Raw genomic sequence first — 72,089 nt, 5'->3', positions numbered from 1 at the left:
AGGGGCAAATTGGCATTTTCAGGGTTGACCTCAAAGAGAGGCTGGCCCTTTGGCTTCTTGAGCTGGCTGTAATCATCCCCTTGAACCGTTATAATTTTACCCTCGTAGGGAAATTTGACCTTTTGGTGCAAAGAAGAAGGTACTGCCTTGGTATGGTGTATCCATGGCCGTCCCAGAATCAGGTTGAAACTGGTGGGCACGTCGATTACTTGGAACGGTACCTCCATTATGGCTGGCCCAATTGCCAATTTTAGTGTAGTAACCCCCAATACTTCCCTCCGGGTGCTGTCATATGCTTTCACTATCTGGTCCGATGGAATGAAATCTGTTTCTTCCAACCCTAGACAGCTGGCTACCGTTAGTGGGCAGACGTTCAGTGCTGACCCATTATCAATGAGAACCATGGGCACAGTTTTATCTCTGGTCTGAACAGTGACGTAAAGGGCATCGTTGTGACTGCCTCCCTCCTTGGGTAAGTCATTATCAGAAAACCCGATGCTTTGCATCTTTGATGATTGGGTGAGGGTGGATACCAGCACTTCAGGGCTAACCTTCACCGATGTTTGAAGTTGACTCAAAGCCTTGCAGCGATGAGGAAAGGATGATGCCAGAAGTTCCTAGATTGACACCCTAGCCTGAGTCTTTTTTAACTGCGAGAGTACCGGGTCTTCCTTTGGCTCATCTACCCTCTGGTAGGGCTTATTTTGGACTTTGTCCAGGACTAATGGTTCATACTATCTCTCGCTCCTGGTTATTGCATCGACCTCTTCAGATAAGTCATTCAGGTCCAGGACACAGATGTCATTCATTTCTAGGAATAGTTTGAAAGGATCGATCAATTCCTGGTCAGCAACAATAGCATTTACCCCTTGATTTGGTAAGGGATTAGTGCTAATGTTTGGCTTACTCCTTGGAATAATTGAACCGTTGTCCACCAGGTCTTGGATGCGGTTCTTAAGCGTCCAGCACGCTTCAGTCTTGTGCCCGTTACCCTGATGGTACTCACAGTTTTTGTCAGCTCTGTAGTTCCTTGGTAATAGGTTGGGTGGCGGCCTTGCTTCCAAAGGCTTGATGTAGTTTGCCTTTACAACCTCTCAGAATACCAAAAGGATTGGCATCCCAAGATCAATATATGTCCTTCTCGACTGACTGCCATTTCTCATATTTCCCACACGTAAAGGATTTGTGGGGGTGATGCTTGCCACTTCGTGGACTTTGCTAGCTTGGCTAGGCTTCTTGTATTTTGAGGCTCCCGAGTCTTCTTTCAGTTGACCCATTTGAATTAAATCCTCTACCTTCGTAGCAGTAGCAATGAGCGATTGGAACGTCGGTAGGTATTGAGTTTGCAATTGTTGCTGGTAGACAGGCAGCAGGTTCTTTATAATTATGTCCACCTGTTCTTGCTCAGAAGGCCAGTTGATCATTTGGTCGGCCTTGGCCCTCCACCTCGTAAGGAATGAGGAAAAGGGTTCATTGCTTTTCTGTTTGGTGGTCTCCAGCTCCCTCCGAGTAACGTCCACCTCTATGTTATAATGATATTGCGTATTAAACGCATTGCAGATGTCTTCCCAGGTCTTCATTTTAGACCGATCCAGGCTGACAAACCACCTCAAAGCAGCACCGGTGAGTGATTGTTGAAACAACTGAGCAAGGAGCTCGCTGTTCAAGCCAAACGGGTTGAGGGCACCCACATACATTTTCAGGTGCGTTTTGGGATAAGTGGTTCCGTCAAACTTGTCCATGTTGGGCATTTTGAACTTTGTTGGCAGTCTTGCTTCGGGGAACAAGGACAAGGAGTCTATGTCCACCACTTCCTTATGTGTTTTAAGGGCAGTGATTGACCTTTCCAAAAGTTCCAGTTTTTCTATCATTTTCTGAGCTTCCAGCTCAGAAGCAGTTCTGGAGGGCATGTCATCCAAGGCAGGGTTTGAGGACGTCGGTGCGGCACCAGGTCCCTGATTGGAGGCAGCAGGACCACTTCCCCCAGCGGAAGCCCCATTTCCATTACCACTACCTAGTTCAGCTATTAGGGCAGTTCTCTGGGCAGCTAATCCCTCATTCATTCTAGCCTCCATTCTGGCTTCCAGTTGTTCCATAAGGTTTTGGATGTCAGCAAGTGATGCCATTGGTGCAGTTGAAGTTGGTGAGGTTGGTGAAGCCGGTGAGGTTGGTGAAGCTGGTGAGGTTGGTGATAGCACTGTAGGTGTGACTGGAACTTGGATAGGCACTCGAACAATGGATACCTGTAAGTATAAGGGTAATTGGATTAGGGTATAGTGGTTCGTGTATCAGGGTAGCTGATGTGAGGTAGATTGACTTTTTGTCCAACTGTGCATGACTAAAAACAAAAGAATGTTTTGTGTTCTTTTTGTGTTTATTCAATGTTTATGATATGTCGTGAATGCGCACAACAACACGTCATAATCCGTTTTAATGAGATGCTTCAAGCATTGGGTACATACAGCCCTAAAGGATAGGTACTATAGGCTATGACACAAATAGAGAATAGGCTTATAAAGGGACCCTTGAACCTTGAGCATGGATATACCTAACCACATATGAAACAAACAGTTTTGCATGGGTCCGACAGTACGCATACTCATGGGCCACCCCCAAAAGGATTAGGAATGGTTTGCGGTAATAGGGAGGACGCTTTGGCTGTCCGTCGACATAATCAAGGAGACCTGCCGATCAGCGCTACTTGCTATCCAGACTCAGAAGTTTGAATAGAAAGAGAAGAAATTCATTTGAAATTCATTTTTTATGCAATGGAGAAAAAGATTCTCAATTCGTGCAAATAAATAAACAAATTTAAATGATTTAAAGGAAATTTCAATTAGGTCCAAATTCTCCTTATTAAGCATTCTTAAAGAAAGAATACTTAATCTTTGTTGGGGTACCCTGCAAAACAAAGCATAGTAAAATAATACCCTAAAGAAGGGCAGGTTAGTTTTCACAACAATCGTAGTCCACTTTATGCAAAATGATTACAATATTCCCCAGTGGAGTCGCCAAACTGTGAACCCCTCCCCAAAAATAGGCATATAATGAATATGACTAAGGGCAGAAATGCACGTGAATGTGTGAGTCGCCACCTTGTTTAATTATTTTAGGGTAAACTAGGAAAAAACCCTAAGTTGACTACAATTTTAATTAACCTAATTACTAGATTAATTATCCCAATGTTTAAGGCATAGTTTGCGAACCCGAAGTGGATCCCGAGACCATGTCATGCTGATGAACTAACCAATGAATGAATGCTTTGCAAGGTGATTGATGTAATTGGACCAATGAAATGTTTAAGTGATTTCGACTTGCCGCTCGGGGTTAAATCCCAAACGTGCCTACGTACTTCCGTTTGAATGGAAGATCAAAGTCGACGTAGTTCGATAGGCCTTTTTTAAAGGGCTTTGAATGGGTATGCTTAATGCATGAGTGTGTGTATGCTTCGTGCATTTTTAGGCATTTTGCCAAAGAATTGATTGATTTTCTGTTTTAGGCATTTGTTGTCAAAAATTGATATTTGATTGGGCAATTTATTGCCAATTGATGTTTGGGCTTTTGTTGCCAAAAGTGATTATTTGAAGGCTTTTAGCCAAAATGGGTTGACTTAGGCAATTTGTTTGCCAAAAGTGTTGATTGGGCGATTGTCGCCAAAATGATTGATTTAAGGCTTTTAGCCAAAAGATTGATTAATTCAAGGCATTTTGCCAAAGCTTTGATTTGAGCGATTTATTGCTAAAAATGGTTAATCTTATTTATAGGCAATTTGTTTGCCAAAAAGTGATCAATTGAATTGCAATATAGGCAATTTATTGCCAAAAAAACGTGGTCAATTAAGACTATTTAGCCATAATTATTGATTAATTGGACTTAAGCCTAACTGTTCGAAATAAAGGCGATTATACCTTAGTCATTAATTGACCAGATACTTTAGCCAATATTGTCGGATTTAGGCTTTAACACCACGATTATTAATTAACCGGGCATTTAAGCTTAATCATATTTAATTGAGGCAGTTTATTTGCCAAATTGATGACGTGAATGCATTTATGCAATAGTTTAATTCAGAATTGGAGTAGAAGAGAATATGCACAAAATGCTGAAATTAAATAGACAGGGTTTCGCTATTACCTGAGTTAATCGGCGGCCGCTTCTTAGCTTCAGCTTGAAAATTCCAGATTAAGCTCCTCGTTTGGGGAATATTAATTAAAATTAATTCAATTAAGTGACCAAGTATCACAACAGCAGAATAAAAGCCTACACTAAATGCAGAAAAGCAGTAAAAGAACCGCAAGGAGCGTAGGGGAGAAGAGAGCGTCCGTCAACACAGACTGAGTGTCTAAAAAAGGTGAACCGGGGCTGTATTTATAGGGAAAACCCAGGCTGGAGGGCGGCCTCTGCCGCCACGGAGGGCGGCAGCTGCCGCCGTTGACGGCGGCCGCTGCCGCCGCCGTGGCCGGCGGACTTGCTAGCCTTTCGTTCCAAAGGCCTTTTCGGGAGTTCCGTACATCCAAAAAATATTCCGGGACCAGTTCTGCAACCCTCGCAATTTTCCGGACATTTCAAGTACCATATTGGCATACTTTCGGTGAACTTTTCCGAATGGCCTCCGGTCCGGCCGAACTGTTTGCAATCCGGGAAAACAGGCTTTTTAAGCCTCAAAATTTGAGTATTCACAGCGTCGGTCTAAAACCCCATAATGGTTTATGGGCCCAACCTAAATGTCCTAGGGTTTAGAAAAAGACCGTACCTTGAATCGTGTGTGGGCAATATGAGGGTGGAGGTCATGCATTTCCTTACTCCCTTTTTGCCTTTTTGTTTGTATATAATTGTTATGAATGTGTCGTGCCTCATTCATGCATCATTTAACTTACTTTCCTATAGCTGTCTAGGTATATTCCATCATGGCTCAATCCTGACGATCAAAGTGCCAAAGGGCAAAAGACTTAAGCGAAGTGTTGGAGGCAAAACGTGCTAAAAGAGCTCTTTCCAATAGTGAATGTAAGGCTGAGGCCCAAATGCCTAAGAGCGAATCTCCTCCGATTCCAACTTCGACGAAGGAAGACCAATTAGAAGAGGCTTATCAACTCTTGCTTGAAATAAAGCAAACGCAACTCGAAGCCATAACTCGAAGCCATAACTCTCTTCTAAGGTGTGGAGGCGCAATTCACTCTCATGTGCAATATCGCCAACCGCCTTGTGGAAATTGGCCACTTCACACTAGAGGATGTAAAGCTGTATCAAACCTCTTAGGCTTTGAGGTTTCAAAAATTGTAAATATTTAGTTAGGGCCACAAAAAGAATGATGAATGTAAAAAAATTCACTTCTAAAGAAGTAATGAAAGAGTCTATTTTTGAGTCAAATATTTTGAATGCCAAAGCAAAAAAATCTCAAATGTAAATAAATAAAGGATCCTGCTCAAGTAATATTATGCTTGAGGCAAAAAGCAAGGGATACAAAATAAATGAATAGGCAATAAGATCATTATAAATATTTGGCTATGAAATAGGGCACGTTTTGCTCCTAACAGTTCTCAGGAGCCTTTCTCCCATTTGGGATTTGAGCATTCGTGATAAAGCCATGAGGGAATATAGCATTAGTTGCATCTCATGATATTGTGATTGTATGATCGCATTATTATATGCCATTTCATTCTCATGCATTCATGCATACATGCATCACATCGTGTTTGCTAACAACCATTTTGTGCAATCAAGATAGCACTACAAAGAGAGAAAACACTAAAAGCAGTCAGATGGTTGAGGACAGAGAACCGATTGATTAGAGTTGAAGAACCTTCAAGCCCCTCTGATCTACCTAGTTCAGTTTCTTCAAGTCCATTGAGCTCCCACTTTGAGATTGAATGTTCTTCAGTTTGAACAGATTCGCCAGTTTTAGCTTCCACTTTTACTAATAAAATGGCCGAGACTAGTGTTCCTCTGTTTGAAATTGAAAAGATGATTGAGAAAATAGTGGCATCTAGTCTTGAGAAGTTCATGAGATCCAATAAGGGAAAAGAGAAAGTGGTAATTAAAGATGATGAAGAGGCTAAGGATGAGTCTAAAAAGAGGGAGCATGTTGACGACACTTGGCAAGACGATGAGTTTTTTAAGAAGATGTCTACCAAGAAGGTTGAGTTTGAGCCAGTCGTCTCAGAAAAATTCGAAAAGCTAGATAAGAAGCTCGAGAAGTTGATGTGTTCATGAAGTCCAAGGGGATGGACCAATATGTTGACCTAGATGATGATGACGATGAGGAGCTAGAGTTGAAACAAGCTACCCCTATGACATACAAGATGCCAAAGGTTGCGAAGTATGATGGTAATGGTGACCTAAAGGTGCACCTTATGCAGTACAAGTCTATCATGGAACTGGCGGGCCTACTGTCAAGGGAAATTTTGAAGATGTTCCCAATATCCTTAACGGAATCTGTCCAAACTTGGTATTACAATCTTGAGAAGAGAGTAAGAAGAGATTGGAATGAGCTTACCATGATTTTCCTCAAAGAATATGCTTACAATCTCCAAATGAGTATTAATTTGAGAGATTTAGAAGCCACTATGCAAAAGCAAGATGAGACCTTTACAGATTATATGGCTAGATGGAGAGCCAAGGTCACACAAATGAGAAACTGACCGGATACCAAGGAACAGATCTAGATATTCATCAAGGGGACTCTACCGACCTTCCTTGAGAAGCTGTACTATATGCCACTGATCGAGTTTTCTCAAGTTTATGAAGTGGGGACTTCCATTGAAGACGAGATTAGGGAAGACAAGAAGTATGGGAACCGTGCCGAAAACTTCAGCAAGTCCAGGTTCCAAGGGTCCAATCATTCAACCAAGACTAATTAATAATGGCAAAGTTACTGATCCTAAGAAATCAAGGCCTAGCACGAGGACTAATCCACTCCCTAATTTTAGAAATGCACCACTCCCTAATGCTATTAGAGCAAATCTATTATGGTGCTCAATATATGAGACAACGATGAGGAATGGATGGAGCAGAGTGAGCAAGTTTGGGTTGGCAGTGATGACGAGGTGGCGGTACATCTCGTTACTCTAGACATATGGAGTACCGAGGAAGAGGAAGAAGCCAAAACTGTAAGCCATATGACCCAAAGTGGTCAGATCTATTAGCAAGTGACAGAAATTTTCATAAGTGTACGAAATCGCAACAAGTAATATAGAATGAGTAAAGTATCGTATCCATAGGGATTGTATATCAAGTACCAAAATTATGTTAACCTATTATTATTTAAACGACAATAAGAGAGATTTGTTGTAAGGAAATTAAATTCGAAAATAAAAAAAAAAAGAGATCAAGCAACAAAGTTTAGGTGAAAAGAAATCAAGGATTTAAACTACTAGGGAATTTGATTTCACTTAATTCTATCCAATTTATTTCATTAGTTTGTTAATCAATTTTAATTGTTCAAGTAGGAGAAACAACCCTAAAATCACTAACAAGCTCTCTCGATGTATTGTTAGCTATTCTAATCTAGTCTAATTACCTATCTTCCAATAGTGCAATCAAACATAAATTAAATCATTAAGTTTTGTGAATTCATATCCTAAGGTTATTCACTTATGAAAACCCCTTTGAGTCAAACCATATAGCTTCCGCATCAAGTTATTATTCTCAAGTAATTTATTACCTTTTTCATATCAAAAATCCTTCTCCCGATAGTGATTAATGAAAATATTCAATCCAGAGGAAAAAACTCTACCTGGAAGCTTTAAGCTCAATAATAAATTATAACAAGAACAATGAAAAGCAAATCTAATATTATAAATTGGAATCGAATTAAGTTACATCAAATCCCTAGTATAAGAGTTTAGCTAGGCATAGTAATTAAATAAAACTAAGTAATACTTGAATCAATCTTCATAATCAGTAATAAACAATGAAAAGAAAAACAAGATTAAGAGTTTAGAGATAAAAACTAGATAACAGCTTAAGTGGATGGCTTCCTTGAATCTTGGCACGAATCTTGGATGCTTGAAACCTTTGAGAGAGAGAGAACTATGTGGAAAACTACTCAATTTCGAGAGAGTTAATCAATGAAAAGCTCCCCTCTTTATATATACCTCTTGAAGGTAAATCTGACTCCGTTTAGGAAATAGAATCCTTATTAAGTACAAAATCCTTTTTAGGAGATCATGATTGTTTAGGCCTTGGATTTCTTCTTAGTTAGGACTCTTTTCTCTTCCAAAATAGGTCTAGATCTTGTTTAGTACGTTTAGGAAACTATCCGAGGCAAGCCTATGTGAGAAAAGAATTGATTTGCGTTTTTAGTTCACGTTAGTTCTGCCTGAGCAGCACGGGCGTGCCATTGAGCACGGCTTGGGCGTGCTTGAGTCTGGAACTATGAATGATTGGGCACGGGTCGTGCTATGCAACACGCTTCAGAGGAGTCTTTGTGGCACGGGCGTGCGCCTTAGCATGGCTGGGGCGTGCTAGTCTCTGACTTTCCAAGATAAGTTTCATCCCAGGCGTGCTAGGAAGACACGCCCTGAGGTTCCTTTGGGCACGAGCGTCTCCTATAGCACGGGATAGGTGTGCTTGCTCCTGACTCTCAACTTGATTTTCTTTAGTTTTAGCACGGGCATGCTAAAGTGCACGGGCTGGGCGTGCTCGAGCCTGAGTATTTTACTTTGTGATGCTCTTTCTATGCCAAAACCCTGCAAATTCTTTTAGATCAAGTGAATTATGATTCAAGGAAGCTTTAAACAACAATTATACCTAAAATGAAGTACAAATACATTAAAGTGATAAAATTAAATAAAAAATTATAAATAAAACTATACTAAAAACACTATAAAAATGATACTTATCAGCAAAATATGATCAAGCCTCGAGAGGAGAAAGAAAAGGCAAGCTCGTCGGGTGTGCTGAGAATTGAAATAGAAGATGATGCTTTGATCAAACAAATGAAGAAAACCCATGCAAATGTAAGCATGTGGGACCTGTTAGTATCGTCAAAGCAATATCGAGAAGCTTTGCTAAAAGCCATGGTGGAGATTTCCAGTTTCATCATCCATCTCTTTAGCCGATTTTGTGGGGATAGTCCAACACGATCCCCTCACTATCACCTTTTCTGATGATGAACTTCCTCCCGAAGGAAGGAATCACACCAAGGCACTATTCATAAAAGCCGAGGTTAGAGGGAGAGTTACTGGAAATGTAATGATAGATGATGGCTCTACCCTGAATATGTGTCCGTTAAAGCTGCTTTGCAAGTTCAAGCTAGAATTGTCTGATTTGGAACCTTTTGATGTGGTGATTAGAGAATATGATGACTCTAAGAGACAAGTGGAGGGCATCTTCAAAACCATGATCAAGGTGGGGCCGATTGAAAAGGAGACCGAGTTCATTGTGATTGATATCCCCTAACTTTTGGCTTACTACTTGGGCACCCATGGTACCATTCCTTAGGAGGATTGCCTTCAATGTTACCTTGGAAAATTAAGTTTCCATTTAATGGGAAAATCATCACCATACCTGCTGCTAATGACATAAGCGTAGCTACACTAAATGTGGATAAACAGGTTATCCTTCCATGGACTGGTTTTCAGATTGCTGTGCTGAGCACTGATTGGGGCCCACTGTATCCAACATCATGAAGAGGATGAATTATGAAGAAAGAAAAGGGCTTGGAAAGGATCAACACGGCATTATGGAGTTACCAAAAATCCACACTCAAAGAAATCACATGGGCCTGGGGTACAAAATTGGGAGAATACCATCGAACACATACGGCTGGTTGGACATGCATAAATGATTCATCTATTCGAGTGAGCATTCCTCTCCCTGTCTGCTGATAGAGCCTTTTGAGCAGAAGGGAAAAACATACCCTGGTCTAGAAATCTTTGCAGATGTTATTGAGATCTTGGCGGTTGAGCCTAGAAGACTAGAAAGAGAAGAAGAAGAGAAAGGAGAAAAAAAAACTCGAGAAAGAGGAGGTTGAGAGGCCACAAGCAGCCGAGGAAGAAGGAAAGAAAGAGGAACAAGAAGAGGGACAAGCTACTTAAGAAGAGAAGAAGGAAGGATAGAATAAAAGAAAGGCAAGTGCCGAAGAAGAAGAGGACCCTTTGGATCAAGTACTGAAGGCAATAAGGGCCTGAAGCCCCTCCCGATGTGATAATTTCTATTAGTGATGAGTCCGATTGTAGTGAACTTTCTTTATTGTTTAATGAAATAAACTTCAATTTTGCTTAATTGTTTGATGTCTTTCTTGATGGTTCCATCCATCGAGTAGATAAGCAGATGCACATATTTGACATTAACTCATCATGCATGCTTGAATTTAATATTGGCACAAAAGATACTTCCCGAATTCTATTAATTGGGCCAAACCTAACGCTAAAGTTAAACATAAAATTTCAAAGTCTATTCATGGATAAAAAGGAAGCCTTCGAATGGAACTATAAGGATATGCCAGGGATAGATAGATCTATAGCTGAGCACACAATTCTCATGTATCTGGGAGCCAAGCCAGTGAAACAGAAGAGAAGACAGTTGAGACCATAATGGGCCAAAAAGATTAAAGAGGAAGTGACCAAGCAGATAGATGCATCATTTTTAGAAGTGGTTCACTATCCAGAATTGTTGGCGAATATAGTCCCAATTCCTAAGAAAGATGGAAAGGTCAGAATGTGTGTAGACTACATATTGATATCCTAATTGACAGTGCAACAATGATGGGATGCTACTCTATCATGGATGGGTTTGCAGGATATAACTAGATTCTTATGGCATTACTATACAAGGTCAAGATAGCATTTGTGATTGAGTTTGGTACCTTCTGCTGCCGGGTGATGCCATTTGGCTTAAATAACACCGGGGCTACTTACTAAAGGATGGCTAATACATTATTTCATGACATGATCCACAAGGAGTTAGAGGTGTATGTTGATGATATGATTGTCATGACGAAGACACTAGAAGAGCGTCCAACATCCCTAGAAAAGCTCATGGACAGAGTGATTAAATACAAGCTACGGTTGAACTCAAAGAAGTGTGTGTTCGGGGTGACTTTCGAAAAAGAACTAGGATTCATAGTAGGACCTAAAGGAATAGAGATTGATCTAGAAAAGATTAAGGCGATCCAAGAAATGGAGCCGCCTAAGATAGAAAAGCAAGTGAGAGGCTTTCTGGGAAAGATTCAATATATCAGTAGGTTCATATTGAAGTTCTCTATAGTATATGATCCAGTCTTCAAGCTTTTAAGGAATGATCAGCCAGTAAAGTGCCAAACAGCTTTTGAAAAAATCAAGGAATATTTGTCAAGATCCCCGGTTTTATGCCTATCTAAGTTAGGGAAACCCTTATTTCTGTACTTGACAATGGAAGATGCTGGAATTGGAACCATGTTAGCACAAGCTGATGAAGTCGGTGTTGAGAAGGCAGTGTATTACTTGAGCAAAAAGCTCCTTCCAAATGAACAAAAATATAACTTGATTGAAAGAACTTGCTTAGCAATGGTATGGGCTACTAAAAAACTTTGACACTACTTTCAGTCTTATAAGGTAATAATAGAATCAAGAATGGATCCGATCAAATATTTGTATGAGACACCAGCACTAGTGGGGAAACTAGCAAGATGGCTAATCCTAGTGTTAGAATTTGATATTGAATATGCCACAAAGAAAATCGTCAAAGGATAAGCAGTTGCAGACTTTCTAGCAGTACATCCAGTTGAAGGCGATGAACAATGGGAGATTGATTTTCCTGATGAACATTTGAATTTGATAGAAAAGAAAGGATGGAAGCTTTACTTTGATGGTTCAGCTTACAGTAAAGGAGACAAGGTAGGCGTCTTGCTAGAATCTCCATAAGGAAAAGTTATCCAGACGTTGAAGAGATTACAGTTTGTAGTCATGAATAACATGGCAAAGTATGAAGCCCACCTATTTGGGTTAGAAACTCTGATTGCAGTTAAAGCTGAAGAAGTTGAGGTTGTTGGTAATTCCAAACTAGTCAACGAGCACGCTAAAGGCAATTGGCAAGTCAAAGAAGACAGGCTGAAACCTTACATTGACTACCTGTGCATTGTTATTCAAAACTTTGAGAGGGTAACCTTCACACATACCTTGGCTAATTTAGCATCCGCTTCGGAAGAGATTTAGCTCCACCATATCCAGGCTCCAAAGCAGGGCTGAACAATCATCTACCTGTTTAAGCCCATCTTTCCAATGTATTGATGCAAGTCCTAAAGCAATTTCAAGAACACAAAGCATTCCAGCAATAACACAACTAACTCACTAATATGAAAGTAATTAAGAAATTAAGAAAAATTGGTAGAAACTTGATTTAATCTGCTCTGGTTTAAGCAAGCCGTAGAAACTTATTCTAAAATTGCCAAAAGATTAAATGTAATCATTTCCAAAGAATTGTTGAAAATAATTGTTGGGCTTACTTATGAATTGTTCAAAACAATTGCGTTAAATTAAGACAAAAACTTAGCACAACATTGTATGTATCATTCAATTTTTAATAACTGCAGCTCTGTCTCAAGACAGGGACTGAAAAAATGCCAGCTTGAATCATGAAAAGCAGCAAAATAGTCATCTGAAGCCATCTTGATTTTGTACTCATGTGTGAATTTTCGAATAGCCACAATATGCCTGGATGAATCAATGATAGTAGAGCTCCTCAACTCAGACAAGAACTGATACATCTCAAAGCTATTTCCAAACAGTACAATTTGATTCAACTGTCCAGCCCCCCAGTTCGCTTGTAGAAGATTGTCATATAACTCTGCCTCACAATGTGGCATGTAAAATAGTGTTGGCCTCGTAACACGCCGGCGACCATGCTCATTTATAGTTATAACAGAACAACCAAAGGCTTCCAGAACTTGAGATTCTGCTGCAGAAAGAATTGGATCAAACACCTCTATGTCCCCAATCCAACTGAACTCTTTTTTCATTAACACTGCGATACTCAGCTGAATTCGAGGGGTTTCATATGATTCAATGCTGCCAATGCCATATATAACCATTTGCATTTTCAACTCCGAGCCCAGAACCCTGTGTATATGATCCAGGACTTCTGGAGTTTGAATTTGTTCCAAAAGGTTCTGATAGAATTGAGAGTTTCCTACTTCCTTCATACAGATCTTTATCTTGTCTATTAAATTTGATTGTATGGCTGGATCAGATTCAAAATCAGTTGGAACCCAAGGCTGCGGCCGTTCCTCTGGGGTCCTAGATTTAGAAAATTTTTGCCTTTGTTTTCCACGACGAGGTAAAACAACTGTCCAATCTCCATTACAGGCATTGTTGTCAAGGTTGAGGACTTTAGTAGAGGCAGCCATCCAGTCACTTTCTCCAAGAACTTCCGTCGGTATAATGAGTGTTCAAATAGCAGTCTGATGTCCCACCTACTGTCACACCATGAAAGTTCTATCAGAGGGAGCCAATTGCATCTAAAGTAACATAGATAGATTTATTATATTTAAGAGGAAGCAACCGTAAGGTTCAGGAATTGTGCAAAGGCATTATCTAAACAACAAGATCTAATACTTATATGAACGAACTTTAAATATTACTTAAAAATAAAAGAAGCAGGGGAAAATACATAATTAGATTCAAATGCATTACATTTTATGAGGCTTTGGCATATGCTACCAGACCCATCATGAAAAATAGAAAAGGGATTAAATCAGACTTCAAGCTAATTATAAATACTGGATAAAGAACTCCCAGCTTTGAATATAAAGCATATAGATACAACCAAATGCATTTAAATCAGGGATGCAATTATTTTTATTACATAAATTTGTTTTCCAGTTTAATTTTTTTAAAGGTTATGAACTAGTTTACCTAGAAAATTATTATCTCCAATTCAAACCAATTTGATCAAGTAAATTAAAAGAGATAAAATAGAATATTTCATCACTAATTTTGTAGAGAAAAAGCCAATATTACATAGGAACTTCTGATTTCTGATTTCTGAGTTTCCTTTTTTCTTGGAGTAAAAAAGGATTTTAAAAAGTTGAATAGGAATTAACTTTTATTAGTTCAAAATTGTAAGTACCCTTAGATTTTACCAAAATTAACCTAAGTAGTAGCCAAATTTATGAACCCCACTTGTCAATCTATTAAAAAAGAAAACACAACTGCATTATTTTTAGATGGAACCTTTTTTCACCATCTGTTAACCTTTTTTCTACTGCTAGCTGAACCTCAAGTAACATATAGAACCTCAGATCATAAATCGACTAACTGATAGAACCTCAGTAATTGATCAAAGTGAAATCAGACGGAGCATTCTGCCTACTATAATAATTTCTCGTCCCCGGAGACACCGCCGGCGCCGCCGTCTACGGTGGCTGGAGGAGTGGTGGTTACCGAATTCCTCAAGATTCAAATATGAGTCGTGCTTTTTCATGTAGAACTCAATTCCCAAATCAATTTCACCATCCAATGCCTAAGTTATCAAACTCCCAAAATTTTATTCAAATTGAAACCTAAATTCTAAACCCCTGCAACCTTCATTCAATGACCAAATCAATCACGACTAAGTTAATCAAAAGCATCGAGGGCGATTTTCAACCAACCTGAGTAAAGAGAATTGCCGGTAATTCTTGAGCTCGCCGGAAAGTCCAGAAAGAGAGAACTGTCGAAGGAGGTAGCGGCGTCGCAGGACAGAGCCTTGTTTTGCGTAGAGCAGGCTTCGATCGTTGAAGGGATGGCCGGATTCAAGGTTGCTGTCGCTCGGAGCGTCGATCGCCGCCTTGTGCTCGACAACCGGTGGCCGAAACACTGATCGTGGAGGCGGAAGGAAAGTAGATCGCGGTGATGCGATCGGGAGAGAGTTCTGGGGATTCTTTTCCCTTGTGGGTTGTTTCTCTCTCCTGTTTTAATTGGTCTATATCTGGTTGGCTCAATTCACAGGTTCGATTCAATTCAAATGGGAACTTCTAGATTTGAGCGGGTTTCTATTGTTTATGCTTGGTTTGATCAGCCAGGTTAGCGGTTTGATTTGGTTTTCCTTGTTTTATTATTCTTATAAAATTCTATTTGTTACAATAAAATGATATTATTAAAATCAAATATTAGAATTCAACTAGTCATCTACCCGCGCTATGTACGGACCGTATAATTTTGTATTTTTTAATTAAATTGAATGTAATTTTTAAAAAAAATTATTGTAATTTATATTTGTGTTGCTTTAATTTAAATAATTTTCTTATTTATTTTTCATTAAAAAATAAAATTATAACCTTTTTCTTTTTAGAATTCTCAAGTAACGAATCTAAATTAATTAGCACAATTAATCATTGTAAGTAAATTATTATAATTCAATTCATATAGTTAATTAATTATTTTTTCTCTTTAAAATTCTCATATATTAAAATCAGATCAAGTATAAGAATATTTTAATTTTAATAAAATAAATTTTAGTGAATTGAAATTAATATTTTAATTCTATTTGTTAATGTAACTAAATTATTCCATTAATTTTTATTCACAATGACTCTATTAAACTCCATTATTTTTTTGTAGAAAAAACTATTTAATAAAAAATTTAATATTTATGAAATATAAAAAAATATTAATTATAATGAAATCATCCATTAAATTTATTAGTTTGCAACTCCATTATTTAATAACAAAATTTAATTTTTATTAAATATAAATAAAATATTAATTATAATGAAAAATAAAATGCCACATCATTAATTTCATATTATAATATGTAGCCACATAAGTATTAAAGTCTTAGAAATTATATATTTATATATATAGATATGAAAACTTTTGAAATTTTAAAATCGGGTTATTTCAGTTGTGTATGCATAATTTTATAATATCACCTAACAAATATGTGTCAAATATATCTAATAGTAAATTTACTTTTTATCTTAAGAAAATACAAAAAAAAAAAAAAAAAAAAAAAAACATAGCATGATTTATTATCTATGCGTATATATTTATTAAGATATGGATTTCAAATTTGATTAAAAGAAACACAGATATAAAGGACATAATATGAAAATACTTTTTAATAATCTAACAGTTATCTTTAAAAATTATAGATTTTTCTCTGTAATTGGACAAATTAGTTCCACATATTTTTTATATATATATTGTCAATAAAATTATCATTTAAAAGTTAGTATGTTAGAAAAGTTAATTAGTATAGAAATATTTATTTTTCCAACCAATAAAATTAAAGTTTTAAACTGGACAAATCCTATTTAGGATTAAATTAAATTTTCTAATAGAATTTAGATTCAAATAGAAAATTAACATAACCAATCAAAATTAAACTAGCTTTATTTTTCAACTAATAAAATTAAAGTTTTAAAAAATTAAAATTTTAAACCGGACAATTTCCTATTTAGAATTAGATTAAACTTCCTAATAGAATTTAAATTTAAATAGAAAATTAATATAACCAATCAAAATTAAACGACCTTTATTTTTCAACCAATAAAAAATTAAAATCCTCAATGATATTTTTGTCAATTCATAAAATTATCCTCCAAAGCATGATTCCGAATCAATAGACCCCCAGTGGAGATATGAATGCCAAGATAGAGAGAAAAAAGTATCCACAAGGAAGAAAATAAAATGTCAAGTAGGGGCATTTTAGGAACTCAATGTTTCCCCTCATTCGTACTTTTATTTATACTAATCTTTTTCATAGCTTGCATTGTATGTTGACTATACTCATCTTTTATATTCTTTTAATTTTTTTTATCTATATAATATTAAAGCTATTGACGCATGTCTTTATGCCTCGCCTGATCCAATGATGATACGAGGATGTGGAATGAAAGGTTAATGCTATCTAGAAGTCTTTTAATCTAAGGATTTAAATTTAAAAAAAAAAAAAAAAGATGTTAAGTCTTTGACTGGGTCATAGCTGCGTCACGCAGCTATGTTAGACTACATGACGTTTTTGTGTTAAACGACATGAAGCTCTGGTACAGCAAGTAAGCTGCGTCACGCAGCTATGCTCTGTAACGTACTTCTATAAATAAATCTTTTTCTCACGTTTGAGACAACTTGGAACGATTTTGAAACCCTAAAAAACACACCCTGCGGCCACATTCTCCTCCAGAAACTCTTGTGAGTTGATTTGAAGGAAAATTGCCATTATATATCAATTTTTAGGTGAATCAAATGATAAAAAGAGAGAAAATAACTAAAGATAAACAAAGAACACTTGAATCCTTGGAAACTAAGCTTTTGGGAGATCTTAACTATCACTTGTTAAGATATTTAATCCATTCACAATCCTCAATTTGAGGACTAGGTAATTTCTTTAACATTTTTTGTATTTTTTACCTACTTTTTGTGGTTTTAGTAATTTAAACTTCTTTAAATTGTATTCTGTTCATATTTGACCATTTTATATGTCCTTAAATCACATTTAAATAAAAAATGATCTAAATAAAGCGTTTGAAAACGAGCTTGGGCCAGAACAGCTGCGTCACGCAACTGTTCATCCAGGAACAGCTGGGTGCGCAACTGTTAGCTGTGTGACACAACTGTTCTAAGCTTCCAGAGTTAATTTCTTCAATAAATCTGAAAAAAAATGCTCAATTATGAACAGATCACAGTTTAATTAAGCTTAGAATACTAAAATGTGATTTTATGTGTTTATTTGTATGAATTTTACAATTTCTGCTTAAATTAAAAATGAAATTAAATTTGTTGATTTATTAATAATTTGCATGTTTAGAATTAAATAGAAAATAATAATAAAAATGTGATTTTTAGTGCTAAATAATAAATATGCATGATTTTTGGGTTTTTGGGTTTATAGGTTTAATTTTAAATCAGGTAGAATGTATTTAAGGTTCGGTTTGTTACCCGCCTTGAACCATAAGGCAAGAACGGGTCATTTATTTATTCGATTTAATATCCTTGATTCGGTTTGTTGCCCGCCTTTAACCATAAGGCAAGAGCGGGTCTTTTATTTGTTTGGTTTAATTACTTTGATTTGAATGGTTATTATGTGATAATTAGATTTGATTGAGACGATTAAATAATTTTTCATATAAGAACTTGATTCACTTGAGTTGGGTTTAAATAAATAATTTGGCTTTTCTAACTAAAATAAATTAGAAATCGTAAGGTTAAAAAAGTTCGGTTTTTCCGGGCGTCGGCTTCCAACAGGCCGGCGTACCCAATTCCCTTACCCAGAACCGCATTGGTGCGCCTGACCAGTTTTCTAGATAATTTGGCCTTTAATAAAGTTGGGTTTAAAATGGAGTCATCTTGTTATAAAATTGGAAACGGTCCCATTGCCGAAAAAATGGGTGGCGACTCAAAAATATTTTATAAGACCGATTTATCGGCATCGTATCCAATAAAATGTTTTATCACCATTGTTCAAAGTAAGATCATTTTCCATCAAAACAAAAAGTGACGTTTTTCGGGTCGCTCGGGGGCGGTACGAAAACAAAAGCATAAGTTTTTGTTTAGATTAAAATAAATATAATTGATTAATTTATATTAGACTTTACTGTACAAACTACTTATAATACTACTTCTTATGTACTTAATTCTATTTTTATATAATGAAATGGTCTCAAAATAAAATTTAACTCAATCCCTAGATCTAATCCTTCAGTTCCTAATTTATAAATGCAGATTCTTAAAACCCTGATAGGTGTCCAAGTTATCAATCCAACCTCGGCCCTCAATATCAAACCCAAATCAATATCTATAGACAACTATAATAAAAATAACAAATTATTTTTTATTACTAGGTAAAAGAAAAAAAATGAGAAGATAATGATCATTTTGACTATAGTGACAAGTATTATTTACCCGGTGCATTAGAGAAAGGAATATTTGAATATACACTAAAAAAGTAACCCAAAGCAGAAATATATATATAGTTATAGTTTTTTTCCAGTTTTGCAGACACTATTTTCTTTCAAGTCAAATAGATTTAGTAAATAAGAGAAAAAATATCAAGAAAATTAAAAATGCTTAATCATCAAGAGGCCATCTAGGATCCAATATTGGTTAGTTAATGAGTTTATTCAAGTATTTTGTTTTATATTATTCTAAGTTGTAAATTTAAAATAAATAAATAAGTTAATTAATTGAAATAACCCGATTTTTTATTTTCAAAGATTTTTCATTTAAATTTAATAAACTGACAGTGTGGAAAATGTATCTAAATATTCAAATGTGAATTAATAATTTGTACAGTGATAAACCGAATCGAAAACCAATTAAAAATCGAAAAATCAAACAAAAATCAAGATTTGGGCCGAATCGAACCGAATCAGCCCAAACCACTTCTAGAAGCCTCTCCCCTCTATATCCAGCGCAAACTTCACCCTCTCCTCGCCATTTTCTGCGCCACCTCCAGTCCACCACTGTCACTGCCACCACCGCGCCGCCACCTCTGCTCTCTTCTTCTTCTTCTTCTTCTTCTTCTTCTTCTTCTTCTTTCTTTCCTTTTTTCTTTCTTTCTCTTCCTTTTTCTTCCCTGCACCTGCGATCGCATCACTGTCCAGCAGCTCCAGTCGAGCGCCACCGCCGTTCTCACTGCTGCTCGTCACCGGAGCAGCTCTGTCGCTCGTCCCACCTCGTCCTAGCTCACGCAGCGCCACCAGATCACACAGTCAGGCCCTCTGCCAGGTCTGTCGCGCCTACAGCAGCAGCACCAGCTTCAAGCCTCGCTGCCAGCCGCTCCTCCGCCTCTCTCTGCCTCTCTTCACCACTGTTAGTTGGATCCGACCACCAGCAGTCACTGCTTTTCAATCTGGCACGCATAAAAACTCCCGATCTAGCAAAATTCGACAAAAATTATATTTTGGGGTAAAAATTAATTTTAATAATTTTAGTTACTTGAATTAATTTTATTATTGTAGTTAATTTAGTTCATTTAATTTTAGTTATTTTGCGTAGTTAATTCATATTATGTAGTGAAATTAATTTAAATAGGTTTAATTTATTGATTAATAAAATATTTAGTTAGTAATTGTAGTTATTTAGTTAGTTAAAATTAATTCAAAATAGTTATTGATTAATTAATATGAAGTAATTATTGATTAATAACAACAATAGTGAGTTAAATTAAATTCAGTATGAAATAATTTATTGAGGAATTTTGATAATAATATTATGAATGGAATGAGAATTGAAGGTAATGTTGATATTGTTATTCGGATGGAGGATGAGGAAATTAAATTGATTGATTGCCCGATGGATGGGCTGTGTGGTTTGGAATTATTGATATATTATTGATATTTTAACAGGTGGATAGTTAAATTTTTAGGGGAGATGCTGCCGAAATTTCGGTAGAAAATAAAATAGAGTTCGGTAGAAAAATAAAAGTTTATTACAGAAAAGAACTTAATATCGAGATTAGATGACGTAGAAAAATTAAGAATACAAAAATAAAATTCTTAGAGTAGTAAAGAAATATGTTATCTGATATAGTTACTTTTGTTTTGTGTCATTCTTAAATTTCATAGATCGCCCGGGTCCGTCTAGTGCTCCTTCCGACCAAAATCAAAGTTAGGGATTCGTTCTCCACTACTGTGAGTAATAATAAATAATGCATGTCAACACTGCATTTGCATAACATTACATTTTTATATATTTACATATTGTATTTTCTCATATATATTATGTTATGATCATTATAATTATACTTATGCATAATTGTGCATTTGGATGAAATTGATGTATTATGATAAATGAATTGTTTGATTATTTGTGCTGTGTATATACTGTGCTCTGTTTGTGTGGAGTTGGGATGAAGTGGGTCACCCTGGGTTTGTGAGGACGGTCGATAAATATGGATCCTGATGAACTGATGAAATTGGACCGTCGGCCGGGTAAATGGGAGATCGGCGCCCCCGTGTGCACCTGATGAATTGATGAAATGATGTTGATGATATGGAAAAGAAAAGAGAGAATGTAAAATAAAATATTGAGAGGACTGGTCAAGTGAGGATTAGACCGGTCGGCCAGATATGGGGGATTGGCTCCCTGGGTGCACATGTTTGAGAGGATGGGCTGTTTGAGAGGACGGCTCGTCGGGGGTTTAGGTGACGCCACTGACTAATTTCCACGTGATGTGATTACTTGAAGGTGATATTGTTTGTGGGTGCTGATGTAATGTCATATGATTGACTGTTGTGTGTTCATTTAGTATACTAGGGTACATTTTGCTTGACTGTATGTGGTGTGTATTATTTATTATTATTCACTGAGTTGCAAAACTCACCCCCCCAACAAACCTCCCAGGTACTAGGAAGCAGCTGATTTGACTGAAGCTCTGCAATCTTCTCCGCAGAGTTATAAATGTAAACTTTATATTTCTGTTATTTAATTTTGAATGTATAAATTACTCTATTATCAGATTATTATTGAACTCCGCAGTTATAGGGTTGTGTATTAATATTGGACTTATTGTTAGCACTACATTGCTAATTAAATATTATGTAATTAGCTGTAGGTGAACCAGTAAGCCCATAATGTGATTATAATTTATTGTGAATAGGCCCTGGTTATACATTATGTGTTATTTGAGATTGGGCCAGATGTTTGTATATGGGTTTACTGTTTTGATGAAATTGGAAAAGATAGGTAGACATATTGGATAATTTAGGCTTACTACGGGCCTCGGGGGCCTTAAGCTTACCTGGGCCCTAGTGCTGGTCTGGCCCATGGAAACGGGTTGTGACAAAGGTGGTATCAGAGCATAAGTTTATAAGTTTAGATGTAACTGCGGAGTAATTCCTGTCATGTCTTGACATCGTCTTCCTTGCTTTTCCCTTCAGCGTTATTCGCAGTTAGGTTGAAGTCAAGTTGTTTAATATAATTAAATTTGTATCCTTGTTCTTTAGAGATGTGATTTAGTTACTGATGCTAAGGTGATGATTAAAAAAAAAAAAAAAATCCTTCTATGGAATAAATAATATTCATATATAATTTAAGTATGTAAGAAGATAAGTTACATATGATTAATAAGTTGAAGTCAAATACTGTAAGTGTGCTATGTTATTTAATATGTGTTGAATGTAGAATACATACATAAAAATGCATGAGTGCGTGTATATGTGTGCCTGCAGAATTGAGAATTAGTTGCTAGTTTTATTTAATAAGAGAACTAAACGATTCGGATTTAAGGACATTAGAATCTATTTAATTGGTGCCTTGAATTAATATATGTATTTGGTGAAATTTACATGATGTTGGTTGGTGGAATTTATTATAGTTATTGAGGTAAATATTTTTCTGGATGGAATAGTTACATTAATTAGTATAAGTACATAACTGATTTTTATAAGGTTTAAATATTGAAGGATTTGGTGTGATTTGCTATAATAATTGGTGATGAGTATTTTTCATAAAGAATAATATTGGTGGAATTATTATACCAAGTGATTTTTAATTATGAGAAGTAATTACTGCTTGGTGGAGAAAAGTGTATTGTAGCATTCGTCAACTATTTCTTTTCAAGGGTATAAATATAGGGAATAATATAAATTATTGTGGTTATAAGAAAAGTAAATTATGATCCGTAGTAAGAGACAAATTACTCTACTCTGTATGCATTTAGTGATGGATATTGTGTGGATTGTGGCATCTTATGGTCTAATATGGTACGAGTAAGAATTAAATCTAATGGTATTTAGCCTTTTGATATTTAAAATAATTGTTGCACACTCGATGGTATGTGAATTACAAACAATGATTTTTGTTTAATGGGAGATCCTATGATCTGAGGAGTTAATGACTCCATAAGGGAATTAAGGTAATTATGTTATGTAAATAGTGGGCTAGGATAATTAAGTGTATTGATGACTGATATCGGACATGGAGAGATAATTGTCTAATTATTGAATTGATGTTATTCTAATGAATTAGATAAGTAAGGTTGGATCTAGTCCTGTTATTGTATGGATATTAAGAAAAGAATCAATTACAGAAACGTGAAGAGTATAAATTAGTATGATTTAAATGAGGATAGTCAGTATTTAGAGTTTTAACAAATTAGGGATCATGGGTAATAAGATTTGATAAAAAATAGGAATAGTGATACCTCAGCGGCTTTAAGATAAAGACTTCTATACTTTGGGAATTCATGAGTGTATTAGACGGGATATAAGTAAGACTCTAGTACATGTAGGATGTTTAATAAGCCAGACTAAGCTTATGGACCAAGTATAATAAAATAAAAGTAAAAGATAGCAAAGGAAATTGGTGGTTTTGGGATTGAAATGCTATTATATTAGGTGATAATTATATTAGGAAAATTATAGCTTGAATATAATTTGAATATAAAGAATAGAGGAGAATAATATTTGTATAATTGAACAGTGTCTTGTTATATCTCTTGAAGAATAGAGCTAAGGTAGATATTAAGAATTTAAATGATCATGAACAGTAATTTTATGATGTAAATAAATTTAAGATTTATGAAAATTTAGAAAGTTAAAAGAAGTGGAGTATTATTGGAGGTAGAATGATGGAACATGTATACTATGGAAGGTAGGAAAATGGCTTTGAGGTTTAAAATAATTATCACTGTTGGTAATAATTCTAATAAAATATTAAATAAATAATTGATAATGTCATGACCAAACTTATGAGTTGAGTTAGTCGGGTCTTGGCGAGGTGAGTTTCGAGAATTTCGTGGTTCATATATAGTAAATTCAGATTCTAAAAAGAGATCAAATGTAGGAAGTCATTGAATGTCTGGTGATAAACAAATAGATAAATGATTCAAGGATCGTAATCCTGATGACAAAAGAACTTAGTACTTATATTCAGAAAGAAAGATAGATTTTCTACTTGAGAGAAAGTGATAAGAAAATTTTGACTTCTGTGATTTGATAGCATCTAGTTAGAAAATAGTTTTATGAGTTATATTAATTGAATCCATATATCGAGCTTATGAATGTATTATGTACAAGTGATAAGTGTTATTAATAGTAATAACTGAGAATAAGAGTTGATAGAGGATCATGGGACTTAGCTTGAGATGACAATGAATGTGAATAAATTTAATTTCTTGACGTAAAGCAATTAAAATAAGGAATTTCTATTAATTAGTGCAACTTTTGCAAGTTACTTGTTTTATTAGATAAAGAAGGAAAGTTATATTTATGTCCTTATTAGAACATGAAGGTAATTAGAGTATTTTCATTCATTAGTAAGCAAGCTGAGTTTTAATTTACTATTTGTATGGAACAGTGAAACTTGGTATAAGAAGGAATAGGTGAAATTGGGATAGTTTTAACAAATTAGTGAGGAGAATACATGCTAGTATTTAAAGACTGAAAATATAAACTATAGGATTAGTGGATGTGATAACGGGATGGTTTAAGATTTCATCTTAATTATATTGGAATGCCAACTCATAGGTGTCGATCATATCAGTAATCAATGAAAATTGCTCATGGAATGATTGAGATACCAATTAGGATGAGAATCATTAATACATGATTTGGAGTCGATGTAAACCTATTCCGAAATTCTTAGTGATTGGTAGCAATGATGAGTGAATGAATAGAATTGTGTTATAAATGGCAGTTTGCGACATATCGTATGCTTTAAGGGAATACTTAATTAGTTAGGTCCATTGGAGGACTGGTACATTAAAACTCAGATGTTGAGGAATTCAATGAGGTATTAACCTTGTTTGGAATAAAGAATATAGAGAGAACATAATTGAGGTTGAGGATATTCCTATAGCATATTAGGTATAAATTTTACAGGTGATAGACACTGCAATAGACTTGGAGAAAAGGAATAACCCAATGATATTATTATCTGAATATTCATGGGCATTCATGGGATTAAGAATAAACATAAGACAAAGGACATAGTCTAATCAGGAGTTGAATTATGGGTTTAACATTCTTGATCTCTTACTTAACTAGAGCAAAAAGGGCACTACTTGTTTAGGATTCTTGATTTCTAGATACGTAAACTTGGATCTAAAAGATTGATTAAAGGCAGAAGAAATAGGTAAATTGGTTTGGAGAATTTTACATCTCAATTAAGCTTGTAAAAAAAAAATATAGGCTGGATTTCTTTATGAAATTGAGTATAATAGAATGGCGTTTGCAAATTTTAGAAAAATGAATTAAGAATTATCCGGCATGGTAACAACTAACTTGGCTAATTTCATAAGTTCTTGTCATAATTAGTTAAGAAATGGTATGGTATGACAATTTGGAAAGAGGGATAGATAAGTTAATAACTAAAATAGGGACTTGATGGTGAATTTAAATTCTCTCTACATCGTTGATGTACTACTAGTTTTTATGGGATTCTTATTAGTAGGATTTGAAAAGAGATCGTATATCTATCTTTCGTTGGAAAATGGTTAAGTTGTTAAATAGGTGATGTGCTTGGGATAGAAGCCAAGATCTCCTATTAGTTGATAGCAATTAGCTAGAGAAATGTCATGATTTTGTTTGCAATAAGCTTGTAGTAGTGGCAAGAATTTGTTCTCTTTAATTGGAAATGATCAAATAGTACTTAATGGCAAAATTTGATAAGAATCGAAAACTTTCTTGAATTGGCAGCAAACATCTTATTTAATTATGAACAACTTCAATGATTATGAGGGCAAATATATGGAATTGGAATTGATGGAAAATGGATGAGTCAGCATGTAGGTTTTGAATTTTAAAATAAGGAGTCCAAATTGAGATAGTAGTAAATTTGATTGAATATGCGGATTCTTATATCAGTAAGATTAAATACTGGGTTAGTGTATGAGTTTCTTATGGAGTGATGATCATTGCCTATGATAGCTACTGAGAGAATAAATGACGATACATCAATATAGGTCCCATGATATATAGCTAACGAGATTAATAATCCTCACTTGAGCAGAGGCTATGTGGAACTTACATTCTTATGCATAACGGTGAATACTAGAGTCGCATCTGTGCCTTGGGTTATGAATATTTTACTTGATTTGCAGACTTGTAGATATAGTATAACTCCAGTTTAAATTAACCATGGTGATAAGGTAGATAACTTTGGGGATGGATTCATCTTATAACCATCTTACCCTCCCTATAAATTAGATTTTCTTTCCAGGTCTGTTCATTGGTTTGTCTTAATTAATAAATTTAAGAAAAATTAGTTTCACTACTCTGACTAACGAACTTGCAGCATTATGTGAGAAGCACAACCACTATTGTCGTAAACAACTTATTGTATCCTAGTTTCTTGTTATTTTCAAAATTTGAGGACGAATTTTTTTTAAGGAGGGAAGACTGAAATAACCCGATTTTTTATTTTCAAAGATTTTTCATTTAAATTTAATAAACTGACAGTGTGGAAAATGTATCTAAATATTCAAATGTGAATTAATAATTTGTACAGTGATAAACCGAATCGAAAACCAATTAAAAATCGAAAAATCAAACAAAAATCAAGATTTGGGCCGAATCGAACCGAATCAGCCCAAACCACTTCTAGAAGCCTCTCCCCTCTATATCCAGCGCAAACTTCACCCTATCCTCGCCATTTTCTGCGCCACCTCCAGTCCACCACTGTCACTGCCACCACCGCGCCGCCACCTCTGCTCTCTTCTTCTTCTTCTTCTTCTTCTTCTTCTTTCTTTCCTTTTTTCTTTCTTTCTCTTCCTTTTTCTTCCCTGCACCTGCGATCGCATCACTGTCCAGCAGCTCCAGTCGAGCGCCACCGCCGTTCTCACTGCTGCTCGTCACCGGAGCAGCTCTGTCGCTCGTCCCACCTCGTCCTAGCTCACGCAGCGCCACCAGATCACACAGTCAGGCCCTCTGCCAGGTCTGTCGCGCCTACAGCAGCAGCACCAGCTTCAAGCCTCGCTGCCAGCCGCTCCTCCGCCTCTCTCTGCCTCTCTTCGCCACTGTTAGTTGGATCCGACCACCAGCAGTCACTGCTTTTCAATCCGGCACGCATAAAAACTCTCGATCTAGCAAAATTCGACAAAAATTATATTTTGGGGTAAAAATTAATTTTAATAATTTTAGTTACTTGAATTAATTTTATTATTGTAGTTAATTTAGTTCATTTAATTTTAGTTATTTTGCGTAGTTAATTAATATTATGTAGTGAAATTAATTTAAATAGGTTTAATTTATTGATTAATAAAATATTTAGTTAGTAATTGTAGTTATTTAGTTAGTTAAAATTAATTCAAAATAGTTATTGATTAATTAATATGAAGTAATTATTGATTAATAACAACAATAGTGAGTTAAATTTGCAAAAATTTTGAACTTTTGCAAATTTAACTAATTCTTTTAATTTTAACAATTGTAGCAGTGAATTTATTTTTTCATTTCAATTATAGCTTTCGTCGTGTATCTGTTAAAAGTTGCTGATGTTACAATTAGTGGGCTCTATACTTTGACACCACCGTTGCCACATCAAAATGCCACATCAACCAAAAAAGAGTCAAATAATTGAAAAAAGACATGAACTTTAATCATTTTATAATTTTAACCAATTTTTTTAATTTTGACAATTGATGTCATATGAATTTATTTTTTCTTTCAATTTGTTATATTTTCAAAAAATTATTTATTTTAAAATTAAATTTTGGGTTACAATAATTTATTTTTTAATTTTAAAAAATTTCAAATTTAAATTAAATAGGAAATATATAATGTATTTGTGTGTTATAATTTTATTTTAATATTTTGAAATTAAATTCTTACTTAAATTAAATTCTTACTTTTGTATAATATATTAATTATTTTACATGGTTAAACTATAATTAATTATGTGCTAAGTATGTTTATGTAAATACTGTGAAACAACTCATATGATTTTTCAAAATTAAAAAAAAAAGAATTGGCTAAAATTATAAAACAGGAGAAGTTCAGGTCCTTTTTTTTTTCAGTTATTTAGTTTTATTTTGCCGACATAGCGCATGATGTGATGTGGATGTGTCAAAACGTGGGTCCTACTAACGGCAACATCATCAATTTCATAATAGAGGCTATAATTGCAATTAAAAGAATTGGTTAAATTTACAAAAATGACCATAGTTCTGGATTTTTTTGGTCATTTACCCTAAATAAAATAGAAATCAAAAAATTACTAACAAATAAATGTTAAGTATTTTTTATGATATAAATTGACAAATAAGTATACGGATAAACAGAACACATATACATACTTTTGAAACATTAATTATCAAATTGTTAAGTTTCTTATACATTCTTATGGCAGCTGGTTAGCCAAGGCTTTCTAGTGTCAAAACAACCTTTGGAATATCAGTTTCTGTAATTTTTCGGTTCCAGAGCCTAATTGCCTCGATTGATAATTCAAGTATCAATCAATATTCATTTGCAAAACTAACTGCATAATCACAATCTACATTGAAAATACAATGTTCTGAGGATGGGGGTTCTGGTCACTGCTGATCACCACCGGCCGACAGGAGAGCCGCAATATGCGGTTGCCGAAAAACCAACATCCTCCAAAATCTGCAAAATTACAGACAAAATGTTCTAAATTCGACGGAAAGCTCATTATAATGTCAATTTAACAAAAAACTAACAATTTTTAAGTTAATTGGCAAAACCCCAAGTTTCAAAACCTAACATTTCAATATCCTAAAATCTCAATCAATGACTCAAATTACATAAAGGAAAATCATCTAGGAGTAACAAAGATCGATTATCGGCCTACCAGACTGAAAGTAATTTCAGAAACTGCTTCCTTTAATGCAGATAATGGTGGTTCTTCTTGACAGGTGAGAGGGATACTTAACGATTTGGGGCTTCACCATCGCTGGGAGCGAAGGAGGAGGAGAGTCGATCGATCAAAGGTGTCGCCGCTCTTTCACGGCCGGTAATGGCGTCTGCGGCGCTAAGGATTTGCTGCAATCGTGAATCGTATGAGAGAGGTGAAAGAGATTATGTTTGTTCTGATTTAGACTATTTTATATTGAATTAAGCGTTTCGATTCAATTTAACCATTTTGTTTTATCCGGTTTGTGATGGTTTTAAGTCTTCGCGTTTAGTTTCTCATGTATTAACTCGAGTTCAATTTGTTTCAGTTTTTTTTTTAAATGTAATATATTAAGATTTCATTAAAAACCAAATCAATACAAATAATACATAAGGACATGACTCCTCTCCTGAAGACTAGACATAGAATAAAACTATTATATCTAAAATAAATACTGTTTGCCGATCTAATAAAAAATCCAAAACAAAATTGGAAAGTGAACTTGAAAAAATTAATACATCTTGAAAGTAACTGGTCAAAAACAATTTCCTAAATCTTCTATACATGACCTAATTATTTATGAATTAGTTAATTCCTTATGATAAACACAGAGGATTTGAACCACTAAATCTGATAGAGGAACAGACCGCATTATCAGGCTTCAAAAGATAAATATCATCATGTATTAAAAAAATTCTCCACAAATTACATACATATCCAAATAAAACAAAACAATTGCGGAAAAAAAAAAAAATACTCCACATAAAGTAGAGATCATAAACTCCAAGGAGATAAACAACAAAAAATAGCAGAAACATAAATAATATAGATCTATGCCAAATAGACATAAATTTGTAATTTATTTAATAAAAAACAAAACCATAAATAAGAGGGAGGGGCCATTATAAGAGACAAGAATCAGCTCTTTCCTATATCTACATGTAACACTCTAATTTTCTATATATTGAATGGTGATTTACCGATCTATAAATAGTACAACCTAGCCGGAAATCGGTATTCTTCCAACCCAGAAAAATTACTATTCATGTCTTATATTTTATTTGATTATTTTAGAGCATGTATGTATTATTTTGGTGGATAAAAAATAAGTTATGAATTTATTTGTAGAATTTAAGTAATTAATGAATAGTGAATTGTGGTAGTTTTAGAAATTAGAAAATTTGGAGAATTATTATTATTGAGTAATTTTAATATTTATGATGGAGAAAAATATTATTATGAGAAGTGTATATATAGAATTAATGTGAGCCATTGGATTGAAAAACCTTGACTATATCTACACCACACATTAGACAACTTCCTTAGAAGTTTTCTCTAATTACAAAAATGTCATTAAAATTTTGCAATAACATTTTGAAACAACCCGAATTTTTATTTTCAAAGATTTTTCAATTAAATTTAATAAACCGACAGCCTGGAAATTTATTTCAATATTTTAATGCGAACACTGTAAGAAACCGAACCGAAAACCGATTGAAAAAGCCGAAAACCAATTGAAAATCGAAGATTTGGGTCGAATCAAACCGAATCGAATCGGTTCGACCCAAACCATCTAGAAAATTCCCTTTCTTTTTTTTCCAGCGCTGCACCTCTCTACTCCTCACCATCACAGCAGCGCCTCCCCCTTCCTCTTCTTCTTCTTCTTTCTTTCTTTCTTTCTTTCTTTCTTTCTTTCTTGCTGTGACTGCGCCTGCGTCAACCTTAGCCAGCAACAGCAGAGGCGCGATCCACAGCCAGTCGCATCGCCTCCATCGCGCGCAGCACCGCCTCGCCGCTCCTCCGCGCGCCATAGCCAGCGGCTCCGCCTGCAGCAGCGCTTCATCCTCGGCCAGATCGCAGCGCCACAGCTCCTCGAGTTCATCGCGCCACCACAGCCCCTTCTGCTTCCGGTCAAGCGAGCGCGGCGCCACCACGTCGCACCACCGCACCGTCGCGCCACCATCCTTGCTGTCCAGTAGATCGCGCCACTTGCTCGCAGTCCTGATGCGCGTAGCTCCGATCTAGCACGCGTAAACATTTCTGATCTAGCGAAATTCAACAAAAAGAATTATGCTTGGGGTATAGAGCAATTCTTGCTAATTCTCAAAATTTATTTTAGTAATTTGGGTATAATTTAACTTAGTAATTTTAGTTAATTAATTTAATTTTATTAATGATAGTTAATTAAACTTAGTCATTTTAGTTAGATTAAGTTTAATAATTTTAGTTACTTAAATTAATGTTGTTATTGTAGTTGATTAATTTTATTATTTATAGGTAATTAATTTAGTTAATTTGATTTAGCAATTGTGAGTAGTTATTTGAGTTATAATGTAAGTGTTGATTAATTAAAGTTACTTGGTTAATTAAAAAATTTTATGAATTAATGTTGATATAGAAAATGTGGAGAACGGGACTAATTTACTGGATTGATTGCCCGACGGATGGGCTGCGTGTTTTGAAAATATTGGATAAATTATTGATATTTCAACAGGTGGATAGTCCAATTTTTAGTGGAGATGCTGCCGAAATTTCGGTAGAAAATAAGTAAAATATAGTTAGATAGAGAAATAAAAATTTAGACATAAAATAAAATTTTTAGAGTGGTCAAGAATTATTTTGTCTAATAGAATTAATTTTGCGTCATTCTTACTTTGCTTAGATCGCCCGGGTCCATCTAGTGCTCCTCCAGGACAGGATCAAAGCTAGAACTCCACTTTCCATCACTGTGAGTAATAATAAATAATGCATATCAACATGCATTACATAGCATTTTATTTTTACAAACCTTATATATATAAATATATATACATGTATATTTTTATATTAAAACTTATATTTATTTTATGCTGCATAATTATATATTTGGCTGTACTTGGTGTTGTACGTTGAAAGAATTGCTTGAATAATTGTGCTGTGCATATATATTGTGATTTGTTTGTGTGGAATTGGGATGAAGTGGGTCACCATGGGACTGTGAGACCGTACCGTTATATGGATCCAATATGATTACCGTTAGCCGGGTAAATGGGAGATCGGCGCCCCCGTGTGCACCTACCGTTACCGTTACCGTTAACCACGGGTTGGCTTCTCGTTGTTGCGCACCGGACAGTCTAGATTTGATCGCAGCCCGCAGGGTGGCCTCCTGTTGTGAGCGCTTGATGATCTAGATTGGATGGAGACCACCGAGTTGCCTCCTGTTGGTATGAAAAAGAAAAGAGAGGATGTAAAAACAACGAGAGGGCTGGTCAAGTGAGGATTAGACCGGTCGGCCAGTATGGGGGATCGGCTCCCTGGTGCACATGTGAGAGGATGAGCCATGTGGGAGGACGGCTCATCGGGGGTTCGGTGACTCCACTGACTAATTTCCACGTGATGTGATTTCTTGAAGATGATTTGGTATGTGGGTGCTGATGTTATGCCATATGATTGATTTTTGTGTGATCATTTAGTATGTTAGGGCGCATTTCGTGTGACTGTATGTGGTGTGTATTATTTATTATTATTCACTGAGTTGCAAAACTCACCCCCTTCTCTCCAAACTTCTCAGGTATTAGGAAGTTGCCGATCCAACGGAAGCTCTGCAATCTTCTCCGCAGAGTTATAAATGTAAACTTTATATTTCTGTTATTTAAATTTGGATGTATTAATTATCCTATTATCAGATTATTATTGACCTCCGCAGTTATAGGATTGTGTATTTTAATTAGGCTTGCCGTATGCATTCTTTTGCAGTGACTTGTTATATATCAAACGCAGGCGTATTAGTATATCCATATTACGAATATGATTTATCGTGATTAGGCCCAAACTAAACATCAATTGAGATATTTAAATTTTGGGCCGGATTGTATAATAATTATATTTAAACCCTAGTGGCATGGACTTACTGTTATTATTAATTGGTGTGGCATGTATAGGTAGAGTAGTTTAGGCTTACTACGGGCCTCGGGGGCCTTAAGCTTACCTGGGCCCTAGTGCCGGTCCGGCCCACGGAGACGGGTCGTGACAAAGGTGGTATCAGAGCAAAAGTTCATAAGTCTAGATGTAACTGCGGAGTAATTCCTGTTATGTCTTAACATAGTCTTCCTTGCTTTCCCCTTCAGCGTTATTCGCAGCTAGGTTCAAGTCAAGTTGTCTAATGATTAAAAATTTATATCCTTGTTCTTTAGAGATGTGATTTAGTACTGATGCTAAAGGGATGGATTAAACAAAAATCCTTCTATGGAATAAATAATATTCATATAAAGTATGTAATAAGACAAGTTATATATGATTAATAAGTTGAAGTTAAATGGTGAAAGTATCCTATTTTTATTTAATATGTGTTGAATGTGGAATACATATTTAAGAATACATGAATGTGTGTATAGGTGTGCCTGCGGAATTGAGAATGAGTTGCTAATTATTTAACAAGAGAACTAAATGATTTGGATTCGAGGACATTAGAATTTATTTAATTAGAGTATTGAATCAGTATAAGTAATTGATGAAATTTACCTGATGTTGGTTGGTGAAATTTATTATAATTATTGAGATAAATATTTTTCTGGACGGAATAGATATATTAATTAGTGTAAGTATATAAATGATTTTTATAAGGATTAAATATGGAAGGATTTGGTGTGATTTGCTATAATAAATGGTGATGAGTATTTTTCATAAGAAACAATATTGGTGGAATTATTATATGGAGAGAGTTTTATTTATGAGTAATTACCGCTTGGTGGGGTGAAGTGTATTGTAGCATTGATCAGCTATTTCTTTTCATGTGTATGAATACAGGGAATAATATAAATTATTGTGGTTATAAGAAAAGTTAATTGTGATTCTTAGTAAAAGATAAATTACTCTAATCTTGATGTACTTAGTGGTGGATATTCTGTGGCTTGTGGTATCTTATGGTTTAATATGGTACAAGTAAGAATTAAATCTAATGGTATTTAGCCTTTTGATATTTAAAATAATTGTTGCACACTCGATGGTATGTGAATTATAAACAATGATTTTTGTTTAATGGGAGATTCTATGATCTGAGGAGTTAATGACTCCATAAGGGAATTAAGGTAATTATGTTATGTAAATAGTGGGCTATGATGGTTAAGTGTATTGATGAATGACATCAGACATGGAGAGATAATTGTCCAATTATTGAATTGATATTATACTAATGAATTAGATAAGTAAGAATGAATCTAGTCTTATTATTGTATGGATAGTAAGAAGAATCAATTACAGAAACGTGAAGAGTATGAATTAATGTGATTTAAATGAGGATAGTCAGTATTTAGAGGTTTAGTAAATTAGGGATTATGGGTAACAAGATTCGATGAAAATAGGAATAATGATATATCAGCGGATTTAAGAGAAAGACTTCTATATTTTGAGATTTCATGAGTGTAGAAAAAAAAAAAAAATTGTGGTTTACAAGTCATGAAAGAGTTATGGATCCATGTGTAATATAATTAAGATCCTAGTACATGTAGTATGTTTAATAAGCCAGACTAAACTTATGGACTCAGTATAATAAAATAAAAGTAAAAGATAGCAAAGGAAATTAGTGGTTTTGGGATTGAAATGCTATTACATTCGATGATAATTATATTAGGAAAATTATAGCTTGAATATAATTTGAACATAATTTGAATATAAAGAATAGAGGAGAATAATGTTTGTATGATTAAACAGTTTCTTGTTATCTCTTGGAGCATAGAGAGAAGGTGAATGTTAAGAAAATTAAATGATAATGAATAGTAATTTTATGATGTAATTAAATTAAGATCTAAAAAAAAAAAAAAAAAAAAAAGAGAAGAGTTGTGAAAGTTCAAAAGATGCTTTAGAATAAGTAGTTAAGAATATGTAGCTAGACAAAAAGAAGTGAAATATTATTAATGGTAGAAAGATGGAACATGTATACTATTGAAGATAGGAAAATGGCTTTGAGGTTTAAAATAATTTATCACTATCGGTGCTAACTCTAATAAAATATTAAACAAAAAAAAAATGATAATGTTATAACCAACCTTATGAGTTGAGTTAATCGGGTCCTTGCAAAGTGAGTTTCGAGAACTTTGTGGTTCATATATAGTAAATTCATATTCAAAAAAAGAGATCAAAGGTAGAAAGTTATTGAATGTCTGGTGGTATACAAATAGATAATGATTTAAGGATTGTAATCCCGATGATGAAAGAACTTAGTACTTATATTCAGAAAGAAAGAGATAAGAAAATTTTGACTTCTGTAATTTGATAAGTGTATTATGTTTTATGAGTTATATTAATTGAACCCATATATTGAGCTTATAAATGTATCATGTACAAGTGATGTGTGTTATTAATAGTAATAACTGGGAATAAGAGTTGATAAAAGGTCATAGGATATAGCTTGAGATGACAATGAATGTGAATAAATGTAACTTGTTGGTGGAAAGTGCATACATAAGGACTTTCTATTACTTGGTGCATATTTTGTAAGTTACTTATTTCATTGAATGGAGAAGAAAGTTATATTTATGTCCTTACTAGAACATAAAGATATTTGGAATATTTGCATTTGGTAACAAATTAGCTGAGTTTTAATTTACTATGCGTTGGAATAGTGGAACTTGGCATAAGATTATTGGATGTGATAACTAGATAGGATTACCTCTTAATTATATTGGAGTGTCAACTCATGGGTGTCGATCAGATCATTAATCAATTAAAATTGCTCATAGAATGATTGAGATATCAATTAGGATAAGAGTCATTAATACATGAATTGGAGTCGATGTAAAGCTATTCTGAATTTCTTAGCAATTGGTGGAAATTATGATTGAATGAAACAAAAATTGTTATAAATGGCAGTTCGCAATATAACTTGCGGTTTAAGGGAATACTTAATTAGTTAGGTCCATTTAAGGACTGGTACATTGTAACTCTGATGTTGAAGGATTCAATGAGGTATTAACCTTGTTTGGAGTAAAGAATATAGAGAGAACATAATTAAGGTGGAGGATATTCCTACATCGTATTAGGTATAAATTTTATAAATTTTGGAGGTGATAGACAGTACGATAAACTTGGTGAAAAAAGGAATGACCCAATGATATGATTATCTGATTATTCATAGTTATTCATGGGATTAAAAATAAACATAAAACAAAGGACATAGTTCAATCAGGACTTGGATTATAGGTTTAACATCCTTAATCTCTTACTTAGCTTGAGCAAAAATGGGCACTATTTGTTTAGGCTTTAAGGATTATCCGGCATGGCAACAGCTAATTTGGCTAATTGCATAAATTCTTGCCATGATTAGTTAAGAAATGGTATGGTACAACAAATTGGAAAGAGGAATAGAGAAGTTAATAACTAAAATAGAGACTTGATTGTGAATTTAAATTCTCTATATAGTTGAGGTACTATTTGCTTTTATGGGATTCTCATTAGTAGGATTTGAAAAGAGATTGTATATCTATCTTTCGTTGGGAAATGGTTAAGTTGTTAAATAGGTGATGTGCTTGGGATAGAAGCCAGGATCTCCTATCAGTTGATGGCAATGACCTAGAGGAATGTCATGATTTTGTTTGAAATAAGCTTGTAGTAGTGGCAAGAATTTGTTCTCTTTAATTGGAAATGATCAAATAGTACTGAATAGCAGAATTTGATAAGAATCGAAAACTTTCTTGAATTGGCAGCAATCATCTCATTTAATTATGAACAACTTCAATGATTATGAGGGCAAATATATGGAATTGGAATTGATGGAAAACGGATGAGTCAGCATGTAGGTTTTGAATTTTAAAATAAGGAGTCCAAATTGAGATAGTAGTAAATTTGATTGAATTTTCTTCCCATTGGTTTGTCTTCATAATTTAATAAAAATTAATTCCACTGGTCTGACTAACGAACTCAAAAATATTTATCTCATCTTCTTGATTCATCCTTCTGGCTGCTCAGAAGAACATGTATTCTATTTCAAAATTCGAGGACGAATTTTTATAAGGGGGGAAGACTGAAACAACCCGAATTTTTATTTTCAAAGATTTTTCAATTAAATTTAATAAACCGACAGCCTGGAAATTTATTTCAATATTTTAATGCGAACACTGTGAGAAACCGAACCGAAAACCGATTGAAAAAGCCGAAAACCAATTGAAAATCGAAGATTTGGGTCGAATCGAACCGGTTCGACCCAAACCATCTAGAAAACTCCCTTTCTTTTTTTTCCAGCGCTGCACCTCTCTACTCCTCACCATCACAGCAGCGCCTCCCCCTTCCTCTTCTTCTTCTTCTTCTTTCTTTCTTTCTTTCTTTCTTTCTTTCTTGCTGTGACTGCGCCTGCGTCGACCTTAGCCAGCAACAGCAGAGGCGCGATCCACAGCCAGTCGCATCGCCTCCATCGCGCGCAGCACCGCCTCGCCGCTCCTCCGCGCGCCACAGCCAGCGGCTCCGCCTGCAGCAGCGCTTCATCCTCGGCCAGATTGCAGCGCCACAGCTCCTCGAGTTCATCGCGCCACCACAGCCCCTTCTGCTTCCGGTCAAGCGAGCGCGGCGCCACCACGTCGCACCACCGCACCGTCGCGCCACCATCCTTGCTGTCCAGTAGATCGCGCCACTTGCTTGCAGTCCTGATGCGCGTAGCTCCGATCTAGCACGCGTAAACATTTCTGATCTAGCGAAATTCAACAAAAAGAATTATGCTTGGGGTATAGAGCAATTCTTGCTAATTCTCAAAATTTATTTTAGTAATTTGGGTATAATTTAACTTAGTAATTTTAGTTAATTAATTTAATTTTATTAATGATAGTTAATTAAACTTAGTCATTTTAGTTAGATTAAGTTTAATAATTTTAGTTACTTAAATTAATGTTGTTATTGTAGTTGATTAATTTTATTATTTATAGGTAATTAATTTAGTTAATTTGATTTAGCAATTGTGAGTAGTTATTTGAGTTATAATGTAAGTGTTGATTAATTAAAGTTACTTGGTTAATTAAAAAATTTTATGAATTAATGTTGATATAGAAAATGTGGAGAACGGGACTAATTTACTGGATTGATTGCCCGACGGATGGGCTGCGTGTTTTGAAAATATTGGATAAATTATTGATATTTCAACAGGTGGATAGTCCAATTTTTAGTGGAGATGCTGCCGAAATTTCGGTAGAAAATAAGTAAAATATAGTTAGATAGAGAAAAAAAAATTTAGACATAAAATAAAATTTTTAGAGTGGTCAAGAATTATTTTGTCTAATAGAATTAATTTTGCGTCATTCTTACTTTGCTTAGATCGCCCGGGTCCATCTAGTGCTCCTCCAGGACAGGATCAAAGCTAGAACTCCACTTTCCATCACTGTGAGTAATAATAAATAATGCATATCAACATGCATTACATAGCATTTTATTTTTACAAACCTTATATATATAAATATATATACATGTATATTTTTATATTAAAACTTATATTTATTTTATGCTGCATAATTATATATTTGGCTGTACTTGGTGTTGTACGTTGAAAGAATTGCTTGAATAATTGTGCTGTGCATATATATTGTGATTTGTTTGTGTGGAATTGAGATGAAGTGGGTCACCATGGGACTGTGAGACCGTACCGTTATATGGATCCAATATGATTACCGTTAGCCGAGTAAATGGGAGATCGGCGCCCCCGTGTGCACCTACCGTTACCGTTACCGTTAACCACGGGTTGGCTTCTCGTTGTTGCGCACCGGACAGTCTAGATTTGATCGCAGCCCGCAGGGTGGCCTCCTGTTGTGAGCGCTTGATGATCTAGATTGGATGGAGACCACCGAGTTGCCTCCTGTTGGTATGAAAAAGAAAAGAGAGGATGTAAAAACAACGAGAGGGCTGGTCAAGTGAGGATTAGACCGGTCGGCCAGTATGGGGGATCGGCTCCCTGGTGCACATGTGAGAGGATGAGCCATGTGGGAGGACGGCTCATCGGGGGTTCGGTGACTCCACTGACTAATTTCCACGTGATGTGATTTCTTGAAGATGATATGGTATGTGGGTGCTGATGTTATGCCATATGATTGATTTTTGTGTGATCATTTAGTATGTTAGGGCGCATTTCGTGTGACTGTATGTGGTGTGTATTATTTATTATTATTCACTGAGTTGCAAAACTCACCCCCTTCTCTCCAAACTTCTCAGGTATTAGGAAGTTGCCGATCCAACGGAAGCTCTGCAATCTTCTCCGCAGAGTTATAAATGTAAACTTTATATTTCTGTTATTTAAATTTGGATGTATTAATTATCCTATTATCAGATTATTATTGACCTCCGCAGTTATAGGATTGTGTATTTTAATTAGGCTTGCCGTATGCATTCTTTTGCAGTGACTTGTTATATATCAAACGCAGGCGTATTAGTATATCCATATTACGAATATGATTTATCGTGATTAGGCCCAAACTAAACATCAATTGAGATATTTAAATTTTGGGCCGGATTGTATAATAATTATATTTAAACCCTAGTGGCATGGACTTACTGTTATTATTAATTGGTGTGGCATGTATAGGTAGAGTAGTTTAGGCTTACTACGGGCCTCGGGGGCCTTAAGCTTACCTGGGCCCTAGTGCCGGTCCGGCCCACGGAGACGGGTCGTGACACATTTTCTCTTCTTTTCTTATCTCTCATTTTCTCTTCTTTCTCCCCCCTTTGGCCGACTACTCCCTCTCTGAAACAACCCGAATTTTTATTTTCAAAAATTATTCAATTAAATTTAATGAACCGACAGCCTGGAAATTTTATTAATATTTTAGTGCAAATACTGTGAGAAAACGAATCAGAAAACCGATTGAAAAAGCTGAAAACCAGTTAAAAATCGAAGATTTGGACCGAATCGAACCGAATCAAATCGGTTCGACCCAAACCATCTAGAAACTCCCTCCTCTCTATATTCAACGCTCACCCCTCACCTCTCACACACTTCCAGTCAGTCACCGGTGACCCACAGCCTCCCCAGCCACCACCCTCCTCCCTCTCTTCTCTTTTTCTTTTTCTTCTTCTTCTTCTTCTTCTTTCTTTTCTTTTTTTCTTTCCTTTTTCCCTTCACTGCGCCTGCATCTTCATTTCTGGCGAGACAGCAGCTGATCGCGCCGCCCAGCCACCGTGTGCCACCGCCGCAGCTTGCTGTCGCAGTCGATCCGCCATCGCCACCCTCCTCTCCGGCCACCAACCTCCATTTCCAGTTAACCAAAAATTTCGGCAACAATATATATTGGGTATAATTTCATTTTAATAATATTAGTTAATTAAATTAATTTTATTATTGGTAGTTAATTAATTTAGTTAAATTAATGTTAGTAATATAAGTTAATTTTATTATTTGTAGTCAATTAATTTAGTTAAGTTAATGTTAGTAATAGTAGTTAATTAAATTAAATTTATTGGTTGTAGTGAATTAATTTAGTTAATTTAATTTAGTAATTGTGAGTAGTTACTAGATTTATAATTTTATTGTTGATTTAATGAAGGTAGTTTCGATATAACGTTATTATGTATAATTTTGAATGTGTGGTGATGTTGAGTTTGATGGAGGATGGATAAATTTGATTGATTGATTGCCCGATGGATGGGCTGTGTGGTTTGGAATTTTTAGATATATTGTTGATATTTTAACAGGTGGATAGTCCAATTTTTAGGGGAGATGCTGCCAAAATTTCGGTAGAAAATAAAATAAATTTTGATAGAAAATAAAATAGGAAATAAAATATAATTCAGACGAAAACAAATAAAATAGAGTTAGATAGAAAAATAAAATTTTAGTACAGAAAAGAAATTAGATATCAAGATTAAATTACGTAGAAAAATTTAGAATATAAAATAAAATTCTTAGAGTGGTAAATAAATAATTGGTCTGATAGAATTATTTTCTTTTGTGTCGTTCTTACCTTGCTTAGATTGCCCGGGTCCATCTAGTGCTCCTCCAGGACAACATCAAAGCTAGAATTTCGCTCTCCATCACTGTGAGTAATGATATATAATGCATATCAACATGCATTTGCATAGCATTTTTTTTTACAAACCTTATATATATATATATATATATATATATATATATATATATATATATAAATATATATATATATATATATATATATATATATATATATATATATATATATATATTTTATTAAACTCATATTTATTTTATATTGTATAATTGCATATTTTGATGGATTTGGTGTAATACATTGAAAGAATTGTTTGATTATTTGTGCTGTGAATATGTTGTGCTTTGTTTGTGTGGAATTGGGATGAAGTGGACCACCATGGGTTTGTGAGGATGGTCTGTGATATGGATCTGGTTATGATATGATACTTGATCGTCGGCCGGGAAAATGGGAGATCGGCGCCCCCTTGTGCACCTGATGATATACATTATATGGAAATTCACAGGATGGCTTCTTGTAGTTGCGCACCTGATAATCTAGATTTGATTGTAGCCCACAGGGGTGGCCTCCTGTTGTGAGCACTTGATGATCTAGATTGGATGGAGACCACCGGGTTGCCTCCTGTGGATATGGAAAAGAGAAGAGAGAATGGAAAAACAATGAGAGGACTGGTCAGTGAGGATTAGACCAGTTGGCCGTATGGGGGATCGGCTCCCTGGTGCACATGTATGAGAGGGCGAGCCATGTGTGAGGATGGCTCGTTGGGGTTTCAGGTGGTGCCACTGACTAATTTCCACTTACTTGATTACTTGAAGGTGACATTACTTGTGGGTGCTAGTGTTGTGCCATATGAATGACTGTAGTATGCTCATTTTAGAATATTAGGGTGCATTTTGAGTGATTGTATGTGGTGTGTATTATTTATTATTATTCACTGAGTTGCAAAACTCACCCCCCTTCTCTCCAAACTTCTCAGGTAGTAGGAAGTTGTTGATCCAACTGAAGCTCTGTCATTTTCCTCGCGGAGCTACAAAAGTAAATTTATAACTTTTTGTTATTATAAGATGAAAGTTGTATTATTAATTATATGCGCTACTCTAATTTCGAATCATTGTTGAACTCCGCAGTTGTAGGGTCGTGTAATTTCAGTTGGGCCTGCCGTATGTATTATCTTATATATGGTTTGTTGTGTTATTAGGTGCAGGTGAATCAGTATGCCATATTATGAATGTGATTGATTATGATTAGGCCCAAACTAAACTTGTTTGAGATAATTAAAATTGGGCCGAATTATGTAATATTTATATCCTAACTTGTACGGGCTTACTGTTCCTACTAAATGGTGTGCTATGCTTGAGTTGAATAGTTTAGGCTTACTACGGGCCTCGGGGGCCTTAAGCTTACCTGGGCCCTAGTGCCGGTCCGGCCCACGGAAACGGGTCGTGACAAAAGTGGTATCAGAGCATAAGTTTAGGAGTCTAGAGATAACTGCAGAGTTATTTCTGTCACGTCTTGATATAATTTTCTCTTGCCTCTTAAGTTTCAGCGTGATCACCATTTGAGTCCTATTTTTAGTTAGGCTAATAATGTAATTGATATGAATAGGATAAGAATGCTTATATTCTAATAAAATTCTACCTTATACTTTGAATTTCAGCATGGTGAAGAATAGGGGGAGAGCACTCGACAACATGGGGCAAGATGCTCCTGATTATAACACGGAGCGAGATGTTCCTGATGAAGTCTCTTCTGGGCATTCAGTTATTCCTAGACGACGAAGACGACGAAAGAGTAAATCTGCTAGGAATGTAAATAATCAGAATGAAGGTGTCCAAGAAGGTGGGAATGAGGATAATATGGCGGGAACTCCAATTGAAATGAACACATTATTGACCGGGCTACAATAAGCTATAACAGCAGCAATGAATAATGTGTTAATGCAGCAACAATTCTTCCAAGCTCAGCAACAGCAACAGCAACAGATGCATCCACCTATGCCCGATCCAGTAGCACAACCAGTTCAACTGGCTCCACCTTCTACTGTTCCGAGGGCTGCTACTGATAACCTCTGTATGACAGATTCATTCGGTACAAACCACCCAAGTTTACAGGCACTGAAGATGCTCATTCCTTTTTGGCTAGAATAAGGGAGTTTTGTGTTGAGCTAGGCTGTGATGATGAAAGGTCCATTGTGTTTGCCGGCCGTAGAATGGAGGGAATAGTAGAAGCATGGTTTCGGGATTATATACAGCATGCTGTCACTGGGATGTCCTGGGAACAATTTACGACACTCTTTATGAACCATTTTGTGCCGGAAGGAACTAGAAGAGCCAAAATGAGAGAATTCGAATCCTTAGTTCAAGGGGATATGTCGGTGGATGAGTACGCCACCAAGTTCATCGAATTGAGTAGATATGCTCCGGGGTCCATACTTGATGAAGGCACTAAAGTATATAGATTTGTTAGCGGGCTAAATGCAATATATGCCACTTTGTTTCAGCAAAGGGATCAAGACTTTAGTGCCATTGTGGACTCAGCCCGGCAGATGGAAAATAAATACATTTTTGATGGGTTTATTTCAGGCAAAAGAGGTAACAGAACAACAACTCAGTCAGGGGATCCGAGTGTGCCAGGTATGAGCGGGTCTTTTCTTATGGGTACACAATCTTCGAGCTCTCTCTTCCAAGGCAAGGGAAGTATCAGTAGAAGGAAGGATAAGAAGAAATTTTGGCCGAGAAGGAGTGCTTATTCAAGTGGTTCTAGTAGTGGGCATAGTTCAGGCAGCAGCAGACCTAGTATACCTGCTTGTCATAGGTGTGGCAAGGCTCATAAAGGAATGTGTAATTTTGATGCTATTGTCTGTTTCAGATGCCATCAGACGGGACATTATGCCAGAGATTGCTCACTTCAGTCACGAACCGTGCCACCCCAGTCTTCCATGGGTAGTGTGTCTAGACCTCCTTTCTCTACACCGTCGGCATCTAGTACTAGATTTATTGGCCAGCAGGGCCGTGGTTCTGTTGGTAGGGGCAGAGGCCAGAGTTCGGGACAGAATTTGCATGCTGCTGGAGCACAACCCCGACTCTTCCACTTGACTCAGGGAGATGCTCAGGCATCTAATGCCGTGGTGGCAGGTACTTTTATTATTTGTTCTTTGGAAGCACGAGTATTATTTGACCCTGGTGCCACCCATTCATTTGCATCTCCTAGGTTTGTTGTGAAAATAGACAGAATGCCCAATCAGTTAGATATTCCCTTGCTGATATCGACGCCTTTAAGTGAACCTATTTATACTGATTCAATCATTTTAAACTGTCCTATTGATCTTGAAGGCGCAGACTTACCCGCAGATTTAATTATCTTAGATGTGATAGATTTTGATGTGATCTTGGGAATGGATTGGTTAGCAAAGTATGATGCAGAGGTCCATTGTAAAAGGAAAGAAATTGTTTTCAATCTACCAGATGGCAAGAAACTTGTTTATAGGGTAGATAAGAATATAGCTCCTTATAATCTGATTTCTGCAATCAGCGCTAGAAAATTTTTGAGGAAAGGTGTGAATACCCAAATTTTGAGGCTCAAAGAGCCAATTTTTTCGGACTGCAAACAGTCCAACCGGACCAAAGACCATTTTGGAAGTTCACCGAAAGTATGCCAATATGTTACTTGAAACGTCCGGGACGTCGCGAGGATCGCGGAACTGGTCCCGAAATTTTTTTCGGAGGTCCGGAGCTCCCGAAAAAGCCTCCGGAGCGAGAATTAGCAAAACCACCAGGCACGGCGGCTCCAGCCGCCGTGGCTGCTGGCCTCTGGCGGCCCCGGCCGCCGAGATCCGGCGGCCCAGCCGCCGGCCCCAGGCGGCCCGGCCGCCTATCCCCGGCGGCTCGGCCGCCGAACTAGTCCGATTTTGCCTATAACATTGGCCCCGAGACCCTCCGTTTTCCTCACTCAGTCTGTGTTGACGGACGCTCCTTCTCCCTTACGCTCTTTGCGATTCTTTACTGCTTTTCTGCATTTTTAGTTTTAGTTTTATTGCCTTCTTGTTTTGTTAAGTGGTCACTAAAATTAAAATTAATTAATATTCCCTTAACGAGAAGCATAACCTGGAGTTAAGAAGTGGCCGTCGATTAAATCAGGTACGTAAATTAAGTTTTACCTATTTAATTTTTAGCACTTCATGTATGTTTCTCTTCTACTCCTCCTAATTCTACAACTACATAAATGCATTCATGTCATCTTTAGGCAAGCCAATTGCCTCAATTAAATAAATTTAGGCTAATGCCCGGTTTATCAATAATCGTGGTATTAAAGCCTAAATCTGACAATAATGGCTTAAAATACCTAGTTAATTAATAACTATGGTTAATCGCCTTTATTTCAAATAAATCCGGCTTAAGTTCAATTAATCAATAATTGTGGCTAAAAGTTTTAGTTAAACACATTTTCCCTCTTTGGCAATAAATTGCCTACATTACAATTCAGTTAATCGATTTTCGGCAAATACATTGCCTATAAATTAGATTAACTACTTTCAGCGACAAATCGCTTAAATCAATCTTTTGGCAAAAGGCCTTCAAATTAATCAACTTATTTTGGCTAAAAGCCTTAAATCAATCATTTCGGCGACAATCGCCTAAAAAATCATCTTTTGGCAAACTAATTGCCTAAATCAACCTTTTTGGCTAAAAAGCCTTAAAATCAAGCATTTTTTGCGACAATCGCCTAAATCACATCAATTTTTGCCAATAATTGCCTGAATCAATCCTTTTGGCCAAAGGCCATTTTTGGCATCTAATGCCTAAAAATCAATCAATTCTTTGGCAAAATGCCTAAACAAAATGCACAAAGCATACACACACTCATGCATAAAGCATCCCCATTCAAAGCCCTCTAAAAGAGGCCTATCAAACTACGTTGACTTTGATCTTCCATTCAAACGGAAGTACGTAGGCATGTTTGGGATTTAACCCCGAGCGGCAAGTCGCAATCACTTAAAATTGGTCCAAATTACATAATCACCCTGCAAAGCATTCATTCATGGTTAGTTCATCAGCATGACATAGTCTCGGGATCCATCTCGGGTTTGCACACCATGCCTTAACCATTGGGTAATTAACCTAGTAATTAGGTTAATTAAAATCGGAGTCAACTTAGGGTTTTTTCCTAGTTTACCCTAAAATAATTAAACAAGGTGGCAACTCACACATCACGTGCATTTCTTCCTTAGTCATTTGCATTCACATTGCATTGATATTATTTGGGGAGGGGTTCACAGTTTGGCGACTCTGCTGGGGAATACACATGTAATCATTTTACATGAAGAGGACTACAATTGTTGTATGAACTAACCTGCCCTTCTTTAGGGTATTATTTTAATATGATTTGTTTTGCAGGGTACCCTAGCACGAATCAAGTGTTCTTTTTTTAAGAATACTTGATGAGGAGATTTGAACTTAATTGACAAATTTGATTAAAATATTTAAATTTGTTGATTTATTTGCACGATTGAGAATCTTTTTCTCCATTGCATAAAAAATGAATTTCAAATGAATTTCTTCTCTCTCTGTTCAAACTTCTGAGTCTGGATAGCAAGTAGCGCTGATCGGCAGGTCTCTTTGATTATGTCGACGGACAGCCAAAGCGTCCTCCCTGTTACCGCAAACCATCCCTAATCCTTTTAGGGGTGGCCCGTGGGTATGCGTACCGTTACCCACGCGAAACTCTTTGTTTCACATGTGGTTAGGTATATCCATACTCAAGGTTCAAGGGTCCCTTATAAGCTGATTCTCTATTTGAGTCATAGCCTATAGAACCTATCCTTTAGGACTGTATGCACCCAATGATGTGAACCACACTATTAAATAGATTATGACGTGTTGTTATGCGCATTCACGACATATCATAAACATGGGGTAAACACAAAGAGAGCATGAAATACCCTCCTCATTCATGCACGGTTGGACAAAAGAGTCGATCTACATTAGTTACCCTGACACACCCACCACTATGCCTAATCCAGCTACCCTTATCCTTACAGGTGCCAACAATCCAAGTGCCAGCCACACCTACAGTACTATCACCAGCTTCACCAGCTTCACCGGCTACACCACTCTCACCAGCAACTCCTACAACCTTATCTGCACCAATGGCATCACTTGCTGATATCCAAACCCTCATTGAACAACTAGAGGCTAGAATGGAAGCCAGAATGAATGAAGCACTGGCTACCCAAAGGACCGCCCTGATAGCTGAATTGGGTAATGGGAATGGTAATGGAAATGGGGCTTCCGCTGGGGGAAGTGGACCTGCTACCTCCAATCAGGGTCCTGCTGCTGAACCAACAAACCCTACCATAAACCTAGATGACATGCCCTCTAAAACTGCCTCTGAGCTGGATTGAGAGAGAAACTAGAACTCCTGGAAAGATCTATCACTACTCTCAAAACCCACAAGGAAGTGGTGGACATGGACTCCTTGTCCTTGTTCCCTGAAGCCAGACTGCCGACTAAGTTCAAAATGCCCAACATGGACAAATTTGATGGAACCACTTGTCCTAAAACTCATTTGAAAATGTATGTGGGAGCCCTTAACCCATTTGGACTGAGCAGCGAGCTCCTTGCTCAGTTGTTCCAACAATCTCTGATTGGTGCTGCTTTGAGATGGTTTGTCAGCTTGGACCGATCTAAGATGAAAACATGGGAGGACATCTGTAATGCCTTCAATTCACAGTATCACTATAACATGGAGGTGGATGTCACTCGAAGAGAGTTAGAAACCACCAAGCAAAAGAACAATGAGCCCTTTTCCTCGTTCCTTACGAGGTGGAGGGCCAAAGCCGCCCAAATGATTAATCGGCCCTCTGAGCAAGAACAGGTAGACATAATCATTAAGAACCTGCAGCCTGTTTACCAACACCAGCTACAAACCCAGTACCTACCAACGTTTCAGTCGCTCATTGCCACTGCTACGAAAGTAGAAGATCTGATTCAAATGGGGCAACTGAAAGAAGACTCAGGAGCCTCAAAGTACAAGAAACCTAGCCAAGCTAGTAAAGTCCACGAAGTGGCGAGCATCACCCCTACTAATCATTTACGTGTGGGGAACATGAGAAATGGCAATCAGTCCAGAAGAAGCTATACTGATCTCGGGGTGCCAATCCTTTTGGTTTTCCGAGAGGCTGTCAAGGCTAACTACATCAAGCCCTTGGAAGCAAGGCCACCACCAAACCCATTACCAAGAAATTACAAAGCTAATGAATACTGTGAGTACCATCAGGGGTATGGGCACAAGACTGAAGCGTGTTGGACGCTTAAGAACCGTATCCAAGACTTGGTGGACAACGGCTCTATTATTCCAAGAAGTAAGCCAAACATTAGCACTAATCCCTTACCAAATCATGGGGTAAATGCTATTGTTGCTGATCAGGAACTGATCGATCCTTTCGAACTGTTCCTAGAAATGAATAACATCTGTGTCCTGGATCTGAATGACCTAACCGAAGAACTTGATGCTATAACCAGGAGCAGGAGACAATATGAACTGTTAATTTTGGACAAAATCCAAAATAAACCCTACCAGAGGGCAGAGGAGCTAAAAGAAGACCCAGTACTTGCACAGCTAAAAAAGACACAAGCTAGGGTATCAATCTGGGAACTTCTAGCATCATCCTTTCCTCATCGCCAAGCTCTTTGCAAGGCTTTGAGTCAACTTCAGACATCAGTGGAGGTTAGCCCCGAAGTGCTAGTATCCACCCTTACCCAATCATAAAAAATGCAGAGCATCGGTTTCTCTGACAATGACTTACCCAAGGAGGGAGGCAGTCACAACAATGCCCTTTATGTCACTGTCCAGACCAGCGACAAAACTGTGCCTATGGTTCTCATAGATAATGGGTCAGCACTGAATGTCTGCCCACTAAGGGTAGCCAGCTGCCTAGGGTTGGAAGAAACAGACTTCACTCCATCAGACCAAATAGTGAAACCCTACGACAGTACCCGGAGGGAAGTGCTGGGGGTCGCTACGCTAAAATTAACAGTTGGGCCAGCTGTGATGGAAGTCCCATTCCAGGTAATTGATGTACCGACCAGCTTCAACCTGCTTCTGGGCCGACCGTGGATACATCACACTAAGGCAGTACCCTCATCCTTGCACCAAAAGGTCAAGTTTCCCTATGAGGACAAAGTCATCACCATTCAGGGGGATGACTACAGTCAGCTCAAAAGGCCAAAGGGCCAGCCTCTCTTTGAGGTCAACCCTGAGACTGCCAATCTACCCCTCTCGGGATTTCAGTATGACACTGTGCAGTTCATAGAAGGAAAGACTGCAAACTCTCGAATTCTCTTTGATTTCGGGACGGTGCAAATAAACTGCATAGTGCCCTTGATGCTTAAGATGTCCTATCTGCCAGGAATGGCTATGGCCAGATCCGAGAAAACATACCCTAAACTACAACCCTGGGAGTGTCTAGTGAATGAGGGGACCTTCGGACCGGGTTATGAGCCCACTAATGAAGACCGTGTTAGGAGAACCAGATGGGGAAGGAAGGAGAGTGTACAGATGCGGCCTTACCTTCTGACTTTGAACAGTTACTTCTGTAAATCGGGAGAAGCAGTTCCTTACTGTGGCTTCCGAGAACCCTTTTGCTGCCCAACCGCTAAGAAAATGCTGCCTGGGTTAGAGATATTCTCAGATGTCTGGGGCAACAAGCCCGAAACAGTGACTGAACTGGAAGCAGAAGACTTCATGCAGCCTAGTCTCTTTGACGAGGTTGCGGTTATCACAGGAAGTGATGGGAATCGAGACCTGCTGGATCTGATCAAGCCGAATTAAGGGCCTCTCACCAACTGGTACACCGAGAAGGAGCGCGCTGCTGATAAACCCCCTCCCGAGTCAAACCTAGTACCTAAGTCGGTAGTCAAGTCCTGTATTGAGTCTGAGTCTGACCCCAAGTCTGAAACGGAGTCAGAGTCCAGTTCAAGTTCTGAGTCGTTCGTGTCGGATCTAGAGGATCCAGATTTCAAATTTGATGTAATTTTTGAAGACGATTCCGTCATAATCAATAAAGGCTTGCAAATTCTTGATTACCCTGCGTGTCTATCTTTCCAAGCATTTCCAAGCAAAAATAATCAAATAAATGAAATAAAGAATGAAAAAGAGAAAATAATGATTGGCAAAGAAGAAAATGAACATACATACATTGCATCTGACTGTATGAACAGGGAACAGGTCAGTGAATGTTTGAAGAAATTTGCCGATTGTTTCATGTGGAAGGCAAGTGACATCACAGGAATTGACCCAGCAATAGTGGTGCACAAGATCCCAGTATATCCAGAGGCTAAGCCAGTAAAACAGAAGCTAAGAAGGCTGAAAACAGAGTGGTCCTTGAAAATCAAGGAGGAAGTTGGCAAGCAACTGGAGAACAAGTTCATAGAACCTATTGCTTACCCGACATAGTTAGCCAACATCGTGCCGGTACCGAAGGATGGAAAGGTGCGAATGTGTGTGGACTACCGGGATTTGAACAAAGCATGTCCGAAGGACGATTTCCCTCTGCCGCACATCGACTTGTTAGTGGACCGAATGGCTGGACATGAAATGGTCTCCTTGACTGATCTCGCTGTCGGGTACAACCAAATAATGATGCATCCGCCAGACAAAGAGAAAACGGCATTCATCACAGAGTGGGGAACCTACTGCTACAGGGTCATGCCTTTTGGGCTCAAAAATGCCGGGGCAACCTATCAAAGAATGGCAACGACTATCTTCCACGACATGATTCATAAAGAAGTTGAAGTGTATGTGGATGATATGGTTGTTAAATCAAAAACAGCTGAAGAACACACAACAACACTTGAAAAGTTCTTCCTTAGACTTCGAAAGTACCACTTAAAGCTCAACTCGGCAAAATGTCTGTTTGGAGCTACATCCGGAGTATTTCTGGGGCACATGGTCAGTCAGAAGGGCATAGAGATTTTCGAAAGCCAAGGCCATTCTGGAAATGCCAGCACCGAGGACGGAAAAAGAAGTTCGGGGTTTCCTAGGAAGGCTACAGTACATCAGCCGGTTCATCAATCAATTAGCCGATACTTGTGGTCTGATTTTCAAACTACTCAGGAAAGGAGTAGCAGTCAAATGGAATGAGGATTTCAGAAAGCTTTCGACCAAGTCAAACAATATCTGCTATCCCCGCCAGTGTTACAGCCACCAAGGCTAGGAAAGCCTTTGTTATTATACCTATCGGTGACAGAAGAAGCGATGGGTGCGATGCTAGCTCAACAAGCGAAAGATACAAGGATAGAAAATGCCGTGTATTACCTCAGCAAAAGGATGCTAGAATATGAGCTAAAATACAATAAGATAGAGAAGTTGTGCCTGGCTCTAGTTTGGGCCTGTACAAAGCTGCAGCACTACCTCTCGTCTTACACCACCTATGTCATTTCCGAATCGAACCCCTTGAAATTCCTTATGGAGAGGTCGGTTCTTGACTGTAAGATGGCTAAGTGGGTGTCGGTGCTCGCAGCCTATGACTTAAAATTTGTACAACGGAAGGCAGTGAAAGGCGGAGCCTTGGTTGATCAATTAGCAGAATTGCCGGTCGAAGACCAAATGTCGGAGGTGGAATTTCCTGATGAAGACTTGTTGAGCTTGGAAAGTGAAGTCTGGGAGATGTACTTTGATGGAGCTTCAAACTACCATGGAAACGGGGTTGGAGTCGTATTCAAAACTCCTTGTGGAGAAGCAGATTTTGACTGTACCAACAACGAAGCCGAGTATGAAGCTTGCATCAAGGGGTTAGAAGCAGCCCTGGAAAAAGAAATAAAAATCCTTAGGGTTTTTGGAGATTCCAACCTGATAGTCTCTCAAGCTCTAAGGAAGTGGAAAATTAAGGAAGAGCGGTTGGTTCCTTACTCACGACGCTTGGATGAATTAGCTCATCAGTTTGAGGAATTATCTTTCCACTACCTGCCGCGCGCCAAAAATCAGTTTGCAGATGCCCTGGCTACTTTGGCCTCCATGGTTAATGTAGGGGGAGATCAAGTCATTCGACCTCTGACGGTTCGGCTATAGAAACAGCCAGCACATGTCATGAATCTAGTCGATGACAAGCCGTGGTTTTGGGATATACAGAATTATCTTCAGACTGAAGCCTACCCGGAGGGATCCAACAAGACTGATCAATGGACATTGAGACAGTTAGCATTTGGATATTTCCTTACTGGGGGGGCTCTGTATAAAAGGAGTTGGAATGGCCTGCACCTAAGGTGCGTTGACGAGGAAGAAGCTCAAAGCATCATGGATTCCTTACACAATGGAGAGTCTGGTCCACACATGCACGGGATAGCCTTGGCTCGGAAAATTATGAACCTGGGTTATTACTGGTCGACCATGAATGTAGATTGCGTGAGGCACGCGCAAAAGTGCCATGAATGTCAGATTTTTGCTAAGCTGCAAAGACAGCCTCCGGTCAGTCTAAATCCCATTACTTCACCATGGCCTTTCGCAACTTGGGGCATAGACGTGATTGGAAAGATCCATCCAAAGGCTTCCAATGGCCATCAGGTCATCCTGGTTGCTGTTGATTATTTCACCAAGTGGATTGAGGCAGCCTCCTATTCAGTCTTGAATGCAAAGAAGGCAGCACAGTTCGTTCATACCAACATCTTTTGTCAGTATGGAACACCATTCGAGATCATTACTGATAACGGGGTCTCACTTTCAAAGTGAATTTTCGGACCTACTAAAGCAAAAGAAGATTCAGCATCACAAGTCTTCACCCTATCGTCCGCAAACAAATGGGGCCATAGAAGCTGCAAATAAAGCTATAAAAGTCATTTTGCAGAAGACAGTTCAAAAGCATAGAGCTTGGCACGAACAATTGCCAAATGCCTTGTGGGGATACAGGACTTCAATCAGAACACCTACTGGGGCAACCCCGTATTCCTTGGTGTATGGCATGGAAGCAGTGTTGCCTATTGAGTTGGAAGTTCAGTCGGCAAGAATTATCCGAGAAAGCCAGATCAGCGAGGCAGATTGGGCTGAGAACTATCATTTGCAACTCTTGGGTATGGATGAAAAGCGATTGCGAGCAATCCACCAGACTCAGAGAAGAATGGCGCGACATTTTAATAAGAAGGTCAAAGACCGGAAGTTGGAAGAGGGTTGTTTGGTTCTGAAAGAAATTAGACAGTCAATCATAGACCCACGTGGGAAGTTTCGCCCTCATTGGGCTGGACCCTATGTGTTGAAAAAGATACTATCTGGCGGAGCCGTCATCTTGACTGATTTGGATGGTTTGGAATTCACAAATCCATGTAATTTAGATCAGTTAAAAAGGTATTTTGTGTAATTGTAATCATTGCATAATGTAAAATTGAACTACATTAGACCTGATTCTCTTTGGAAAAAAGGAATTATATATCGGAGATATGTAGGCAGTCCTCTTTGGGCGCGGTCTAAACATTAATAAAAATTATTATTTCATAATTCTTTTCTTCCTTGCCAATAATAATAAAAAAAAAGAAAAAAAATACAAAAAAAAAGAGAGAAAGGAAAACCCGCTAAGTCGAAAACCCGAAAGGGCGGCTTAGGCAAAAGTCGGGACCCGCTAAGTTGAAAACCTAAAAAGGGCGACTTAGGCAAAAATGGGTAGCTCGCTAAGTCGAAAACCCGAAAGGGCGGCTTAGGCAAAAGTTAGAGCTTGAATAAATAAAAGTTGGAAAATGCTTGGAAAGTTAAAAGACAAATGCTATTCATAATTAAAGCAAGCAGTTTAAATCAAGCGGAAAAAAGAGAGTCCAATGAATAATAAAGTCTAAGTCAAAGTCTCAAATAAAAAAGCCAAAAAGGCAAAACTACATCCAAAATCCAAAGCCAAAACAAAAAGTCAAAAGACAATAAAAATCCAAAAGCCTATAGGAACCTAGGTGTCTCATCTCCTTCGTGGAGCAACATCCCCCGAGTCACCCCTAGCTGTTGAACTCTGCCTAGTCTCGCCTGTCCGAGGAGCCAGCACAATCTCCTCACTAGTCCCAACCTCATCATCTGCGTTAGCCTGAACCCACCCTTCGAGTACACTTAGCAGTGCGGTCCTCCTTGGTCTCTCAATTGGCCAGACAGTGGCAATGAACCAGGTTCGATACTCAGGGGAAGTCTGAATACTGGCAGGATTAGGCAAGGGCCTAACCATATGGTGATCTCTAACCCAAGCCCTAAGGACGGCTCGGGTGACACCCGGGGTAATGGCTGAATCGGCAGAAAAGTCATCCATAATCGGAACAGTCTGATCTATCCCCATCTGTCTCAAGACGCACGAAGCGCAGTACCAAGTACAATGTGTGAAGCCTAGAAGGTAAACCCGAGTATGACGAAAGCTAACCTGGATAAAACGGTTGATGTTATACCAGGATATGAACCACAATATCTCATTCGGGCCCAATTCAATCAACCATGAAGTCCATGCATCAGTAGTGGGATGTGAGATTAAGATCCTCCACATGCGATACTGAGAAGGGTTATAAGGAAGGGAAGTAGGAGCAGTAACCACTTGAAGGTGGTCCTTCAACCAAACCTGAGTAATGGATCCTTTCTATTACAAGGGAATGATTTAAAAAGAGAGGAAAAGATAAGAAAAATAACAAAGGGAAATACCTGGAGAATGATGGGAGAAACTGTCCAGTCTTCAAACCCTAAAGCAGCCCTGTCAAGACTTCTAATAGTCTCTGCCAGCACAATGCTACCAATACAACTCATATCCTCCATTTGTAGAACCATGGGGCAAAGGCGCAAGTCCCCAAAGCCTAGGTCCTGGTTAAATAAGAAGACAGCCAATAAACAGAAAACCAAGGCCCGCATCCTCAGCCTCATCCGGTTTGGGTCATCTGGGCAAGCCTCTGAGAATTCGTCAATCAGAGGCAGCAGAATTGCTTTTTGGCCATCAACGATCATAGCATTAGCTTGGGGTCGGCTAAACTGAAACAGGGTTTCAAATGACCTAACATACCCAATTTTTACCTCATGCTTGACCAAAGGGGCATTGGGGTCACACCCTATAATGGCACAAAAGTCCTCAAAGAGAGGGTACATTTTCTCCATCATCGCCCCAAATCGGAAAACGTGGGCCTCAGGATCCCAAAGTCTAATACAGGCCCTTAAAAAATCCCAATCAATTACTACACCCCTAAGGGTAATAACAGGAGAAATACCGAACCTCCCCAAATTGATCTTTTCAACTTTGGAGAGACTCCTGGTCCAGCTGTGCATGCTATGATTGTAGAAGGGATTCATGTCCTTTTATTTATTTTATTTATTATTTATTGTTATTTTAAAAAAAATAATAAAAAAAATGATAAATAAATAAAAATGAGGAAGAGAAAGAGAGAAGAAACTGACCAGATCTTGGTGGTTTGAAAAAAAGAGAGGAGTGATTGAAGAAAAACAGCAGAAAGCCTCTTAAATAGAGGAAGGGCGCGCCCGCAGGCGGCCCAGCCCGGCGAAAAATGTGTCTTTTTCAGCAAAAAAAAAGAAAAGAAAAGGAGAAAGAGATGTTTTGTTTTAGAGTAAAGCAAAATCCTTTTTTTTTTTTTCTTTTTTTTTCTATTTCATAATCCATGCATGCATACTTTTTCAGTACTAATCAAGTGCAGGTACAAATAAAGTTCGGCACAACAAATACAGCCAAGATTCGGTACAGAAAATACAAAAAAGGAAAACAAAGGAAAGCAAGAAAATCTAGCATCTATCAGCGGCGGGGCCTCCTACTCCTCTGATCATCAAAGGCTATCTGAGTCCAGGCCACAGCCACTTCTTGCTGCAATCCGAGAATCAACTCCATCTGATTGACCAGCCCAACAGGAACCTGGAAATCATACAAAAGAAAATACAAGTCAATATCGAATCTCTTATGAATCCTTTTTGTGAGAGATGTGTCAGGCTTTACCTCAGTGATGTCCTCAGAAGGAAGAACCGTGCGATCCACGCCCTCCAGGGAGACCTCCCGAAAAGCTGGAAGGCTGTTAGGGACGAACTAAGAAATACTATATGGAAGACGTAGATTGGCCAGGTCTGGGTGAAGCGGCCCGGTAGCCTCCAAAATAGCTCGGGGAGCCCTAACAGGACCTGCCAACCGGCTAGGCCAGGCCTGCGATGACCTCCCAACCGGGGTGGAAGAAGTGGGATCGGTCGTGGGCCTCCTCCTTGGAGTCCTAGTCGAGGGACCCGAAGCCCGAGAAGAACGGGTGCCGAGCGGTTGAGAAGGAGCCGGCCCCTGGAAATTATCCAGCCGAGATCCAATGGGCGGCATCAAAGAGATTACGCAAAACTCGTCATAATCTCCCCCCAGGGTGAGCTCCATATGTGGAATACCCTCAGTATGAGTCGCAGTGAGTATCATTTGCCTACCCGCTCGCATATCCTCAGGAGGAGAACAGGGGATAGAACGGCAACCTCTTATCTGCATGTCCACTCTCTCGCCCAAGTAATATCGCCGAAGGATGGGGTGTGACAGGACCACCCTCCGCTGAGACAAGGCATCTGAACGCTGGAAATCAGGATCAGCCTGAATCCAGCCTTGTAGACGGGCAGTCATCGGCCCCACTTCGGCCTATAAAAGATGCAAATATGTTAGTAAATCATTTTTATTTAACGTATCTAAGAATCGCTAAGCACATACCTGCTCTAGCGGGCACGTATCAAAAAACGCTTTCAGCTCCTTCAGCGACTTCTTGCGCCGGACGGGATGAAGGTTTGATTTGTACCATCTCCAAGCCGAAGCCGCCAGTCCTAACCCGGGATCAGTCTGGAGCAACTCTGGGCGAGTGTAAGGAAAGTACTCGAATGCCCAAGTCTGAGGAACAAAAAGAAAAAAAAGAAGAATCAGAAAAAACATAAGGGCATAGAAAGGAGAATGTTCTTTACATTACCTCCCAGAAGTAGTAGGTCCCGCTAAGCTTGCCGTGGCCTCGACTCAGATCACACATATCATCATACATGCGGCTCAGAATAGCACCGGCCTAGTCATACTCCTCTAAATGGGCCAGATTCTCCAAACTCTTCAAAATAGAAGGATTAAACCTCTCTTTCCTGTTGGACCAAAAGGTCGAAGCGAACAACAGCAACAAAGTGAATCGGGCCACCTGAGTAGCCATCAGCTCTCCCCGCCCGTATCTAGCATAGATGCCAGGGGTCTGGAGGGATAACCAGCGTCTGGGAACGCTCAAAGCAGGGGTAGCAGAACCTGGCTCGACAAGCCGAGGCAGGTCTATCCCAATCAGCTCCACCATCCGGTTGGAGGAGATATCAACCCTCCAGTCATCATATAGCTCGATCGGCCGAATGCCGAAAGGGATCCCGGAAATCACAGAGAAGTCGGCAGGGGTCATCGTCAACTCGCCCCAAGAAAAATGGAAGGTATTGGTGGTGTCCCACCACCTCTCAGCCAAAGCACACAATAACTACTTATAGTTGCTACGACCCATGTCAAAATGTCTCAGATAGCCCAGATAGGATGGACGGATAATCGCGCCAACCGGGTTGTTTTGATCGAATATTTCAAGTGGAACTCCCGCCACAGAGCTCTCAGCCACATCCAATTTAATACGAGAGTCCTAAAAAGGTAAAGCAATCTAAGAGTTACTCCTCGGTTCCTTACTAAGGGTAATATCTTAGTTTTCCCCTAGCATGTATACTAATAAAAGGTAAGCACGGGAAAATTCCAAAATTCACAATTTGGCCTAAGGCCCAAAAATCACAGTTTGGCCCAAGGCCCAAATAATAAATAATATGCATACAGAAGTCAAGGGGAACTCACCTGGGCATAGACGCCGGTCATGGAGGCGTGAGTATCAGCGTCTGCCATGAGGTCGGCCTCATCGAGAGAAATCCCTAGAGACCTGAGGAAATCCTCATCGCTACCGTGGCTTGGAGAAGTCATGGTAAAGAAATTGAGAGGATTTGAAGAACTCTGTCTTGGAGAGTTTAGAATGAGTGAAAAGGATGAATTTCAAGCTATTTATAAGCAAATAGCCAAAAGGCGGGTCTTCTGGACGCGTCTGATTTTCGCCTCCAAAATCTGTGTTTCAGACAACCACCGGCGCCCATAAATCTTTCTTATGGTTGCCGGTGGGGGGCAACTGTGAATACCCAAATTTTGAGGCTCAAAGAGCCAATTTTCCCGGACTGCAAACAGTCCAATCGGACCAAAGGCCATTTTGGAAGTTCACCGAAAGTATGCCAATATGGTACTTGAAACGTCCGGGACGTTGCGAGGATCGCAGAACTGGTCCCAGAATTTTTTTCGGAGGTCCGGAGCTCCCGGAAAAGCCTCCGGAGCGAGAATTAGCAAAACCACCAAGCACGGCGGCCCAGCCGCTGGCCTCCGGCGGCCCCGGCCGCAGGGCGCCGGTGGCCCAGCCGCCGGCCAATGGCGGCCCGGCCGCCAAGCCCCGGCGGCCCGGCCGCTAGCCACCGGCCACCGGCGGCCCGGCCGCGGAACTAGTCCGATTTTGCCTATAAAATTGGCCCCGAGACCCTCCGTTTTCCTCAGTCAGTCTGTGTTGACGGACGCTCCTTCTCCCTTACATTCTTTGCGATTCTTTACTGCTTTTCTGCATTTTTAGTTTTAGTTTTATTGCCTTCTTGTTTTGTTAAGTGGTCACTAAAATTAAAATTAATTAATATTCCCTTAACGAGGAGCATAACCTGAAGTTAAGAAGTGGCCGTCGATTAAATCAGGTACGTAAATTAAGTTTTACCTATTTAATTTTTAGCACTTCATGCATGTTTCTCTTCTACTCCTCCTAATTCTACAACTGCATAAATGCATTCATGTCATCTTTAGGCAAGCCAATTGCCTCAATTAAATAAATTTAGGCTAATGCCCGGTTAATCAATAATCGTGGTATTAAAGCCTAAATCCGACAATAATGGCTTAAAATACCTAGTTAATTAATAACTATGGTTAATCGCCTTTATTTTAAATAAATCCGGCTTAAGTTCAATTAATCAATAATTGTGACTAAAAGTTTTAGTTAAACACGTTTTCCCTCTTTGGCAATAAATTGTCTACATTACAATTCGGTTAATCGATTTTCGGCAAATACATTGCCTATAAATTAGATTAACTACTTTCAGCGACAAATCGCTTAAATCAATCTTTTGGCAAAAGGCCTTCAAATTAATCAACTTATTTTGGCTAAAAGCCTTAAATCAATCATTTCGGCGACAATCGCCTAAAAAATCATCTTTTGGCAAACTAATTGCCTAAATCAACCTTTTTGGCTAAAAAGCCTTAAAATCAAGCATTTTTGGCGACAATCGCCTAAATCACATCAATTTTTGCCAATAATTGCCTGAATCAATCCTTTTGGCCAAAGGCCATTTTTGGCATCAAATGTCTAAAAATCAATCAATTCTTTGGCAAAATGCCTAAACAAAATGCACAAAGCATACACACACTCATGCATAAAGCATCCCCATTCAAAGCCCCCTAAAAGAGGCCTATCGAACTACGTTGACTTTGATCTTCCATTCAAACGGAAGTACGTAGGCACGTTTGGGATTTAACCCCGAGCGGCAAGTCGCAATCACTTAAAATTGGTCCAAATTACATAATCACCCTGCAAAGCATTCATTCATGGTTAGTTCATCAGCATGACATAGTCTCGGGATCCATCTCAGGTTTTCACACCATGCCTTAACCATTGGGTAATTAACCTAGTAATTAGGTTAATTAAAATCGGAGTCAACTTAGGGTTTTTTCCTAGTTTACCCTAAAATAATTAAACAAGGTGGCGACTCACACATCACGTGCATTTCTTCCTTAGTCATATGCATTCACATTCCATTGATATTATTTGGGGAGGGGTTCACAAAAGGCTGTCAAGGGTACTTAGCATTGGTATAGGACACCATGACAGAAACTCGTAAAGTAGAAAGTATGCCGATCATGAATGAGTTCATCGATGTGTTTCCAGAAGAATTACCTGGTCTTCCTCCAGACAGGGAAATTGAATTCTGTATTGATCTGATTCCTGGCACAGAACCTATCTCCATGCCACCGTATCGTATGGCACCAGCGGAATTAAAAGAGTTGAAAGAACAGTTGCAGAAATTGTTAGATAAGGGCTTCATCAGACCGAGCACTTCACCTTGGGGTGCTCCAGTCCTGTTTGTGAAGAAGAAAGATGGTTCGCTTCGCCTATGCATTGATTATCGGCAATTGAATAAGGTGACTGTGAAGAACAAATACCCGCTTCCTAGAATTGATGACCTGTTCGATCAATTGCAAGGGGCTACATGTTTCTCAAAGATTGACCTTCGATCTGGTTATCATCAACTGAAGATCAGAGAACAAGATATTCCAAAAATAGCTTTCAGGACCAGGTACGGTCACTATGAATTTCTTGTCATGTCCTTCGGACTCACAAATGCCCCAGCAGCTTTCATGGATTTGATGAACCGTGTGTTCAAGCCATACTTGGACCGGTTTGTGATCGTGTTCATAGATGACATTCTAGTTTATTCTAGAACTGAAGCAGATCATGTTCATCATCTGAGAACTGTGCTACAAACTTTAAGGGAGCATCAGTTATATGCCAAGTTTACTAAATGTGAATTCTGGCTGGGAAGTGTAAATTTCTTGGGTCATGTGGTATCTAAGGATGGAATCATGGTTGATCCCAAGAAGATTGAGACAATCATCGATTGGCCGAGGCCGACTACTGTCATTGAAATTCGCAACTTTCTGGGTTTGGCTGGCTATTATCGCCGTTTTGTGCAAGACTTTTCTTGAATAGCAGCACCATTAACCAGATTGACCCAGAAAAATGCTAAGTTTGTATGGTCCGATTCTTGTGAAGCAAGTTTTCAGAAGTTGAAAGGGTGCTTAACCACAGCTCCGGTATTAGCGTTGCCATCAGGTGATGAAGGATACGTAGTGTTTTGTGATGCATCCAGAGTGGGGTTGGGATGTGTTTTAATGCAGCATGGTCGGGTTATTGCATATGCTTCCAGACAATTGAAGAAACATGAGCAGAATTATCCCACCCATGATTTAGAGATGGCAGTAATCATTTTCACACTAAAAATATGGAGGCATTACTTGTATGGTGTAACATGTGAGATATTCACTGACCATAAGAGTCTAAAGTATATTTTTGATCAGAGAGATCTGAATTTGAGACAGCGACGCTGGATGGAATTTCTTAAAGATTATGATTGTACCATTTAGTATCATGCTAGAAGGGCTAATGTAGTAGCAGATGCTCTAAGTCGAAAATCCTTGGGAAGCTTAGCTCACATTTCGGTTGAAAGAAGGCCGTTAATTCGGGAATTGAATGGCATGCTTGATGAAGGCCTTAACTTGGAAATTCCTGCTTCAAACTGTTTATTGGCTCATTTCAAAATAAGACCGATGCTGTTTGACAGAATTAAAGCCGCCCAAGACAGAGACCCGCAATTGCAAAGAATTGTGCAAGAAGTAATTACTGGTGGGTCAGGAGACTTTTTGTTAGACAATGATGGTGTACTCAGGAAGGGTACTCGTGTTTGTGTGCCTGATGTCGATAATCTTAGAAGGGAGATCTTAGATGAAGCCCACTATGCTGCTTATAATGTGCATCCGGGTACTACAAAAATGTATCAAGATTTGAAGGAGAATTATTGGTGGACTGGAATGAAGAAGGATGTAGCAGAATTTGTGTCCAAATGCCTCGCTTGTCAGCAAGTAAAAGCAGAGCATCAAAGACCTTCTGGATTAATGCAACAATTACCGATAACAGAATGGAAATGGGAAAGGATCACTATGGACTTTGTCGTTGGACTACCGAAAATGCCAGGAGGCTATGATTCGGTTTGGGTGATAGTGGATCGACTTACCAAGACAGCTCCTTTCTTACCAGTGAGATCCTCTTATAATGCTGACAGGTTGGCAAGGTTGTACGTTAAAGAGATAGTGCGCCTTCATGGGGTTCCGGTATCCATCATCTCGGACAGGGGGACGCAGTTCACTTCGAGATTTTGGCAGTCGTTGCAGAAGGCTTTGGGAATCCGGCTTGACTTTAGTACAGCTTTCCATCCGCAGACTGATGGGCAATCTGAGAGGACTATTCAAACGCTGGAAGATATGCTTCGGATGTGCGTATTAGATTTTGGAGGATTTTGGGACACGCACTTACCATTAATCGAGTTTGCCTATAATAATAGTTACCAAGCAAGTATCGGCATGGCGCCTTATGAAGCTTTGTATGGCAGGAAATGCAAGTCTCCTATCTGTTGGGGGGAAATAGGAGATAGACAACTGGTAGGGCCTGAGTTGATTCAAATCACATCTGAAAAGGTTCCTATCATTTGGGACAGGATCAAGACAGCATTTGATCGACAGAAAAGCTACGCTGATCCTAAGCATAGTGAGGTGACATTTCAAGTAGGAGATTTGGTCTTTCTGAAAGTATCTCCTATGAAGGGCGTTCTCCGCTTTGGCAAGAAAGGAAAACTAGCTCCGAGGTATATTGGACCGTACCCTGTAGTTGCAAGAATTGGAGAATTAGCTTATCAGTTGGACATGCCTTATCGAGTTTTCTCACGTACACCCAGTTTTTCATGTGTCCATGTTACGGAAGTACGTTCCCGATCCGTCTCATGTGTTAGAGCCGCAAGAGATTCAGGTGGGTGAAGATTTGACATATGAAGAAGTACCGATTAGAATCCTCGACTTCCAGATCCGTAAACTACGATCGAAAGAAATTCCTATGGTCAAAGTTTTATGGAGAAATCATTCGATGGAGGAATGCACGTGGGAAGTAGCAGCTGAAATGCAAAGAGAGTATCCTCATCTTTTTCCTTCCATGTAAAGCGTTATTGTATTAAATCAATTCTCTTTGGCTAAATATGAATTGTCTTTTCACTCATATGTATTCTGACCTTCTTTTGCTTCTTACTAAAATTCGAGGACGAATTTCTATAAGGGGGGAGACTGAAACAACCCGAATTTTTATTTTCAAAAATTATTCAATTAAATTTAATGAACCGACAGCCTGGAAATTTTATTAATATTTTAGTGCAAATACTGTGAGAAAACGAATCGGAAAACCGATTGAAAAAGCTGAAAACCAGTTAAAAATCGAAGATTTGGGCCGAATCGAACCGAATCAAATCGGTTCGACCCAAACCATCTAGAAACTCCCTCCTCTCTATATTCAACGCTCACCCCTCACCTCTCACACACTTCCAGTCAGTCACCGGTGACCCACAGCCTCCCCAGCCACCACCCTCCTCCCTCTCTTCTCTTTTTCTTTTTCTTCTTCTTCTTCTTCTTCTTTCTTTTCTTTCTTTCTTTCCTTTTTCCCTTCACTGCGCCTGCGTCTTCATTTCTGGCGAGACAGTAGCTGATCGCGCCACCCAGCCACCGTGCGCCACCACCGCAGCTTGCTGTCGCAGTCGATCCGCCATCGCCACCCTCCTCTCCGGCCACCAACCTCCATTTCTAGTTAACCAAAAATTCCGGCAACAATATATATTGGGTATAATTTCATTTTAATAATATTAGTTAATTAAATTAATTTTATTATTGGTAGTTAATTAATTTAGTTAAATTAATGTTAGTAATATAAGTTAATTTTATTATTTGTAGTCAATTAATTTAGTTAAGTTAATGTTAGTAATAGTAGTTAATTAAATTAAATTTATTGGTTGTAGTGAGTTAATTTAGTTAATTTAATTTAGTAATTGTGAGTAGTTACTAGATTTATAATTTTATTGTTGATTTAATGAAGGTAGTTTCGATATAACGTTATTATGTATAATTTTGAATGTGTGGTGATGTTGAGTTTGATGGAGGATGGATAAATTTGATTGATTGATTGCCCGATGGATGGGCTGTGTGGTTTGAAATTTTTAGATATATTGTTGATATTTTAACAGGTGGATAGTCCAATTTTTAGGGGAGATGCTGCCAAAATTTCGGTAGAAAATAAAATAAATTTTGATAGAAAATAAAATAGGAAATAAAATATAATTCAGACGAAAACAAATAAAATAGAGTTAGATAGAAAAATAAAATTTTAGTACAGAAAAGAAATTAGATATCAAGATTAAATTACGTAGAAAAATTTAGAATATAAAATAAAATTCTTAGAGTGGTAAATAAATAATTGGTCTGATAGAATTATTTTCTTTTGTGTCGTTCTTACCTTGCTTAGATCGCCCGGGTCCATCTAGTGCTCCTCCAGGACAACATCAAAGCTAGAATTTCGCTCTCCATCACTGTGAGTAATAATAAATAATGCATATCAACATGCATTTGGATAGCATTTTTTTTTACAAACCTTATATATATATATATATATATATATATATTTTTTTTTTTTTATTAAACTCATATTTATTTTATATTGTATAATTGCATATTTTGATGGATTTGGTGTAATACATTGAAAGAATTGTTTGATTATTTGTGCTGTGAATATGTTGTGCTTTGTTTGTGTGGAATTGGGATGAAGTGGACCACCATGGGTTTGTGAGGACGGTCTGTGATATGGATCCGGTTATGATATGATACTTGACCGTCGGCCGGGAAAATGGGAGATCGGCGCCCCCTTGTGCACCTGATGATATACATTATATGGAAATTCACAGGATGACTTCTTGTAGTTGCGCACCTGATAATCTAGATTTGATTGTAGCCCACAGGGGTGGCCTCCTGTTGTGAGCACTTAATGATCTAGATTGGATGGAGACCACCGGGTTGCCTCCTGTGGATATGGAAAAGAGAAGAGAGAATGGAAAAACAATGAGAGGACTGGTCAGTGAGGATTAGACCAGTTGGCCGTATGGGGGATCGACTCCCTGGTGCACATGTACGAGAGGGCGAGCCATGTGTGAGGACGGCTCGTTGGGGTTTCAGGTGGTGCCACTGACTAATTTCCACTTACTTGATTACTTGAAGGTGACATTACTTGTGGGTGCTAGTGTTGTGCCATATGAATGACTGTAGTATGCTCATTTTAGAATATTAGGGTGCATTTTGAGTGATTGTATGTGGTGTGTATTATTTATTATTATTCACTGAGTTGCAAAACTCACCCCCCTTCTCTCCAAACTTCTCAGGTAGTAGGAAGTTGCTGATCCAACTGATGCTCTATCATTTTCCTCGCGGAGCTACAAAAGTAAATTTATAACTTTTTGTTATTATAAGATGAAAGTTGTATTATTAATTATATGCGCTACTCTAATTTTGAATCATTGTTGAACTCCGCAGTTGTAGGGTCGTGTAATTTCAGTTGGGCCTACCGTATGTGTTATCTTATATATGGTTTGTTGTGTTATTAGGTGCAGGTGAATCAGTATGCCATATTATGAATGTGATTGATTATGATTAGGCCCAAACTAAACTTGTTTGAGATAATTAAAATTGGGCCGAATTATGTAATATTTATATCCTAACTTGTACGGGCTTACTGTTCCTACTAAATGGTGTGCTATGCTTGAGTTGAATAGTTTAGGCTTACTACGGGCCTCGGGGGCCTTAAGCTTACCTGGGCCCTAGTGCCGGTTCGGCCCACGGAAACGGGTCGTGACACTCTCCCCCTCTAAATTTCTTTTGCTTCTTACACATAAACTATAGTAAATCCACCAAATTAAACTTAAAGCTATTGATTTTTGAGGAAGATTGAAGCTTTAATTGGTGACTTTAGTTGTTGGAATTCAAGAATTTGAGGATTTAAACTATGCTAAGTAAGTTTGATATTTAGGTTTTGATTTTTGTTTTGGATTTTGATTTGTGCTATATCATTTCTCATCTTCATACATGCTCTCTTCTTCCTTTTCTTTGTTTTCTTTGTGGTGATTTTGGATTTTTTCCTTTGATTAGAGGTTGGAGAACCCTCCACCAAGGACAAAGGAAAATCCAAGGTCTAAGGTGTTAATTGAAGCTTTCTAAAGCCATTTAAGAGGTTAGTGTACATAAATCCTTCTTACTCTTTCAATTTTTGCTATTCTATAATTCTAAGTTTTTTTGAGGATTTTTGAGATTTTGATGTTAATGCATGAAATTGTTTGATTTAGTTGAATAAATGTAATCTTGGGTGCTTAAATAATGTTGTGGAGTGTATAATTGCAAACAAAAAACCTCCCTTCCCTAACTCTAGAAGTGGCCGAACCTACTAGGAGAAAGGGGTTGGGGTTTCTTGCCTTCTTTGCTTTATAATTCTCTTAAGATGATGTTGAGCATGTGTTTATAGTGTTATAAAATTTCCTTGCAAGAATTCTTGATTTTACCCTTTTTTTCCTATGACTTTAACTTAGTAAAATTCGGGGCTTTTGCCTCCAACCATCGGAATTGAGTGAGTTGAGCGCACACACACACACACACACACACACACATACACATGTCATTAGGATTTTATTAAGAGTATTGGCATGTGTATATGAAAAGGGGAAAGCTTTCTTTCAATTTCCCTATGATTGACTGAACCAACTTAGGGTGGTAAGACACATGTTTTCCCCTTTTAATTTATGCCTATATCTCTAAATCAATGCTAGATATATGCCTTCATGTAATATCCTGATTTCTGAGATTATGAATAATAGCTTAATAAAATGCTAATTGGTACCAAATTAGAATTTTGGTATAAATTTCAATCCAAATAAGTTATTTTCATAATTATTGAGTCTTGATTGTGATTCATGCATTGCATGTTATTAGTTTGATCATTCAAGCATTAAATGATTTTTGAATTGTGAATTGTGAAGTTGTACCTTAGGAAGCCTAATTGGAAATTTAATGCGATATAGTTCTAATTGCACCAAGTAAATTGAAATTGGATTTGAAAATAATGTTAATTTGATTTTAGAATATTTAAATGGCTAAATTGATATTTATAAGTAATTATTGACATTTTTGGAAATTAAGAGTATTTATTAATATTTATTAGTATTTATTTTTACTTAGCATTAATTATTATTGATTATTAGCATTTTTATTATTAATTGGAAGTTATTTATCAAAATATAGTTAGTAGTATTTATCTTTTAGTTTAATTTATTAAATTGATTTTTAATAAATAAAGAGCTTTAAGTGGCACGCACTAACTTTAAGGAAAAAAAAGAAAATTAAAACTAAAACTGAAGAGAGGCTGATGCCTCTCATTTGGAGAAAGAGAGTGGCGCCTCTCTTCACACACATACGCAAGAGAGAAAAAAGGAAAGAAAGAACAAAGAGCTTTATTTTTTTATATATATTTCTACTACAGAAACCTGTAATCAAACATCAAAATCAGCAGAATAGGGTTAGTATTAGTAAATTAAATTGGCAAATCAAGGTGCTATAGCCGTAGGAACTGTAATCGATGTAAGCTTCCGTTTAGCAATCCGTAAAATGTTTTTCCAATCTGGTTACATATTTAGAATTAGTGTGATTAGGAGATTTTGATTCTCTAATTGTTGTTGTTTTTTTGTTTCATTTTTGATTTCGCGCTCGTAGAGAGGGATGAACCTTTAAAGGTTGATAAGGGCAAAGGGAAGACTTAATTGTGAAATTGAGCTTCCCATTGCGAAATTGGAGGTTGGTACCCTTCAATTATATGCTTAATTTAATTTTTGGTTGATGTTTATTTGATTGATGTTATGAGGGTATTTTGGTATTTTCTTTATTTTTGGTGTGATCACATGAAATTGAGTGGATGTATGTGGAATTGAGTATGGATTAATGATGTGGTGTGAAAGAATTAAAAAAATGGACGATAGCCATATGCACCATGACTGACTGAATGGTCCATGGCCAGGTGCATGGTGAGTTTTTGTTATTTGGCTTGTGATCGATGATTAATGTTATCTTGAGGTCATATTGATTTGATCTTATGTGTTGAATTTTTTGATTTAGCCTTTTGCTCTATTTTTCTATGTTGACCGAATTTATGGGTGTGAACCCCTACCCCGAATATTGGCATATGATGAATATGACTAAGGGCAGAAATACACGTGAATGTGTGAGTCGCCACCTTGTTTAATTATTTTAGGGTAAACTAGGAAAAAACCCTAAGTTGACTCCAATTTTAATTAACCTAATTACTAGATTAATTATCCCAATGTTTAAGGCATAATCTACGAACCCGAGGTGGATCCCGAGACCATGTCATGTTGATGAACTAACCAAAGAATGCATGCTTTGCAAGGTGATTGATGTAATTGGACCAATGAAATATTTAAGTGATTACGACTTGCCGCTCGGGATTAAATCCCAAACGTGCCTACGTACTTCCGTTTGAATGGAAGATCAAAGTCAATGTAGTTCGATAGGCCTTTTTAAAAGGGCTTTGAATGGGTATGCTTGATGCATGAGTGTGTGTATGCTTCGTGCATTTTTGTTTAGGCATTTTGCCAAAAAAAACTGATTGGTTTGATTAGGCGTTTGTTGCCGAAAGTGAGGATTTAAGGCTTTTAGCCAAAAAGATTGATTTAGGCAATTTGTTGCCAAAAGTTGATGTGATTTAGGCAATTTGTTTGCCAAAAGTGATTATTTGAAGGCTTTTAGCCAAAATGGGTTGATTTAGCCAATTTGTTTGCCAAAAGTGTCGATTTAAGCGATTTGTCGCTAAAAATGGTTAATCTTATTTATAGGCAATTTGTTTGCCAAAAATTGATTAAACCGTAGGCAATTTATTGCCAATAATGATTGATTAAACTGTAGGCAATTTGTTGCCAAAAACGTGATTGATTAAAGCTTTTAGCCACAATTATTGATTAATTGGACTTAAGCCGGACTGTTCGAAATAAGACAATTATACCATAGTCATTAATTGACCAGATACTTTAGCCAATATTGTCGGTTTTAAGCTTTAACACCACGATTATTAATTAACGGGGCATTTAAGCTTAATCATTTTTAATTGAGGCAGTTTATTTGCCTAACTGATGACGTTAATGCATTTATGCAGCAATTTTAATTCAGAATTGGAGTAGGAGAAGAATATGCAAGAAATGCTGAAATTAAATAGGCAGAGTTTCGTTATTACCTGATTTAATCGGCGGCCGCTTCTTAGCTTCAGCTTGAAAATTTCAGATTAAGCTCCTCGTTTGGGGAATATTAATTAGAATTAATTCAATTTAAGTGACCAAGTATCACAACAACAGAATAATAACAGCCTATACTAAATGCAGAAAAGCAGTAAAAGAACCGCAAGGAGCGTAGGGGAGAAGGAGCGTTCGTCAACACAGACTGAGTCAGTAAAACTGATGAACCGGGGCTGTATTTATAGGGTAAATCCGGGCTGGAGGGCGGCCGCTGCCGCTGTGGCCGGCAGCCGCTGTCGCCGTGAGCGGCGGTCGCCTTGACCGACGGCTGGCGCCCCCTGGCCAGCGGACTTGCTTGTCTTTTCATTCCGGAGGCTTCTCCGGGAGTTTCGGACCTCCAAAAAATATTCCGGGACCAGTTCTGCGATCGTCGTAATTTTTCGGACGTTTCAAGTACCATATTGGCATACTTTCGATGAACTTTCTGAATGGGCTCCGGTCCGGCCGGACTGTTTGCAGTCCTGGAAAACTGGCTTTTTGAGCCTCAAAATTTGAGTATTCACAGTTGTCCCCCACCGGTAACCATAAAAATGATTTATGGGAGTTGGTGGTTGTTTGAAAAATAAATTTTGAAGGCGAAAATTGGACGCGTCCAGAAGACCCGCCTTTGGGCTATTTTCTTATAAATAGCCAAAATTCTCATTTTTCATTCATTATCAACTTTCAAACTTAAAGATCTCTCTCTAAAAATCTCTCAACTTCCAAAGCTTCAAAGCTTCCTTCCTCCATGGTTTCCTCAGATCTTAGCGACGAGGATTTTCTGGGGTCTCTGGAGATTTCCCTCAACGAAGTCAATGTTACAGCGGACACTGACACTCACGCCTCCGTAACTGGCATCTACGCCCAGGTAAGCTCCCTTTCACTTTTATTTGTTTATTTATTTTTTGGGCCTTAGGGGCCAAAATGTGAATTTTTGGGCCTTTGGGGCCAAATTGGGCCCTTAGGGCCAAATTGGAAATTTTTGGGCCTTTGGGGCCAAATTGGGAATTTTTGGGCCTTAGAGACCAAAATGTGAATTTTTTGGGCCTTTGTGGCCAAACTGGGAATTTTTTTGGGCCTTTGGGGCCAAGTTGGGAATTTTTGGGCCTCTGTGGCCAAATTGTGAATTTTTGGGCCTCTGTGGCCAAATTGTGAATTTTTGGGCCTTAGGGGCCAAAATGTGAATTTTTTATTTTTCTGCACTTACTGTTTTATTAGTATGCATGCTAGGGTAGAACTAAGATATTATCCTTAGTAAGGAAGCGAGGAATAACTCTTAGATTGCTTTACCTTTTAGGACCCATATATCAAATTGGATGTGGGTGAGACCTCTGTGGCCGAAATTCCGATCGAGATATTCGATCACAACAACCCAGTTGGTGCGATTATCAGTCCGTCCCATCTGGGCTACCTGAGGCATTTTGATGTGGGTCGGAGTAGTCACAAAGAATTACTGGGCGCTTTGGCCGAGAGATGGTGGGATACAGCCAATACCTTCCACTTTTCTTGGGGCGAGTTGGCAATGACCCCCACAGACTTTTCCGTGATCTCCGGGATCCCTTTTGGCACTCGGCCGATCGAGTTATATGATGACTGGAGGACAGAGATCTCCCCCGACCGGATGGTTGAGCTGATAGGGATCGACCTGCCCCGGATTGTCGGGCCAGGCTCTGCTACTCCCCCTTAAGCATTTCCAGAGGCTGGTTATCCCTCCAGGCCCCCGACATTTATGCTAGATACAGGTAGGGAGAGCTGACGGCTACTCAGGTGGCCAGATTCACTTTGTTGCTGCTGTTTGCTTCGACCTTCTGGTCCAACAGGAAGGAGAAGTTTAATCCTTTTATCTTGAAGAGTTTGGAAAATCTGGCCCATCTGGAGGAGTACGATTGGGCTGGCGCTATTCTGAGCCGCATGTATGATGACATGTGTGATCTGAGTCGGGGCCACTGTAAACTCAGCGGGACCTACTACTTCTGGGAGGTAATGTAAAGAACATTCTTCCTTTCTGTGTTTTTCTATTTATCTTGATTTTTTCATTGATTCTTGTTTCTTCTTTTTTTGCAGACTTGGGCATTTGAGTACTTTCCTTATACTCGCCCGGAGCTGATTCATGCTGATCTTGGATTAGGGCTGGTACCGATCAAACCTTCATACCGTTCGGCGCAAAAAATCGCTGAGGGATCTGAGGGCCTTTTTTGATACTTGCACTCTAGAGCAGGTAAGTGTTTAGTAATTCTTGAATATGTTAAATAAAAAGGATTTATTAACACATTTGCATTTTCCATAGGTTGAGGTGGGGGCGATGGCTGCCCGTCTACAGACTGGATTCAGGCCGACCCCCATTTCCAACGGTCGGATGCCTTGTCTCGGCGGAGGGTGGTCCTGTCGCATCCCGTCCTGAGACGACCTTCAGATAAGAGGCTGCCGTTCTGTCCCTTATTCCCCTCCCGAGGACATGCGAGCGGGCAAGCAGATGATGCTCACCGATGCTCATACTGAGGGTGTTCCACATGTGGAGTTCATCCTGGAGGGAGATTATGACGAGTTCTGCAGAATCTCTTTGATGTAGCCCATTGGATCTCAGCTTGATAGTTTTCAGAGATCGGCACCTTCCCAGCCGCTTGACACCCATTCTTCTCGGGCTTCGGGTCCCTCGAGTAGGACTCCAAGGAGGAGGCCTACGACTGATCCCTCTTCTTCTACTCCGATTGAGGGTCCATCTCGGGCTGGGCCTAGTCGCTCGGCGGGTCCTTCTAGGGCTCCCCGGGCCATCTCAGAGGCTACGGGGCCGCTTCATCCAGGCCTGGCCAACCTGCGTCTTCCGTACAACATCTCCTACCATACTCCTGACGGCACTCTAGCTTTTCGGGAGGTCTCCCTAGAGAATGTGGATCGCCTGGATCTTCCTCCCGAGGACATTAATGAGGTAAAGACTAATAAATCTCTCACAAAAAGGATTCATAAGGGATTTGATACTGACTTGTGTTTTCTTTTTTTTTGTATGATTTCCAGGTTCCTAACGGCTTGGTCAGTCAGATGATGGAGCTGATTCTCGGGATGCAGCAAGAACTTTCTTCGTCCTGGACTCTGAGGGCCTTTGATGATCAGAGGAGGAGGAGACCCATCGCTGATGGTTGCTAGATTTTCCCTGTTTTCCTTTCTTTACTGTATTTCTGTATTGAACTTTGACTGTACCTGCACTTGGTTAGTATTGAAAATTTTATATGTATGCATGATTGTCAAATTTGAAATAAAATGGGACTTTATTTCGGCCTATGAAATAAAATTTTATAGTACTGGAAAATTTATTTATTTATTTATTTTTTGCGGCCGCCGCCGCCGACGGCCGCTGCCGCTTCCGGGCGCGTTTTTTCCTATAAAAACCTGTTTTTTTCATATTTCACTCATTCTTTCTCGAAATCTGAGCCAAAAAAGCAGTTTTCAGCCA

At 38.1% G+C, this 72,089-nt stretch overlaps 1 protein-coding gene and 3 long non-coding RNA genes across 6 annotated transcripts; 2 read left to right on the top strand and 2 right to left on the bottom strand.

Annotated features, from left to right (window-relative positions):
• Positions 1-12,363: 12,363 nt before the first annotated feature.
• Positions 12,364-14,864, bottom strand: SRR1 (sensitivity to red light reduced protein (SRR1)). 2 transcript variants are annotated; one of them, XM_089715710.1, is made up of 2 exons: positions 14,570-14,864; positions 12,364-13,390 (listed from the first exon to the last, which is right to left on the bottom strand). In XM_089715710.1, the coding sequence occupies exon 2, from the start codon at positions 13,322-13,324 to the stop codon at positions 12,488-12,490; it is 837 nt and encodes a 278-aa protein (XP_089571836.1). In that variant the 5' UTR covers positions 13,325-13,390; positions 14,570-14,864; the 3' UTR covers positions 12,364-12,487. The 2 variants fall into 2 exon arrangements, with proteins under 2 accessions (XP_089571836.1, XP_089571835.1); XM_089715709.1 differs by having other exon boundaries at positions 12,364-13,393; positions 14,570-14,863.
• A 4,451-nt stretch (positions 14,865-19,315) lies between these two features.
• On the top strand, positions 19,316-63,854 carry LOC149493198 (uncharacterized). 2 transcript variants are annotated; one of them, XR_016318569.1, is made up of 5 exons: positions 19,316-19,805; positions 20,465-20,530; positions 21,243-26,954; positions 40,607-40,672; positions 63,793-63,854. It is a non-coding gene; the product is annotated as an uncharacterized LOC149493198 (long non-coding RNA). The 2 variants fall into 2 exon arrangements; XR_016318568.1 differs by lacking the exons at positions 40,607-40,672; positions 63,793-63,854 and adding exons at positions 31,354-31,419; positions 32,242-32,593.
• Positions 28,132-29,323, bottom strand: LOC110011000 (uncharacterized). Its single transcript, XR_002286063.2, has 2 exons — positions 28,650-29,323; positions 28,132-28,444 (listed from the first exon to the last, which is right to left on the bottom strand). It is a non-coding gene; the product is annotated as an uncharacterized LOC110011000 (long non-coding RNA).
• Positions 36,998-39,204, top strand: LOC149493199 (uncharacterized). Its single transcript, XR_016318554.1, has 3 exons — positions 36,998-37,381; positions 37,965-38,030; positions 38,853-39,204. It is a non-coding gene; the product is annotated as an uncharacterized LOC149493199 (long non-coding RNA).
• Positions 63,855-72,089: the final 8,235 nt, after the last annotated feature.

Source organism: Jatropha curcas, chromosome 10 (genome assembly GCF_041381405.1).
Source record: "Jatropha curcas cultivar XTBG-Jc1 chromosome 10, XTBG_Jcur_1.0, whole genome shotgun sequence".
Classification (NCBI taxonomy): domain Eukaryota; kingdom Viridiplantae; phylum Streptophyta; class Magnoliopsida; order Malpighiales; family Euphorbiaceae; genus Jatropha; species Jatropha curcas.
The sequence above is the reverse complement of the archived record's forward strand: the minus strand, read 5'-3'. Positions and strand labels throughout refer to the sequence as shown.

Excerpts from the sequence above, each read along its gene's own strand:
- SRR1 (XM_089715710.1), bottom strand. The coding sequence starts at position 13,324 with ATGGCTGCCTCTACTAAAGTCCTCAACCTTGACAACAATGCCTGTAAT.